Raw genomic sequence first — 72,089 nt, 5'->3', positions numbered from 1 at the left:
AGCTACAGAAATTGTAGGCTTATTTGTTCTAGGAGATATCTAGCCAATACTCACAGTAGGGCACCTTATGTGTTTATTCTTTTGCACAAAGGAAATATTTAGCATAATAATATACTTAAGGGCTTCCTTGGTGTTCAGCCAGTAAAGAATCTACCTGCAATGTGGGAGACCTGGATTCAATCCCTGGATCAGGAAGATCCCATGGAGAAGGGAATGGCAATCCACTCTAGTATTCTGGCTTGGGGAAGTCCATGGACAGAGTAGCCTGGCAGACTACAGTCCATGGGGTCAGAGAGTTGGACACGACTAACACTACTACTAATATACTTAAACTGAGAAAGAGATAAAGAGTAGAATTTTAATTAATTTTCATAGGAGAGGCATCTACAAAGGAATCTTTTACAGAAATTTATCCCTTCCAGTGCTACTACTTCAAAGATAAAAAATGAATAATTTTGACATTAAACTTGGATTCATAATTTCTTTATTTTATATCTGAAGATTTATATCACTCTCATTGGTCTCCCTGTTAAGAGGCTGAGAGTTTCCATGCTGAGATAAATGGCAATTCACTTTGATGGAGAAGATCTGAGCTCCAGAATAGCTAAAGATAAAAGGAGATGGGTAGCATGAGGTAGTTAATGGACAGAAGCAAGTGGAGTAAGGAAGGAAACCAGGGTGCTACCAGGTTTATCGATGGCAAAAGGAGCAAAATGAAGTGTCACAAATGGAGTTGGGCCTAATCCATAATTATTTGGTGCTTGGAGAATTTAGAGGATTGAGGATGTCCAAGCAGAATTTCAAGTCCCTCGGTACCAAACAGGTGCCATAGATTGATGCTTCTCAAACATCTCTACATTACAGCACACATAATATGTACATGGTGAAGTTGTGTCAATGAGTATGTTTGCTAATGGCTGGAAATAATGGGCAAATAACTCAAGTCCATGTGACAACACTGGCTAACTTAAAATCTGCATTTTCTTTTCTATAGGGTACTTGTCTCTGGAAAGCAACTCCCCAGCTAGGGACTATATATCTTAGGATTTTTTGTATTCATGTATGGTCTTGTGAGACTAATTCTCACCAATGGAATGTAAATAAAGATAATATATGGCCTTTATAGTAAAGGAAGTTTAAAACATGTGGCAGAGCCCAAGGTGAGGAGAGCTGTGTCAGCTAAGACCCTCCATGTAGAAAAGCTACTTGCTGACCACTGCTGACCAGAAAATTAGCTTTTGACAGTAAGATAAGCAAGAAATAAACTACAAGTGTGTTTATTATATGATATATATTACAAATATATTGAAACATATATATTTGCTTATATATGTAAACATGCCAATGGAATGTTGGAGCTTGTTACAGCTTCTAGCAATATCACAACTAAAATACACCTCAAGGACTGAAATAGTCAGTATTTCACCTCACCTGTAATCCATTCACAGCAAGTGGTGCATCGCAGTTGGAAAGCTCGGCCTTAGATCACCCAGGTAATTCATTAAACACATGAATGCAGCAAGGGCATGGGGAACAGCCTTCCTTTCCTTTATCATTAGGAACCTCTGGTTCATTAAGGGGCCACATTTTAAGAGAAACAAGAGAACTAGCATGTATTAAATTCCTATTTTCAGAACTCTGGTGCTTATCATTAGTGCTAGTTTGAGATTCTTTCCATACATGTTTCATATAGTTTTATATAAAAATTTAGGCATAATTTTTTGATATCAAGTCTCTCTCTTTCCCTCATGTTGTGCTGTGTCTTTCTCTACCAATATGTGGTCCTGAAGGACTGCTTTTGTCCCAGGGTGTATGAATTATACAGCATTAACTAAAACTATTAGAATATGTAACCTGACAGTAATAATAATAATAAATAAGATATCTATTTAACTTAACAGTTCAAATTCAGGTACACTTAGATTTCTTGACCTAAAGCTTCAAAGACATCATCAGCTTTTCAGTTCTGCTTCCTCTAATTTAGTCTATCACTAATCCTCTTTATTTTAGTACCTGTCAGCTTTAATTTTACATCATTTTAATATACAGTGCATCAAAGGAGACTCTTACCACTTTGATTGCTCACACAAAAGTCCTAATATTGGTTCTTATTGATCTTATTGTTTCAGTTTGGGTCATGTGCCATCTCTGAACTGGTTACTTTGGCAAGGGGACAGAAAGCATTGATTAGCTTAGTTTCAGTTGTCTGAGTTACCCTAAGGGCTGTGGATTCCCTAAGAACAGCGTACAAAAAAAATTGTAAAACCTTCTCTTGTTTTCCCTCTCTTCTAACTTGCCATATTCTCTTACTTTTCCTCATTTGAGAGGTCTTCCCCCCTCTACTTTGCTTCATCTTGTTCTTTCATTTCAGAATCCCTTGTACCTGTTTAAAAAACATAACTTTGTATTTTCAACTCTCATTTGGTCTGAAGGTGGGTATTCCATTTTATCATCCATCAGTCTGTCCAAATAGCCTTTCATTTCAGTAGAAAAATATTCTACCAGACATGAGCTTTATGCTTGTCCTCCCCCAAATGAAACATGTTTGAAAGAAGGTTATTTATATTTAATGTATAAGGAACAAACTTAAAATAATTATCTATAACATTCTGAGACAAGTGTTGTACAGAAATACAAAATTAATATATGTAAGAAGTTTAAGAAATTCATTTTAAAATGTAAGAATTCTTCTTAAGAGGATATGTTGTTTACTAGACTAGAGAAGAGAGTACAGAAGAGGATTTTTAAGAAGTGTAGAGACCTAGGATCAAGCTCTGTCCCATCACCAATGGTGACCTTGAGATGTCAGTTCATCTTTTCAAGGTTTTTCAAACACTATAAAGAAGGGAGTGTTCTAAGTGCTAGAGAAAGATTAAGTAGCACAGACTAATATCTCAGTCATAAAAGCACTGTTAGAATATGCCCTCAGCCAGCTTTTGCCTAATCGTTCAAATGATTCTTTAGAATTGAATGACTTGTTAGGAACAAAAAAAATGAATAAGACTTGTCCTTAACTTTCAAACAGTTCTTAGTTTGGTGACGGAGACAGATGTATAAACAAACACTGATACTACAGCGTGATTCATGCAATAATAGATATATTCATGAGGTGCTATGGAATGCAGAGACAAGAGAACATTTATTTCTTTTGACAGGATATAGAAAAATTATCACTAGTAGCTGGATACCATAACATTATAATGTTTAAAATAGACTTCAGTTTAGGCTTTTCAGGAATTATACAGAATGTACTATAACAGCTTAAAGAAAAGTAGTTAACTTGATTGTTGATAAAGAATTGGAGTTTGAGGAATATTTTTGATATCTGTTTGTCAGACAGAGACTGAGGACAAAAAGACAAGCTAGACATTCTCAAGACTTGTAGATGATTTTAGACTTTTATCACATGTTCAAGACAAAACTGTGTCCAAGAAAGAACTTACAGATGATGATTAGAATGAGTTAAAGAAGTGTGACTTTGTTAAATTAACATATGTGGAGAAAGGACTTGGGTCTGTGTTGGATAGTGAACCACCGTTCAACAAAAGACTGAAAGGGAAAGGATTATTACTCACAGGTAAGAGAAAGATTTATCACACACAGGTCATGGAGGAGGTACCCAATAAGCCTCAAGGGGCCACATGGGGATGTCAAGGCAGAGTGCAGGCAGGGAGAGCTGAGTGTAGGCAAGAGAGTGGGGGAAAGCATCCTTGGGTGGAGTAGGAGTTCTAGGCCAAGGTTGGACATTAATTTTAATCAAAACGAAATGTGTTTCGGGAAGCTTTGGGATCTAGGGTGTCTTATCCAAGGGAGGCTCAAGGGGAAAGCCCTGGGAGGTATGGGAAAATTCTTCTCACAAGGGCAGCTAGGGGGTTGTTTGAGGAGCTTACATTTACCTGCTACCTAGGACACGAACTTATAAGAGGGTCTAGTGTTAGCTGAAGGCCCCTGCGACCACTTGGCCACACAAAGTTGATGCTGAAGCAGCAATATTGTGAAGAAATTCAACTAAATTCTCAACAAGGAAGCATAAAAGTAGGGAATGGAATAGGTCATGATTTTCTGGTTGATGATGGGGTAAATGTGAACAGTGTCTCCTTGTCTGCTATTTGGGAGGGAACAAGGGACTAGATCTGGAACATATTTATGATTCCTATGACATTGGAGGTTAAGTAAAGTAATTAATACACAACAAAAGCCCATGCCTCCTTTGCAGAAACATGTCTGAAGAAAATGAAATAATAATAAGGGAAGCAAAGACAGCTCTTGATGCCCCCACTGTCCACCAGTCTGCATTCTTCAGCTAAACCTGACCCCAGAAGTTCTAATCCATGGACACTGCAGAAATGTGACACCAATATTTCCATTTAGCAAAAGATAGTTCAACAGTGAGAAGGGTTCCTCTGTCAGAAAAAGAATCTGGGAGAGCAAAAATAAGTCAAAGAGAGGCCCCTCAACAGATAAACTATAGACAACGATTTTATTTTTATTTGGCTCTATCTCAATACAAAAGAAGCATAGATATATTTATACAATATGACTGTGTATAAAATACACCATTATAGGAGAGGAAATTTATACAACAGTGAATGAAGGTTAATGAAAGTCTTTCCAGTAGATCATAGCTATTCTGTGCCAGGGTGTGAGCAGAACTTTTAGTACATATACACTTCAACCTAATGGAGGGCCAGATGAATGTTATAAATGTTACAGTGTAATTGCTTACATTGTGTAAAGTCACAATGTCTCTTCTATGCCTTGCATTTAGGTTTTTTTTTTTTTTTTTTTTAAAGTAACCAGGTAATTTTAAATGATTATCTTGGATTTAGTGGCTAGAAATGAGTTGATTTGACCTAGAGATTTCCTGCAGCCTATCAACTTTTTGTCTCAAAAGAAACAATAGTTATTCAGTTTTTTTTTCTCTTTTATGTGGCCATTCCACCTTTCTTACTAGACCTCCAACTTGGTTTCACAAATCACAAACATTAATTTTCCCTTGTCTTTGATTAATTGTCTACTTTGTTATTTAGGCATTCTATCAACATGAATCATTAAGAATTCCTTAACAATTTCCTCCTTGTGTTTAATCTGCTTATTAAATGTGTTTACAATTATTCTACTTTCATCATACTACTGGCTTATTGCTTTTGACTTTACTGATTTATAGTTTCTTCCTAAAGGGCTTCTCCTTCCTCAAGCTCTGTTGGAATTAAATGCTTTCAGATATAATCAACTGGTTCATAGATTGAGTCTTTATCAAATAACTCCACAGTTAGGATGAAGTTACTGAATATGTGTACTGAAAAACACCTTTCTGATATTTTCTTAATGTCTGTTGTTACAATACACATACAAGAGACTCAATGAATTATTATAAAATAGAATTGAAGTATACTAAATGCATGTTTCAAGATCCTAAAGCAATATGTCAATAACGAAATGTAGCTAAATATTTTCCAGGCAGGAGCTTAGAAGGCTGTGGTTGTGGTCTGAGATCTAATATTTTTTTATCTCCATGATTTGTCAAATCTTTAAAAAATATTTTTAGCATATATCAATAGTTGGTCCATGACTTTACAGTGTGGAGTGATGTGCTCCCAACCCAAGGAATGCCAAGAAACATTGAAACAGATATCAGAACCTTGTAGAAGCAATGAAAGCTTTCCACTAAAGTCTACAAAGAGTGTGCAGTTCTGCCCACACCTTGATTTAGAAACTCTTGCCTCCAGAACTGTGATAGAACAAAGTTCTATTCTTTTAAACTATCCACTTTATGGTTATTTATTATGGGCAATCACAGGAAAGTAATTATTTGGTAGTCCTAGAATGTGCAAGGAAATGGATAAATATATTGGGAAGAAGTAAAGGTAACCTGGCACAGTAATGTCAAAACTGAAACAATGACATAATTCACAGAATTCTTCAGATATTTTATGCAAATTGGCTAAGTGATTTATATTTATAGTACTGGCATTTAATACTATAAATATGGAACATTACTTCTTAGAAATCTTCAGAAATGGTATAGATTAGAACCTTGGTAGAATTACACAGTTAACTGCTAAAAAATAAGATAGCAGAATAAAAGACTTCAAACCAGCAGTCAGAAACATACAGTACTAGCATTGATTAGACTGCTTAATACTTGTGTGCCTTTAGAAAGAAAGTGAAAGTCGCTCAGTCTTGTCTGATGCTCCAGGCCAGCATACTGGGGTGGGTAGCCTTTTTCCTTCTCCAGGGGATCTTCCCAACCCAGGGATCGAACCCAGGTCTCCTGCATTGCAGGCTGTTTCTTCACCAGCTAAGCCACAAGGGACAACTTAGTTAACCCAAGTCACCTTTTCAGTATAGACAGTAAAATCTCAATGCTGTGGGAGCGAATATTTCCACATGAGCTACTGTTTGCCATAATGAATCATCATTTTGGAAGATGACACATTTTTCTTGACTTTGGATGCTGGTGCTCAAATTAGATCTCAGTTTTTGTTTTTATTTTTTGGCTTAATGAAAGAAGTTAGAATTTTTACACAATCAAACACAAATGTAACAATTTATAATTCACAATTTATGTACCTATCTGTGTGTACCTTTGTCAGATCCATCACATGTACAACAGTTATAGCCAACCACTGCCCAGGAAGTTGGGTGTGGGTGTCTCTCTTATTCCCTTGAATTCTGCAATTGCCTTGTCTTCCTGTTATTATAGACATATATTCATAGTTTGGGCCTTTCACTTTGAATCCTTAGAGCTCTAAAATCTCAAGCAACAGATCATATAGCTAGACTCTATAATGTTCCCCCCAACCTTTTTTTAGTGAGACTAATAAAAGAGATTATGGTGTTGACCATCTGGTGTTATCCATGTGTAGAGTCTTCTCTTGTGTTGTTGGAAGAGGGTGTTTGTTATGACCAGTGAATTCTCTTGGCAAAACTCTATTAGCCTTTGCCCTGTTTCATTCCATACTCCAAGGCCAAATTTGCCTGTTATTCCAGGTGTTTCTTGACTTCCTACTTTTGCATTCCAGTTCCCTATAATGAAAAGGATATCTTTTTTGGGGTGTTAGTTCTAGAAGGCCTCATAGGTCTTTTAGAACTGTTCAGCTTCAGCTTCTTCGTCACTACTGGTTGGGACATAGCCTTGGATTACCATGATATTGAATGGTTGGTCAACACCAAAATCAGATTGATTATATTCCTTGCAGCCAAAGATGCATAAGCTCTATACAGTTACCAAAAACAAGACCGGGAGCTGACTGTGGCTCAGATCATGAACACCTTATTGCCAAATTCAGACTTAAACTGAAGAAAGTAGGGAAAACCACTAGACCATTCAGTTATGACCTAAATCAAATCCCTAATGATTATACAGTGAAAGTGAGAAATAGATTTAAGGGACTAGATCTGATAAACAGAGTGCCTGATGAACTAGGGGCAGAGGTTTGTGACATTGTACAGGAGACAGGGAGCAAGATCATCCCCAAGAAAAAGAAATGCAAAAAAACCAAAATGGCTGTCTGAGGAGGACTTACAAATAGCTCTGAAAAGAAGAGAAGCAAAAAACAAAGGAAAAAAGGAAAGATATACCCATTTGATGCAGAGTTCCAAAGAATAGCAGAGAGATAAGAAAGGCTTCCTCAGTGATCAGTGCAAAGAAATAGAGGATAACAACAGAATGGAAAAGATTAGAGATCTCTTCAAGAAAAGTTGGGATACAAAGGGAACATTTTATGCAAAGATGGGTTCAATAAAGGACAGAAATGGTATGGACCTAACAGAAGCAGAAGATATTAAGAAGAGGTGGCAAGAATACACAGAAGAACTGTACAAAAAAGATCTTCACAACCCAGATAATCATAATGGTGTGATCACTCACCTAGAGGCAGACATCCTGGAATGTGAAGTCAAGTGGGCCTTAGGAAGCATCACTATGAACAAAGCTAGTGGAGGTGATGGAACTCTAGTTGAGCTATTTCAAATCCTGAAAGATGATGCTGTGAAAGTGCTGCACTCAATATGCCAGTGAATTGGAAAATTCAGCAGTGGTCACAGGCCTGGAAAAGGTCAGTTTTCATTCCAGTCCCAAAGAAAGGCAATGCTAAAGAATGCTGACTACAACACAATTGCACTCATCTCACACGCTAGTAAACTAATGCTCAAAATTCTCCAAGCCAGACTTCAACAATACATGAACCATGAACTTCCAGATGTTCAAGCTAGTTTTAGAAAAGGCAGAGGAACCAGAGTTCAAATTGCCAACATTCGCTAGATCATCAAAAAAGCAGAGTTCCAGAAAAACATCTATTTCTGCTTTATTGACCATGCCAAAGCCTTTGACTGTGTGGATCACAATAAACTGTGGAAAATTCTTCAAGAGATGGGAATACCAGACCACCTGACCTGCCTCTTGAAAAACCTGTATGCAGGTCAGGAAATAACAGTTAGAACTGGACATGAAACAACAGACTGGTTCCAAATAGAAAAAGTAGTACATCAAGGCTGTATATTTTCACCCTGCTTATTTAACTTATATGCAGAGTACATCATGAGAAACGCTGGGCTGGATGAAGCATAAGCTGGAATCAAGATTGCCAGGAGAAATATCAATCACCTCAGATATGCAGATGACACCACCCTTATGGCAGAAAGTGAAGAAGAACTAAAGAGCTTCTTGATGTAAGTGAAAGAGGAGAGTGAAAAAGTTGGCTTAAAGCTCAACATTCAGAAAGCTAAGATCATGTCATCCAATCCCATCACTTCATGGAAAATAGATGGGGAAACAGTGGCTGACTATTTTTAGGGGCTCCAAAATGACTGCAGATGGTGACTATAACCTTGAAATTAAAAGATGCTTACTCCTTGGAAGGAAAGTTACGACCAACCTAGACAGCATGTTAAAAAGCAGAGACATTACTTTGTCAACAAAGGTCCATCTGGTCAAGGCTATGGTTTTTCCAGTGGTCATGAATGGTTGTGAGAGTTGGAATATAAAGAAAGTTGAGTACTGAAGAATTGATGCTTTTGAACTGTGGTATTAGAGAAGACTCTTGAGAGTCCCTTGGACTGCAAGGAGATCCAACCAGTGCATCCTAAAGGAGATCAGTCCTGGGTGTTCATTGGAAGGACTGATGCTGAAGCTGAAACTCCAGTACTTTGGCCACCTGATGCGAAACTGACTCATTTGAAAAGACCCTGATGCTGGGAAAGATTGAGGGCAGAAGGAGAAGGGGTCGACAGAGGATGAGATGGCTGGATGGCATCACCGACTGGATGGACAGGCGTTTGGGTGGACTCTGGTAGTTGGTAATGGAGAGGGAGGCCTGGTGTGCTGCGGTTCATGGGGTCACAGGGAGTCAGACACAACTGAGTGACTGAGCTGAACTGAACTGAACGTATTTTATAAAGAATTCCTTCATGATCAGGAGGACTGAATGCACAAAGAAAGAAACAAAACAATAGGCAGATTTTCTGCTTTTCTCTCCACTTTATTTAGAAATGGGTCTCCATTTTATATTGACATATATGTGTGTATATATCCCTCTATCAGCTTATAGCTCATCTGGTATTTTTGTGCAGGAGACAGCAGGGATATTAAGAGGAAAAATTTAATGTTTAAAAAATGTCTTATGGGAAATACCGTATCTGTCTCCTTCAGTGCAGAGGCAAGATGTACTGAGTATCTGTTGATTTAGTTGTAACCAGTGACACACCAGAAACATTGTATTTTGTGGCAGACACTGAGGCTACACATAAGTGTTCTGGTTGTCCTTCTAGGCACAGGGAAGGATGGTGGGTCCCGCTGCCTTTGTGGCTGTCATGTAATCTGTGGCTTCCTCTGGCTATTGATGTGGGAGCAGGACAAGACAGTGCTTTCTTTTCTCAGCCATGACGCCCATGGAAACTCCTGCTGAAACAGCTTCTGACAGCCCCTAAGCAAAAATGATCGACCGTCCACCCACCCACGTGATTATGCAGAATGAGGGGGGGGGATAACTGTTTTGTTAATACCAATTTTGAGGGTTTGGTTTTTAACCCAGACTATGCTGACTGATTAAGGCAGATCAAATTATATCTCTTATTATCTTTAAAGTTATGAGGGTGAATTAGATTAGATGATTGCCGAGGTTATTTTCAATTCCTAATATTCTATGAATCTGTGAACAGAAAGTAGATTGTTTCCTTTTCTCTATGAAAAAAATCTGGTCACCATTATACAAAAGAGTGGCAATCAGTTAAAGTTTTGTGTATTTAAACCAAACTCAGCCATAGGCAGAGTGTTCTGATTTTCAGTTATCCTGAAACATCCTGAGGTTTCTACATCTTGAGAGGACTCTATATGAAAATTGAACTGCTTGGGTTTGGTTTGATTTGTCAGCAACCAGCCCTGAGCTATATTTCTATATGCTTCTGGCACATAGAAAAAAAACAAAAAAACAAAAAACAAAACCAGAAACAGTAAAACATTACATCTGGTACACAATTAAATGAAACCATCTGAAATTCAATTCTGATTTTTTTTAAAGAAGATCAAGCATAACTTTAAAAAATTCAGAAGAAAAAACAAAAATAATTCAAACACAGAAATGAAGGTTTTTTGTTGTTGTTGTTGTTTTTAGATGAGAAGCAGCAAAATAGTTGAAAGAACAATAGAAATCTCTCACTCAGAAGATTGTCTGTCATTTTAGGTAAACTAACAAATTAATCTCTAGTGAACACACACACATTTTCAGGCCATAGGCAGTAGAGAAAGAGAAATGATTAAACCAAACTTCAGATGCCCTTCTCAGCTAATTGTAAGGCCTCCTTAGACAACCACGTTACCTTCTTGCATTTCTTTTTCTTTGGGATGGATTTGGTCATCACCTCTTGTACAATGCTACCTCCATCCACAGTTCTTCAGGGACTCTTTGTACCAGATCCAATCCTTTGAGTCTACTCATCACCCCTACCATATAATCATAAGGGATTTGATTTAGATCATACCTAAAGGGCCTAGTGGTTTTCACTACTTTCTTCAATATAAGCCTGAATGTTGCAAAAAGAAGCTCATGATCTGAGCCACAGTCAGCTCCAGGTTTTGCTTTTGCTAACTGTATATAGATAGCTTCTTCATTTTTGGCTGCAATGATTATAATTAATCTGATATTGGTGCTGACTGTCTGGTGATTCCCATGTGTTGAATCATCTCTTGTATCATTGGAAGATGTTGCTTGCATTGGAAGGACTGACGCTGAAGCCAAAGTTCTAATACTTTGGCCAATTAATGCGAAGTGTTGACTCATTGGAAAAGATCCTGATGCTGGGAAAGACCGAGGGCAAGAAGAGAAGAGGGCAACAGAGGATAGCATCACTGGCTCGGTGGATACGAGCAGACTCTAGGAGATAGTGAAGGACAGGAAAGCGTGATGTGCTGCAGTTCATGGGTCCACAAAGAGTTGGACACAACTTAGCAACTGAACAAAGACAACAGACGCCATGTAACATCTTCATCACAGAAACCATTCCAATCCAAATTTGTTATTTCCATAATAGTATGCTAACAGAAAGGCACTTTCCTTGAAAATATCCCTTTTTCTCTGATTGAGTTCTTTCTCTTAAGGTTTCTGCTTTGTGTTGTACCATACCAGATAAATATTTTTAAGTTCCTTAGGCCTTTAGATTTGGCTTAACAATTTTAAAAGTTGTGGCTTCCATCTTGATCAGGTATTGGCACATATTTTGTAAACAACTGTTCGTGAGTCTAGTAAGGTTATCATAATGAAATACTACAAGCTAGGAGGTTTAAACAACTGTAAGAAACTTATATTCTCACAATTCTGGAGGCTAGAAGTGCACATCAAGGTACCTATACCTAAGGTTTCTCCTGAGGCTTCTCTTCTTGATTGCAGATGGCAACCTTCTTGCTGTGTCCTCATATGGCCTTTACTATGTGTGTATGCACTCTTGGTATCTCTTTCTCTTTTAGGAGGACATGGTCCTGTAGTTCTGGGACCCCAATCCTATGATCTCATTTAACATTCATTACAATCTTAAAGTCCTTGTCAACAAATGCAGTCACACTGGGGTTAGAACTTCAACTTAGGGGTTGGGAGAGACACAATTCAGTCTATAACACGCCAGACAGCAACTATTTTAGACTTGGTGGCCAAACGGTTTCTAAGCACTGAACTTTCCCATTACTGTATGAAAAATCAGTCATAGCTAATATATAGGCAAACATGCACGACTGTGTTCCAATAAAACATCATTTATGGGCACAAATCTGAATACTATATATTCTCACATGTCATAAAACATTATTCTTTTGATTATACTGCTGCCATTTCAAAGTGTAAAATCCAGTCTTAGTTTTCAGACCATCCAAACAAAGTTGATGATTGCATTTGGCCCACAGGCTGCAGAGTCCCAATCACTGATATTTGCGATACTGAAAATTCATGGTAATGTTGTCTAGTCTTGACCTTTCAAGATATGTTGAGTTGATGAAATGAAAGCAAATAAGAGCACTGCTCTCTGAACTGTAGTCATGGAAAAGGAATCCATTAAGGCATCCTGTCATCAGGCAAGGAAGAAAAGGGACACGCCACAGTTCTTTGAATGTTCCACATAATCAAATCTGGGTTAACAGTCTCAAATGCATAGTGATATGCAATGACGCTCAGCTCTGAAATTCTCGGCTCTTTATAGTTTTAGCTCTTTTGAAGTGGTTACTCTAGATTAAAAAAAAAAAAAAACAGTACAGAATCAATAGTTTTTAAGTTAAGAAACTCCCAAAGGAGGCGAGTCAGATATGTTTCTTTTTAAGTAATTTTATTGCATAGAAGATTTTCTTGGTTTTAATAAATGCTAAAATCAAGTCTCAGAAGTATATTTTAGATTTTCTATTTTTATCTGTGTCCCTTGTTACATTTTCATACTTGGCAGTATTTTTATTTTTATTCTACAGTAAACAGAAGCTGGCAGGAAAGATAAGTGATAGTTGTTTATTGGTTGTATTATGCAGCAAAATGAGTTTCAAAATTATTTGGAAAATTATAAAAGACAGCATATTTTATGATTTCTTTTTTAGCATGATCGTCTTTCTAGTCATTTCTTAACGTTCAACCTCAGTTGCAAGAACTGAGTTTTTAAAAAGTACTGCTTTAGATTTGTGATCAATTCTGATATTAGGTTCTTCCCATGTACTTGCACTAAATTTTAATGCTATAAAATTCCCTTTCCATAATCAGGAAAGGAAGAAAACAGCTCCATTTTTCTATCATAGTAGGAATCTTTTGAAATAAACCCCCTTTGGAAATTTCTCTTCTCCTTTTTCCTGCGAATTGTAGTAGGAACCTCTGGTAGAGTAAAACAGAGGTCTAATAGCATATGGTTACATAAATTAAAATATCACTTTAGAAATGCACATGGGAACAAATGGCTAGCTGGAGCAGGCTGTCACATGGATTATGTCCAACCTGCTTAATTTTCAGAAGGGGAACTGCTAATTATGAGAACAAATAATCATTCCAGTAGGTCTTTAATAAGGGTAATCCTAGATAGGAAAATTTAAGACAAAAATCTAGTCTGCACTTTACAAAGGTCTACATCATGACAGAATCATGTTTCCAAGGGCGATGCAAGTGATAGATTATCTGAACCCCATATAAGGCAGTGAATGATTTTGGGGCACATTCAGAATAGGAAGGCTCCACAACAGAGAGTAATAAAGGGTGTTCACATTATTCCATCATTATGCTGAATTAATTTCAAGATAGAGTTGTCATCAGTAAATTCAGATTAATTAATTTTAAATGCTAATCTTTCATGATTATAAAATTAATACATGCTCATTCTAGAAAATTTGTAAAGAACAGAAGGAAAAACTGATTTCACAACTCAACGGCAACTGTTAACATTTTGCATAATTACTTTTAGTCATATATATATATATATTTTAAATTTATCTCTATCTCTATTAGATCTTTTTGCTTTTCTCTGTCAGAATTGAGCTTAATCTTCAATTCAGAGTCAGAGATTTTGAAAACTGCAAATGTCTTAGGATAATTAAGTGTGCTTTTATCAAAAGAAGTGAATATTAAAAACCTATATTTAATGGGAAATAGGTAAATACCTCAAGGGTAATCTCTGAGAAAAAAAATGAAGATAAATAATAGTAAATTAAAAATTGTTTATGATTAGATACTTAATATACTTGACAGTAAACAATAATATGTTTGTGAAAATGGAAATGGATGTTGTTAGAAATTCTATGTAAGTTCTGTAGCTGCAAATTAGAAGTTCGGGGCAGAGAAATAAGTTCTAAAGATACTATACTCTTTTTTTTTTTTTAAGAGAAAACACAGAGGATAATGAAAAATTTATTTACTTATTTGCTCCTCCAACAAATATCAGTGTTTTTTTTATATATAAAATACACAATTGATGGTATAGATTCACATTGAGAAAGGAGGAAAGTTCAGAAAACAAAATAGGTTTTAATCCTAAACATCTATTCACAGCCATTATAAATTTAACTGAACCAAAACCAAGTTAAAAAGATAATCTCTTGAATTGTTACTTGATGTCTGTCTGTACCAGGAAATGTAGCTTTCAGATATATAAACCAACCTAATTCAATGACTAATTCATTTATTTGTGAACTCAGTCTTGTTCTATGATGGTTCTTCTATCTTGAGATGGTGAAATGTTTATTCTCTTCACCGCCATATTTCAGATATCTTCATTGTGCATGATTTTATTTATTTATTTTTTATTGTTTTTGGCCATACTATCTGGCTTGTGGGATCTTAGTTCCTCAACCAGGGATTGAACCCATGGCTATGCACTGGACTGCCAGGAAATTTTCATGTATGCTTTTATTATTCATAAAAATTAACATGTCTACTTTGTGATTTCTTACAACGAACCCCTGGTGGAAAAAGGCTTGTTTTTGTTCTGCAGCATCACTAGCAAAGCACAGACTTTTTGGCAGGGAAAGGGGTAATTATAATACTAAAAATTAAAATATTTCCTTATCATTTGAAGGCAATGGCAACCCACTCCAGCACTTTTGCCTGGAAAATCCCATGGACGGAGGAGCCTGGTGGGCTGCAGTCCATGGGATCACTAAGAGTCGGACACGACTGAGCGACTTCACTTTCACTTTTCACTTTCATGCATTGGAGAAGGAAATGGCAGCCCACTCCAGTGTTCTTGCCTGGAGAATCTCAGGGACAGGGAAGCCCTGGTGGGCTGCCGTCTATGGGGTCACACAGAGTCGGACACGACTGAAGTGACTTAGCAGCAGCAGCTGCTGCTATCAAAATAGGGTCTTCTCTAGACAAAACTGTGATACATTGATTCAAAATGTATATATTTTAGTCTTTAACTTTAGTCATTCTAGTAGGTATATAGTGATACTAATTGTATTGTTAATTGTGCGTGCATGATAAGTCCCTTCAGTCAGGTCAGATTCTATGTGACCCTATGGACTGTAGCCCACCAGTTTCCTCGATCCATGGGATTCTCCAGGTAAAAATACTGGAGTGGATTGCCATGCCCTCCTCCAGGGGATCTTCCCGACTCAGGTATCAAACCCACGTCTCTTATGTCTCCTGCATTGACAGGCAGGGTCTTTACCACTAGTGCCGCCTGGGAAGCCCCTTGTTAATTGTACTATTAGTGTAATGGCTAACGATGTTATGCATGCTAACTTAAAAAAAAACCAACAAAAAAACAGACATATTTTGTACTATGGGCAGTGTTAGGTATCAGAGATTCAGAAGTAGTTGTGTTTCCTGAAATAGGCACCAACAAATGTGGATAATAATGTGGATAATCGCCATGTAACATCAGAGCTGTTGAACCAGAGAAATGAGCAGAGTGCTACAGAAAATCAGAAGGAACAGGTGTTGTGGATGTTTTCTGTGGTTTAAAGTCTGGGCTGAGACTTAGAGAAGTAGACTTTAGTAGGCACAGAGAAGAATGGGTCGGGGTTAGGTCAGGGCAAGGCAGAAGCAGAGTATCTAGCCAGGATTCTTTGTAAAGAGATGTCAAGTTAACTGTGAGACATAAGCATACAAAGAATGTGCAGAATAGGTGATAGTCCAGTGATGAGAAGGAAGATTGCATATAGAGAAAAGGCATATTGGCAGGCTGCTAAAGATGAATAGATGGACCAAATTATGGAGTCCTAGGATGTCAGCTAGAGAATTTGGACCTCATCCTGTGAAAAACAGAAAGACTTTAAGATGACTGGGAAAAGGAAAGCTGCATTGTTAGATTTATGACTGATTTGCCTATTTTCTGCTCTGGTTCCAGTCTCTTGCCTTAAATGCCAAGTACCTCACTGCTTCTTCTGGCTGTCTATGCCCGCCCCATACCTGTAGATTCTATGCTGCCATCCACTGTCCTGCTGCCATATGTTCCAATTCCCACATCTCTACATTAAATCTTTCTTAGCCATGGTGTTGAAAAACAAGTTCATGTTAGGTGGCAAATAGATTTTGACTTCCACGATTTAGTAGTGGTTTTGTGGAGCATGGTGTTAGAGGAGAATCATGTTTAGTATTAGCTAGAAAGAGTTCCATGATCTATTATGAGTGACTGAGGTTTGACCCCTGTTAAAATAATATAGCTGGCTATGGCTTAATTTTCTACAATCTCCTGAAAATAGCTGTGTTTAGAAGAAATGTTTCCCACATTTCAGTCATTCATATACACTTTCACAGTTTTTGCTGCCTTCAAGTATCAGGTGTACTTTACTTCCCTGATATATATATATATATATATATATATATATATATTGCTTTAGAAATAAATGTATTAATCAGAAAATAGTTGATAAAATAAAATAACCACACATGAGAATGATGCAAATCAACCCCATAATTGTAGAGAAGGGAGGCAGAGAAAGATTGAGAAGCTTTAGCTGAACATGTTCATTTTCATTATTTTTTAAGTGATTTGCAGGAAGAATTAGGAAAGGTCCACATCTTTGAAACCAAGGTTGTGAGTACATGGAAACCTGTTGTATCTGTACATTTCTATAGGTCTGATATATTCTATAATGCAAAAAACTAAAAGAAAACTAGTGGATGATTGAAAAAAAAAAAAGACGCCAAGTTCAAAAGGGTAGCAGCCCCATGACCCCTGGAAGAAAGGACAGAACTTAGAGTAAGAAGCAGAGACCAGAAATTCCAGGGCTGGGGCAGAGCAAAGGGGCTGGAATTGTTGAGTCACACTCTGAAGGGCAGAGAACAAACAAGTGCAGATTATGAAAACAAGAGAGTGCAGGTTATGCAAATAATTGAGGGCTGTTGAAAGTAGTGTTTGGGTCCTCAAAAGTCCCCATTTTTGCACAGGTGTTCCTCTGAAGCTCTCATGTTGAGTGTGATAGTGCCATGATTGGTGATAAAGCAGATTTAAACCATTTGATTAGCTACTTCATCTTTAGCAGTCACCTAGAACGTGGAGTTAGCAGTCAGTGACTACTGATTAACTAGGCTTATTCACTTTGTAAGTTAGTTTACCTTGCTCTTGAAGAAAAATCCTTCTTTAAATATTAAGAACTTAATAACTTTTTTTTAAAAAAAGGCAAATGTAAATATCTGTCATTGGTTGAGGTAAATCTTATATGTCAGTGTGCATTCCCCGTTGTGTCTGACTCTTTGCAACCCCATGGACTATAGTCCACCAGGCTCCTCTGCCCATGGGACTTTGCAGGCAAGAATACTGGGATGGATTGCCATTTCCTCCCTCCAGGGAATCTTCCCAAGCCAAGGATCAAACATGTGGCATCTCCTACCTTGGCAGGCAGATTCTTTACCACTGAACCACCTTGAAAGTGAAAGTCACTCAGTTGTGTCCAACTCTTTGTGACCCCATGGACTATACAGTCCATGGAATTCTCCAGGCTAGAATACTGGAGTGGGTAACCTTTCCCTTCTCCAGGGGATCTTCCCAACCCAGGGAACAAACCCAGGTCTCCTATATTGCAGATTCTTGACCAGCTGAGCCACAAGGGAAGCCCAAGAATACTGGAATGGATAGCCTATCCCTTCTCCAGCGGATCTTCTCGACTGAGGAATTGAACTGTGGTCTCCTGCATTGCAGGCGGATTCACCAACTGAGCTATCAGGAAACCACCTTATTTACTGTTAAATAACATTTAATAAAAATACTAAAAATAGAAGAAGGCTGAAGCTGTAATGATTTTTTATAATTCTTATAATTAATATTGAGCAATTATAATTTACATCCTTCTAATAACTCTCTTTTTATATAAAATTTTGTCATTCTATTATCTGGGGTAGTGAAATATATCTGCTGCTGCTTACTTTGAAGTAGTTAATGCAGTGTTACCCATAGGGAAAGCAGATCAAGTACAAATGAACACCTGTAATTTGAAGAACTAAGCTTATGATGTGGGTTTCCCAGGTGGCGCTAGTGGTAAAGAACCTGCTTGAAACTGCAGTAGACTTAAGACACTCAGGTTCAATCCCTAGGTCAGGAGGATCCCCTGGAGGGCCTGGCAATCCACACCAGTGTTCGTGCCTGGAGAATTCCATGGACAGAGGACCCTGGTGGGCTACAGCCCATGGAGTCACAAAGAGTCGGACCCAACTGAAGCGACTTAGCACATCACAGTATACAAGCTTATGATGTAGCAAATGTTATGGCAAAACTGAAGTTCAGAATAAAAGATATTTATAAGCAAATGGATAACTCCAAGACATCCATGGTATTGGTTTTGGGGGCATAGATGTGAATCCTCTTTATGTCACATCATTCCAACTGTTGTAGTTGACCCTCGTGCATTATTTTAATTGTCTCAATTTCAGATGTTGCTCCAATAATACCTGTTCAAAGGTTTTTGGGAGCTCAGTGTAGTAGATTGTAAAAACTGGCCACAGTTTTTAACAGCTTCTCCTTTTAAGTGATAGTTTCTTTCCTTGCTCCTTGAATTAGGGTTGGCTCTGTGACTTGTTTTGGACCAGCAGAACACAGGAAAAGTGACACTGTACAGCTTTTAAGCCTAGGCCTCAAGGGGACTATGAGGTTTTTGCTTTCATGCTACTGGAACCCCTTAACTGTCCTAGGAATGATTCCAACTAGCCTAAACTGGGAAGCAAGAGGCCAGGCTGCAGAGGTTCTGATGGTTGCAGCTATTCTGGATGTTACAAAATAAACCAATGTCCTGGAATAAAGCACTATTTCCAGATGAAGCCTTGAACATAGAGTGAGCCCAGCTAAGATTACTCTAGCTTGGCCCAGATCAGATCTACCTCAGCTTAATCCAAATTACTGATCCTAAAAACCAAGAAAAAGAAATGGTGATGATTTTTTTTATAATTTATTTATTTTTAATTGAAGGGTACTTGCTTTACAATATTGGTTTGGTTTCTGCCATACATCAACATAAGTTAGACATAGTATACATATGTCTTCCCTCATAACTCAGTTGGTAAAGAATCTACCTGCAATGCAGGAGACCTGGGTTGATCCCTGGGTCGATCCCTGGGTCAGGAAGATCCCCTGGAGAAGGGAATGGCAACCCACTCCAGTATTCTTGCCTGGAGAATCCCATGGACAGAGGAACCTGGCAGGCTACAGTCCATGGGGTCACAAGAGTGGGACATGACTTAGCGACTAAACCACCACCATACATATGTCCCTCCCTCTTGAACCTGCCTCCCACCTTCCACCCTCTAATACCCCTCTAGGTTGTTACAGAGCCCCAGTCTGAATTCCCTGATTCATATAGCAAATTCCCGTTGGCTATGTGTTTTACACATGGTAATGTATATTGCTACTCTCTCCGTTTGTCTCATCCTCTCTTTCCTTCCCCCCTCCGCCCATGTCCATATGTCTGTTCTCTATGTCTGCATCTCCACTGCTGCCCTGTAAACAGGCTCATCAGTACCATCTTTCTAGATTCCATATATATACAGATTAATTTACGATATTGGTTTTTCTCTTTCTGATTTATTTCACTCTGTATTATAGGCTCTAGGTTCATCCACCTCATTAGAACTAACTGAGAGGTGTTCATTGTCATACCTCAGTAGTATTCCATTGTATATATGTATGAACAAGAAATGGTGGTTATTTTAACCATTAAAGTTCTGAGATGATTTGTTACTGAACAAAAAGCTAACTGAGGCACTTAATAGCTAGATCTGCATAATCTTTCTATCATATCAATATATATTTTTATGCTGGAGGTGAGAAAACTATAGCCCAGTCAGCCACTGATTTTTGTATGACTGTGAACTGAGAATGTCTTCTACATTTTAATGGTTGAAAAAATCCAAAGAATAAATATTTCATGTAATGTGAAAAATGTATACAATTCAAAATTTAGTGTCTGAGCAATATTTTACTGGGTTACACTCATGGCATTTATTATGTATTGCTTAAGTCTGCTTTCATATCAGTAACCTCAGATATGCAGATAACACCACCCTTATGACAGAAAGTGAAGAAAAACTAAAGAGCCTCTTCATGAAAGTGAAAGAGGAGAGTGAAAAAGTTGGCTTAAAGCTCAACATTCAGAAAACTAAGATCATGGCATCCGGTCCCATCACTTCTTGGCAAATAGATGGAGAAACAGTGGAAACAGTGGCTGACTTTACTTTCTTGGGCTCCAAAATCACTGCAGATGGTGATTGTAGCCATGAAATTAAAAGATGCTTACTCCTTGAAAGGAAAGTGATGACCAACTTAGACAGCATATTGAAAAGCAGAGACATTACTTTGTCAACAAAGGTCCATCTAGTCAAGACTATGGTTTTTCCAGTGGTCATATATGTTTGTGAGAGTTGGACTATAAAGAAAGCTGAGCGCCAAAGAATTGATGCTTTTGAACTGTGGTGTTGGAAAAGACTCTTGAGGGTCCCTTGGACTGCAAGGAGATCCAACCAGTCCATCCTAAAGGAGATGAGTCCTGGGTGTGCATTGGAAGGACTGATGTTGAAGTTGAAACTCCAAACTTTGGCCACCTGATGCAAAGAGCTGACTCATTTGAAAAGACCCTGATGCTGGGAAAGAGTGAGGGCAGGAGGAGAAGGGGACGACAGAGGATGAGATGGTTGGATGGCATCACTGACTCAAAGGACATGAGTTTGGGTGGACTCCAGGAGGTGGTGATGGACAGGGAGGCCTGGCGTGCTGTGGTTCATGGGGTCACAGAGAGTTGGACATGACTGAGCCACTGAACTGATCTGAACTGAAGTCTGCTTTCATGTTACAGCATCAGTGTTAAGAAAATTCAACAGAGATTATATGGACTGGTTCAAAACTGAGGAAGGAGAATATCAAAATTGTATACTCTCACCCTGCTTATTTAACTTATATGCAGAGTACATCATGAGAAACACTGGGCTGGATGAATCACAAGCTGGAATCAAGATTGCCAAGAAAAATATTGATAACCTCAGATATGCAGATAACACCAACTTCATGGCAGAAAGTGAAGAGGAACCAAAAAGCCTCTTGATGAAAATGAAAAAGAGGAATGAAAAAACTGGCTTAAAGCTCAACATTCAAAAAACGAAGATCATGGCATCCGGTCCCACTACTTCATGGCAAATAGATGGGGAAACAATGGAAATAGTGACAGAGTTTTTTTGGGGGGGCTCCAAAATCACTGCAGATGGTGACTGCTGCTATGAAATTAAAAGATGCTTGCTCCTTGGAGGCAAAGCTATGAGTAAGCTAGAGAGCATATTAAAAAGCAGAGACATTACTTTGCCGACAAAGGTGTGTATAGGCAAAGCTATGGTTTTTCCAGTAGTCACGTATGGATGTGAGACTTGGACCATAAAGAAAGCAGAGAGTTGATGCTTTTGAACTGTGGTGTTGGAGAAGACTCTTGAGAGTCCCTTGGACAGCAAGGATATCAAACCAGTCAATCCTATAGGAAATCAGTCCTGAATATTCATTGAAAGGACTGATGTATAAACTCCAATACTTTCGCGATCTGTTGTGAAGAGCTGATATATTAGGAAAGACCCTGATGCTGGGAAAGACTGAAGGCAGAAGGAGAAGGGGACGGCAGAGGACAAGATGATTAGATGGTATCACTGACTCAATGGACATGAGTTTGAGCAAGCTCTGGGAGATGGTGAAGGACAGGGAAGTCTGGTATGTTGCAGTCCATGGGTTCACAAACAGTTGGACACAACTGAGTGACTGAACAACAACAATAAGTATATCCTGCAAATTCTAAAGTGTTTGCTATATGACCCTTTACAGAAAGAATTTATCTATTCCTGGTTTAAGCAGATATTCCTATTTCAAGACAAAATTAAAATGTTAAATCTCAGATAGTAAGCTGATAGTAAATTCCATATCAAATTGAGTCTGGGCCCATAGTTAAAGGGCTTCCCTGGTAGCTCGGATGGTAAAGTGTCTGCGTACAATGCGCGAGACCCGAGTTCTATCCCTGGGTCGGGAAGATCCCCTGGAGAAGGAAACGGCAACCCACTCCAGTATTCATGCCTGGAAAATCCCATGGACCGAGGAGCCTGGTGGGCTATCGTCCATGGGGTCGCAAAGAGTCGGTCACGACTGAGCGACTTCTCTTCACTTCACTGGAGAAGGAAATGGCAACCCACTCCAGTGTTCTTGCCTGGAGAATCCCATGGACAGAGCAGCCTGGTGGGCTGCAGACCATGGGGTCGCAAAGAGTCGGTCACGACTGAGTGACTTCATTTTCCATAGTTAAAACTCTTTTTTGTCTGTCCCTGGAATCTTAACACTATGGCTGGTTTCGCATGATCAGCCGCCTGGCAGTCTTCATGGGTACTAAGGTTTCAATTTCCTTTAAGTGCAGCGTCTTGCCCTGTTGGACATCTTGAAGCATTTTTTTTTTTTCCAGGTGACTCAGAAAGATGACTGATGATTTCTCCTGGTACTCAATCATTTTTGGCATTTCACAGTCAGTCTTGGTTGTCTATAAGAAGGCATACTTTTCTCTCTTGGCTGCCAAGTTGTCCTCATGTTAAACATCAATTTCATTTGCCCTTACTTGGGGTTTTATAACATTTATTGCTCTCTTATTATTAATTACCTTTTAGAATGTCTTTGGGCTCCTGAAATTATTATTTTTAAAATTTTAGTTCTGTATATTTGTCATCAAGCTATGATAGGCATCATAAAAAACAGTAGATTACTTCAAAATAGTTAATACATACTTCAAACCATAAACATAAAATTAGAAAAAAATTGAAAATAAATGTGCATTTCAAACTTTAGCTTGCTGGTTTCTTTTAAATGATGTACTTTACTACCTTATTCTGTTTAAGAAAAAAAAAAAAAAGCTTGTGGAGTCAGCTAGAGACTCAATACAAGTTCCTGTTATAACACATAACTGATATATTAAGGCAACCATACCAAATAAGCAATCAGTTTTAGTAACAATCACCCAGCTGCTTTATATGTGAATGTTATGTTAAAAAGATGTGTATATACATACAGAGCTTTAGTTGTATTGGCATAGATTTTTTATTTTATTTTTTATTTTACTAACAAGAGCATCTTCACTCAAGAATATTTCTTTCATTAGCTTTATGTTCAGTTTTCTTTAGGGAAAATTTCCAAGTTATCATACTATATACTTCAAAAAATATGTAAATGATTTTTCTTTTAATGTATCCTACCAAGATGCCTTTCTAAATATATGAATTACTCCACTTTTAAGAAAAATGTGCATCAAACAAAAATGAAAGATAAATTATTTATATTGGACTTTTTTCTTATCCCCGGAAGACTCACTTATGTCATGGAAATGAAGAATAAGAAAACAAAAAGAATTTTTTATGAAACCCAAAACAACTAAAAATAAACTTACACTTAACATGCTTGTGTTAAACAATGCATACATTAATTGTCTTTATAAATTTGACTTTTAAATTGGGGGTTGTACCAGTAAGAAGGAAAATGGAAAACACAAATAATAATACCCCTATATTGAACCACCATATGCTTTCTCTATCAAATCCTCAAAAACCACTTGCTCAGTATTCTGGAAGTCCTTCCATAAATGCAAAATTGAAGGAAGGCACAGATTTGAAAATGCTGCTTAGAAACAGATGAGAATGTTGGCTTACTCTTTTATGTAATGTTTTCTGGCATAATATAATGGACATGTGAAGACATTGAATTGCATCTGGAATTAAAGAGAAAGCTGGAATACAGACTTAACAGGTGTTCCAATTTATTATAATAGCTGTTAACACACACCTGCATTTTACACAGACTGAAGATTTTGGCTAGTCTTCAAAAGTCTTCTTACAGAGAAAACTGTCGTGATTTACCAATTCCAGATTTATTTGGCATTGATTACATTGCAAGAGTGTAGAAGACATACCAAGGCTAGAAAGAGGAAAACCAACTTTTTGGAGCTCTGAAAAAAAAAAATCTTTGCAAAGAATATCATAAACCGATTATGAAAGAAAGTGGTTTTGTTCAGTAAATCACCCTTTCTTTCTCTTCTCATAATCCTCTGAAAGTCAATTAAAATTGGAAAATGACTACCTATGAGCATTGGCTGGAAAGGGATGATAAAATGGATAAAATAAAAAATTAGTTCAGCTGCTCTTGTGGGTAATAATGAAGATCTGAAAAAGGAACAAGGTAAAGAAGCTTTAAAAAGAAATATGTTCAATTTTAAGCTGTTTTAAGTTGTTTGAATGTTCTACCACCTTCAGCTTTTCAGTACAATCTGTTTCAAATCCAAACACATTTTTGTTTGTACATTAATTTGTGTGTGTCCGTAAATCACAAAAATGAACACTGAGTTTTCTGAGTTAGGCAATACAGTAGGCTCAGGAGATGACCCATATACCAAACCAATTAAGTCTAAATGCAGAAAAGGAATATGCAAGAAAAAATATAATTTCCTCTCACAGTATCTCCATCCTTCAAGATATCTTGGGAGGTATTCAGAGACTTTCATTGAACTTAGATTGGAGTTCAAAGAAACTGTACTTGGATCTTAACGGATAGCATTCTCCAGCTATTATTTAAAGTACTTGTAGGATGAAAAAGACACTTCACTAAAAGCAACCAGGCACAATAAGAAAATTCTCTTTCTTCCATCTTCTCTGTCTCTATCTCTCCCTCTCATCAACAATCTCTTTCACTCTCTCTGTATCTCTTTGTCCTTCTCTCCCTCCTGCTCACCCTCCCATTCTCTTTATTCTCATAATCCTCTAAAAAACCATGTTTCTAGTATCTCATATTAAAAACAAACCCACAAACAAAAAACATGAACCATCTCTTCTTCCTCTGAACAGGAACATATAAATAAGTTGGTAGCTACAGGAAGATATATGGGAAAGCTGGTCTCCTGCATTGCAGGCAAACGCTTTACTGTCTGAGCCACCAGCTTTCCCATATATCTTCCTATAGCTACCACCTTATTTATATGTTCCTCTGTCGTCCCCTTCTCCTCCTGCCCCCAATCCCTCCCAGCATCAGGGTCTTTTCCAATAAGTCAACTCTTCGCATGAGGTGGCCAATGTATTGGAGTTTCAGCTCCAGCGTCAGTCCTTCCAATGAACACCCAGGACTGATCTCCTTTAGGATGGACTGGGTTGGTAAACCACTCTAACCCCTGTCTTATTCCACTGAAACAGATATAATTAATGTCACTAATAATTTTCAAGTAGTCAAACCCGACAGACACCCTTCTCTTTATCACACACAGTCTCAGTGCCATTTTTCACAGTTAGCAGCTTCATTTTGTGTTGATCTGTACTATCTGGTTAGGTGATCCCCACAGTATCAAGGATTTAACACTCAAAGCTTCAAAATCCTCTCTCTGTGTTTCATCCCTCAGCACTTAGATGATTCATAGCCTTTGAAACTTGTCCAGAGGAAAACACTTTTCTCTCCTGCTCCACACCCAGCCTCTTCTTCCACCAGTCTTCCCCACTTCAATATAGGTAAAAACAACAAACAAACCTAGAAGGGATTTCTTTACCTTCCAACTCTTCTTTTGAAAAATGTCAGACTTACAAAAATGTTCAAGGACTAATAGTAAACACAAACTTGTTAACATATACTTGCAACATTTGTTTCTATTTATATGCCTTAGTTTGACTGAACATTTAAAAATAAATTGCAATCATCACATTTCACCTGTAAATACTATGGACGAGAATAAGTACAGTTGCCCAAAAATACAAGGAATTTACCATTGATATAACAATGTTATCTAATAGAAGGTTCATATCAAAATTTACTTAAATGATTCCAAACCGTCCTTTCTAGCTCTTTATTTTAAAAATGGAGGTATAATTTCTATACCATAACAATGCCCCTTTATAAGTAGACAATCAAATGCTTTTTAGTAAATTTTAGAGCTATGCCCCCAACACCACCTTCTAATTTTAGAATATTTCCATCACCCTTAAGAGCTCCCTCTTATGCCTTGTATTCAGTGCTTATTCCCCACCCCAACTCCAGGAAACCACTAATCTGCTTTCAGTCTTTATACACTTACTTTTTCTTGAAAGTTTATTTACTTGGTTTCATATTGTCTTATTTTAATTAGTAAGATTCATTTAAACTTTCTTCATGTCTTTTTAAGGCATGATGTTCTCCATGTCTTTTTAAGGCATGATGGTTCATTTCCTTACAGATTATTTATATATTCAACTACTGAAGGACATATTGGTTATTTACAAGTTTTGAGCAAAGCTGCCATAAATATTCATGTGCAGGTTTCCCTGTGGATGTAAAATTTCAGCTCCTTTGGGTAAACACAAGGATAATGATTGCTAGATAGTATGGTAGGAAGTTTAGTTTTCTAAGAAGCAGCCAAATTGTCTTTCAAAGTGGCTGTTCCACTTAGCATTTCCACCAGCAAAGAAAGAGTTCCTTTTTGCTTTGCACCCTTGCCAGCACTTACTTTTATTATTACTTTTATTTTTTATCCTGAGTTCTTAGGGTCAGTCTTTATACTTATATATCTTAGATATCTTCACAGGTAGCTAATGTTTAGTCAGAGGTTGTGCTCAAACACTTGGAACTGGTTCAGTCAGTTCAAACACTTCAGTTCAGTCACTCAGTCGTGTCCGACTCTTTGCGACCCCATGAACTGCAGCACGCCAGGCTTCCCTGTCCATCACCAACTCCTGGAGTTTACTCAAACTCATGTCCATCAAGTCAGTGATGCCATCCAACCATCTAATCCTCTGTTATCCCCTTCTCCTCCTGCCTTCAATCTTTCCCAGCATCAGGGTCTTTTCCAATGAGTCAGTTCTTCACATCAGATGACCAAAGTATTGGAGCTTCAGCATCAGTCCTTCCAAAGAATATTCAAGACTGATTTCCTTTAGGATTGACTGGTTTGATTTCCTTGCTGTCCAAAGGACTCTTAAGAGTCTACTCCAAAACCATAGATCAAAATAATCAGTTCTTCAATGCTTAGCTTTCATTATGTTTCATATCTCACATCTATATATGACCACTGGAAAAACCATAGTTTGAACACATGGACCTTCGTCAGCAAAGTAATGTCTCTGCTTTTTAATATGCTGTCTAGGTTGGTCATAACTTTCCTTTCAAGGAGTTAAGTGTCTTTTAATTTCATGGCTGCAGTCACATCTGCAGTGATTTTGGAGCCCAAGAAAATAAAGTCTGTAACTGTTTCCATCGCTTCCCCATCTATTTGCCATGAAGTGATGGAACCGGATGCCATGATCTTTGTTTTTTGAATGTTGAGTTTTAAGTCAGCTTTTTTATGCTCCTCTTTTACTTTCATCAAGAGGATCTTTAGTTCTTCTTCGCTTACAGCCACAAGGGTGGTGTCATTTGCATATCTGAGGTTATTGATATTTCTCCCAGCAATCTTGATTTCAGCTTGGGCTTCATCCAGCCTGGCATTTCTAATGATGTACTCTGCATATAAGTTAAATAATCAGGGTGACAATATACAGCCTTGACGTACTCCTTTTACTATTTGGAACCAGTCTGTTGTTCCATGTCCAGTTCTAACTGTTGCTTCCTGACCTGCATACAGGTTTCTCAGGAGGCATGTCAGGTGGTCTGGTATTCCCATCTCTTTCAGAATTTTCCAGTTGTTGTGATCCACACAGTCAAAGGCTTTGGCATAGTCAATAAAGCAGAAGTAGATGTTTTTCTGGAACTCTCTCGCTTTTTCTATGATCCAATGGATGTTGTCAATTTGATCTCTGGTTACTCTACTTTTTCTAAATCCATCTTGAACATCAGGAAGTTCTCAGTTCACATCCTGTTGAAGCCTAGCTTGGAGAATTTTGAGCATTATTTTGCTAGCTAGATGAGTGCAATTGTGAGGTAGTTTGAACATTCTTTGCATTGCCTGTCTTTGGGATTGGAATGAAAGCTGACCTTTTCCAGTCCTGTGGCCACTGCTGAGTTGTCCAAAAATGCTGGCATATTGAGTGCAGCACATTCACAGCATCATGTTTTAAGATTAGAAATAGCTCTACTGGCATTCCATCACCTCCACTAGCTTTGTTCGTAGTGATGCTTCCTAAGGCCCATTTGACTTCACATTCCAGATTGTCTGGATCTAGGTGAGTGAGTACACCATCATGATTATCTGGGTTGTGAAGATCTTTTTTGTATAGTTCTGTGTATTCTTGCCACCTCTTCTTAAGATCTTCTACTTCTGTTAGGTCCATACCATTTCTGTCCTTTATCATGCCCTTCCTTGCGTGAAATGTACCCTTAATATTTCCTTTCTGGATCATGGTGATAACATAATATGTCTCCCTGCTTCCACTTTTCCTCTCCCAGAATCTATTCTCTAAACAACAAAGAAAGGCTTTTTAAAAATGGTGCAATAGATTCTGTATTTAGACAGAATAAATAAGGATGGAATAAATAAGGACACTGACAATTTTTTTTTTTACCATCTTAATCATTTTTAAGTGCAATGCTCAGTACTCTTAACTGAATTCACATTGTGGTGAAACAGATATCCAAAATGACTTTAAATCATGAGGCATATCATATTTCTTTAATATAGTTTTACTTTTATTTACAACTTTTTTGAGGTTGTACTGCCTTTAACTTTTCTGCTCTTAGAACAAAACCCAAACATATGATCATAGCATCTAAGGTCACTGTTGTAGTCTGTTCAGGCTGCCGCAATAAAAGACCACAGCCTGGGTAACTTATAAACAACAAAAAATGATTTCCCCCTGTTCTGGAGATGGAAGCCTAAGACTAGGGTGCCAGCATGGTCCGGTGAAGGTCGTCTTCTGGGTCACAGACTTTTCTTTGTATCCTCATGTGGCAGAATAGACAAGGGAGCTCTCTCTTGAGTCTCTTTTATAGGTGTCCTAAGCCCAGAGCCCTCAAGACATGATCACCTCCCCAGAGCCTCACCTTTTAATACCATTGTCCTTGGGGGTTAGTTTTCACCATGTGAATTTAGAAGGGACACACTCAGACCTTAATAGCCTGGTGTTATCGGGCTGAAGCCTCCCTATTCCGTTTCCTCTCAACACAGCTCCTTACTGTATGCATTCAAACCAGTCTCCTTTCAGCCTTGTAATTTTGCCAAGTTTTCCCTGCCTCAGAGCCTTTGTAATTGCTGTTCCGTCTACTTAAAATATTTTTCAACTTTTCACCACATGCCTGGAACCTTTTCATTCTTCATGAATCAGATTCAGTGTCATCTCCTCAGAAAAGAATTTCTTTCACAATCTTGTCTAATTTAGTATGGTCTATCCCCCAGCCAATTACTTTCTGATATATCATGCAGATCATCATATTTATTACAATTTGTAATCATAGTGTCTATTTGATTAATTTGGGCTTCCCTTGTGGCTGAACTGGTAAAGAATCCTCCTGCAATGCAGGAGACCTGGGTTTGATTCCTGGATTGGGAAGATCCCCTGGAGGAGGGATTAATTTGATTATTTATTTTTCTCCCTCTAAGCAATGCTCTCCATGAAGGAAAAAATCTGTCATTCTTATGCACCACTAAATCTCTAATTCTGTGAATAGTGTCTGGCATACAGTAAGAGTCCTTATTCCACTCTTCCATTAAGAAATTAAGTGAAAGAGAAAAAAATATTTCTCTCCTCAAATTGCATTGTTCAGAAATATTATATAAGGAGAACAAAAATTACTTATGCTAAAATGAACAACTTGAATAAGTACAATAATTTCTCAGTGTTTTTTCTTGTGTTTTCCAACAGCATGTATTTTTGTTAATAGTTTCAGATACTCATTTTGTACAAATAAGGTATTAAAACAGAATGGTTTAATAAAAATAATTTCAAAATAAAACAGAAGCCTGTCTCTTATTTAAACAAGTTTTATAAATATGTTCAAATTATCTGTTTAAAAATGGAGATAATATAGGCATTTTAACCTGGGAACACTATTTAAAACTCAAGAGACTTAGAAAATGAATGCTATTTCTAAAAATAAAATACATTTTTTTCACATATTGTGTACTCACATATTATGTATTTCACACATCAAAAAGGACTATTTAAAGTTGTTTATCATCTGGAAAACTAAAGCATAATAGCTACATCTCTCCATGTCTGCATTCATGGTGATTCTGCCCTTTTCTTCTAAAGAAAATTTAAGATATTAATCAGTTTATCTCTTGTCTCTTGAAAAACTTTCCACTGAGGCATTTTTAAAATCTTGGTTTCCAAGGAGAAAAAATATGAAACTGCAACCTAGTGACTACTAATTCATTTAATCTATAAATCAGAAGGAACAGAAAAATAATACATATCATTTCTAGAGCTTACAACTTCCATAAATAAAAATTTCATTTTCTGGTACTGACAACCTGAGTTTCTACTATGCTAGTGAGTCCTCATCATGTCACTTGCTCTTTATGACTAAAGTAAATATTAAAGCCCACATACTTGATAGATCTGCAGTGGTCCTCTCTTCCACTCAGCTTCTGAAATGAAATAAGAGTTCAATAAAATGCTGCACTACAAGACTTTTGTTCAGATGCATACAGTATATCTTTCGATATGTACAGCATATTCATTTCTTCCAAATGTTTTATCGACCTTGGTGCTTGAGAGTGATGAAAAACAAAGAGAAGAAGCTGAAGGGCTGATATATTTACAGAAGGATTCAGAAAGTATAAAGTTTATTGGATACCATTATCAAGAATAGCATTTAACCTGATTGAATTTTTTGTTCTGTATTGTCAGAGCTAGGGTAGAACTGATTAGGGTATGAAACCATTCAGGTGCTTTTCACTGAGAGACATAATTAAAGTCCAAGAGACTTAGGCTTGGGGATTTAATTCCAAGCAGTCTCTTTACTGAAGCTTGAACTTGGATCTCATCCAGGCTTTTCCCTGTCTCATTTTAAATCATCATTATATACTTCAGTAGTATCCATGCAAATGAACACATTCCTACATGTTCAGGGCATTCAAGAAAGTCTATGAAGTTGAAATAAAATGGCATAGAATTTTCTTTTTCTTATGTTTATTTTTGCTAAAACTTCTTATGCATTGTGCAAGAAAGGAAAGTGCTGAATTTATTTCTAAACAACGTCTATCCGTGTTGTAGTGAATATGTATTTGTAACGTAGTGAAGTAGAAAACAGGGACAAATTTCGAGTAGAAGACAAGCTCAACAAACTTAGGCAAGAAAAAGAACTTACCAGTGCATTTAATTTGGTAATTGAGAATGTGGCTGACTTCAGATGAGCTTAGATCCAGGGACCCAAACAAGGTTATCTTTCTCTCCCTTCATCTCTTTATTTAGTTTCTCTTGGCCATTGGTTTCTTTCTTTCATACTGCAGACAGGAATACATGATATGGTGGGGATACTGGCTACCTGGAGACATCTAGTCATAATCTGCTTATTCAAGGATCAAAAAAGAAAAGATTTGTCCTCTTCAAGTCTTTTATTCCAAAGCTCTTTATCACATACTTAAGTGTCCGATTTCTCTTAAAATTTACTTTCTACCAAGTAGACAGAAGATAAGTAGAAAAAACAAAGATAACCAAATCTCCTGTCTTCTTTTTCTGGAAGTATAACTTCAGCTACCACCAGATGATGTTTGAGAATCTTTCCATCAGAAGGTATTATTTGTCTTTTATTACAACTCTGTTACACACCCTAAACCATTGATGCCATTGAAGGAAAAGGGGAACCAGGTGCCAAAATTCTGGACAGCTTCTAAAATCTGAAAAAGGCAAAGAATCTCTCCTAGAGTTTCCAGTAGTCTATTTTTGCAGCTTGCCTTAGCTTAGTCAAGCAAACTGAAGACTTCTCTCACCTACAGAACTGTAGGGTAATAAATGTTGCTCTGTTTTAAGCCAGTAAGTTTGCAATAATTTGGTATAGCAACAATAGCAAACGAATATACTCTCTCTTTGCCACCATTGCTGGAAGTCTGTTATCTCCATTGTTTCATGCCTTCTCCTTCCTTCTCATGCCTTCCATCCACTCTTTATTTCTCTCTCTCATGGAATTGTTTCCTCACCACAGTGAATTAGGTGCTATAATTCTACCCTGCCCTTTCCTACGCTGAATTTGCATGATCATAAGGGAAAGTAATTCTTACCAACCCTAGGCATATCATCTAGAGATTGATGCTGAACACCAGTTCTTTTAAAAAGGTTTATTTTCTTTTCCTGCTTTCACTTTTATACTTCTCTGGTGTGAGAGCCTTCTGTTTTCTTATGGCTTAATAAAAAGCCTGTTCTTGATTTTGCTAATATTATTCATTCAGGAAATCATTATTAAGCACCCACTATGTGTAGGGTATAATATTATGTACTGCTACACATAGATGTATAAGAAACAATTTCTAGATTATAGAACTGTTGAAGAGCAAGTTTCTGCAATTTGTCAACCTAATTGACAGGTTCTAATAAACAGAGGCACTCCCTGGTGGGTTAGCGGTGGTGAAGAATCCTCCTCCCAATGCAGGAGATGCTAGTGAATTGGGGAGCCTGGTGGGCTGCAGTCTGTGGGGTCGCTAAAGAGTTGGACATGACTTGGCAACTAAACATCAAGCAAAAATAAACAAACTAGGCCTTGCTATATCCGTTTGTAGGCATATGTTAGACATAGTTGTTATTTAGTATGTACTAAATAAAAGTAATATGACAGTGATTTTCCTGTTGCTCTAATTTGGTAAGAAGTGTCTACACAAATTCAATTCTGATTTTGTTGCATCTTTTAAAGAACCAAATAGATTGCCTTCTAGGCTTCCCTAAATAGAAAAATCAATACAAATAAAGGATTTCATTCTTTTGCTGGCATCATGGTTGCCCTGAAATTGTTTGCATATTATAAAAGTCTCATGTGCACTGCTTTCAAAGCCTAGGAAAGCAAGTGTAACATTATTACTTGGTTATAAATTCCAGAAGTCTGTGTGTGTGTGTGTGTGTGTGTGTGTTTGCATACTGCATGAAAGACAAACCCATCTCTGAGTGATCAAGCAAACCTAACATTTTGAAAGAGCATGTACTGTCCATTTATTCACATCCCCCCCTCGTTCCCTAAAAGCAAGCATTATTTGAAGCTTGTTTTAAATCAGCCTTACTACAAAACATTTGGCTCCTGCCTGTGTTTCAAAGCATTTCTTTGAACAGCTTGAAATCATTAGGGAGGGAGGGGTGGCAAAAAGTGTAGCTTCAAAGACCTTGCTCAACTGAAACAATACACCACACTCAGAGCTAACAAAGCAACGGAAAAGATGCTACGAGCAAGGTCAAAGCTTACAATAAGGTCATTTACTTTTTCAAGGTTGTAGAGACTCATTTTCTGGCCTACAACAATGCTTCAACCAGGCATAACTAAAAGGTAAAAAAAAAAAATCATCTGAAATATCTGCCCTGAAGATGTCACTTATGGTTCAGCTAAACAAGAAAATGTCTAAGGAAAATGGAGTGATTTGACTGTCTGATGAATGTTGAGTCTTGCCTGCAATCAACTCCATTCAGGCTCTGAACTTTAAAGTCTTGAATGGGGCTGATTGCAGTCCTGGTACAAAACATCTTTTTTATATTACTTAATTAACAACATAAATATATATTTTCTCAAATAGACATTTCCTAAGTGCAATAAGAAAATGGCTCTATTTGACCAGTGTCTTTTTTGAGAGATTTGATAACATGTCTCCTCTAATGCCTGGACTTTGGCAAGGGATGAAACAAGGGATGATTATGTGTATGGGCCCTAGGTTCTGACTGCTTATGTTTACATACAAAATTTACCACAAACAGTGCAATTTTGGCCAATTAATCTGGGAGTTTTTCTTTTTCCTCTTTTGTAAAGTAAAGCTAGCATTAACCACTATCTATCTAACCACCCTTAGTTGTGAGGATTAAATGAGGTAGTTAATACTTGTAAAATGACTAGAACACCAGGACTTGTCATATAATAGATGGTTCAGATGGTAAAGAATCTGTCTCCAATGCAAGAAACCCAGGTTCAGTCCTGGGTTGGAAAGATCCCCTGGAGAAGAGAATGGCTACCCACTCAAGTACTCTTGCCTGGAGAATTCCATGGACAGGAAGGCCTGGCAGGGATTGCAAAGAGTTAAACAGGAGTGAACAAATAACACTTTCATATAATAGATGTTTAATAACCATTAATATTTATAAATGTTAATAAACATTTTTATTTATAAAATAATTTTTATTTATAAAAATAAACATTCAAAAAATGAATATCATGGCATCCAATCCCATCACTTCATGGCAAATAGATGGGGAAACCATGGAAACAGTAACAGGCTTTATTTTCTTGGGTTCCAAAATCACTGCAGATGTGACTGCAGCCATGAAATTAAAAGACGCTTGCTCTTTGGAAGAAAAGCTATGACCAACTTAGACAGCATATTAAGAAGCAGAGACTACTTTGCCAATAAAGTCCATCTAGTCAATGCTATGATTTTTCCAGTAGTCATGTATGGATGTGAGAGTTGGACCATAAAGAAAGCTGAGCAATAAAGAAATGATGCTTTTGAATTGTGGTGTTGAAGAAGACTCTCTAGAGTCACTTGGACAGCAAGGAGATCAAACCAGTCCATCTTAAAGGAAATCAGTCCTGCATATTCATTGGAAGGACTGATGCTGAAGTTGAAACTCTAATACTTTGGCCACCTGATGCGAAGAACTGACTCACTGGAAAAGACTCTGATGCTCGGAAAGATTGAAGGCAGGAGAAAAAGGGGACGACAGAGGATGAGGTGGTTGGATGGCATCACCAACTCTATGCACTTGAGTTTGAGCAAGCTTTGGGAATTGGTGATGGACAGGAATGCCTGGCATGCTACGTCAGTCAATGGGGTCACAAAGAGTCGGACACGACTGAGCAACTGAACCGAAATGAAACTTTAACCATTTGTACCAGTCAGTGTTCTCCATAGAAACAGAACCAAAAGGATGTGTATGTATGTTGAGAGATTTATTTTAAAGAATAGACTAATACAATTGGCAGTGCCTGGTGCATCCAAAGTCTGCAGTGTAGGCCAATGGACTGGAGACCCAGGGAAGAGTTGCAGTTCAAGTCTAAAAGCAATCTGCTGGCTGAATTCCTTCTCACTCAGGGGAAGCTAGTCCTTGTTCTCCTAATTCCTTCAACTCTTCGTATGAGGTCTTTTCTCCTACACATACATTAGAGGGTGTTATGAATTGAATGTTTGTGTCCCACTCCAATTCACATGTTGAGACCCTAATTCCTTCTGTGATGGTATTAGGAGATAGGTGCTGACTTTAAAAAACTGCACAATGTGAGCTGTTATTTTGGTTGTAAAGTTGTGTCCAATTCTTTTGTAACCCCATGGACTATAGCCCACCAGGGTCCTCTGTCCATGGTATTTCCCAGGCAAGAGTGGGTTCTCATTTTCTTCTCCAAGGGATCTTCCCACCCCAAGAAGCGAACCCATGTCTCCTGCATTGGTAGGTAGATTCTTTACCACTGAGCAACCTGGGAAGCCCATCATAATACATTGGTACAGTCAGTTACAGTAGAGTATTTATGCTTAATTTTAAAAAGGACCACATAAATGTTGATAATGAAACAGTATTTATAATTTTCTCTACAATCACTGGGTTGCTTTGGTTTTACTGGCAGGAGTGACCAGGCGAAAACCATACTCTCAGAGTTGCGAGTTAGGTTTGATTTGGGGCTAAATGAGGACTATAGCCCAGGAGACAGCACCTCAGATAGCTCTGAGAAACTGCTCCAAGGAGTGGGGGTGTGGGAATGGTCATATATATGTGATTTTGGGTGAATGAGGAATACATGCAATGAAGCATGCATACACACACACACACACACACACACACACACACACACACACATATATTGGCAGAAGATTTCTGCTAGTCATGAGGAGCATTCGTCACCATGGATTTTAGTGCTTTTCCAGGTATGAGGAGATAAAATAATTGGTTTCATAAAATTGACTCCTGAGAATATCTAACTATCTGAAGTCCTGTTCTGCCACTTTTCCCCTTTGAGCACAGAATGCCTCTTTTCTGCTCTCTACCATGAACTCCTTTCAGGAGGTATGGAAAATTAGCAGCATATGACTTAATCCTTATAGAGGTAGATGGCAAGTGCCAATGGCAAGGGCCAATTACTAGTTGATAGGCTTTTCAGAGGTGATTAGAGCCCTCACATATGGGTTTTGTTGCTGTTCATTCCCAGATTGTGTCTCACTGTTTGCGACCCCAAGGACTGCAGCATCTCAGGCTTCCCTGTCCTTCACTATCTCCTGGAGATTGCTCAAACTCATGCCCATTGAGCTGGTGATGTCATCCAACCATCTCATCCTCTGTCACCCCCTTCTCCTCCTACCCTCAATCTTTCCCAGCATCAGGGTCTTTTCCAGTGAGTTGACTCTTAGCATCAGGTGGCTAAAGTATTGGAGCTTCAGCTTCAGCATCAGTCCTTTCAATGAATATTTAGGGTTGATTTCCTTTAGGATTGACTGATTTGATCTCTTTGGTGTCCAAGGGGCTCTCAGGAGTCTTCTCCATCACCACAATTCAAAAGCATCCATTCTTCAGCACTTAGCCTCCTTTATGGTCCAACTCTCACATCCACACATTTAGTGATGGATTTTTGAATCATTTGAATTTTTTTGGAATCCTTTGAAATTTTGGAATCCTTTGATTTCTTGAATCTCCTCCTTTGAAGAAGAGAAGTGAGAGTTTGTTTCTCTGCTCTCTGCTGTGTGAGAAGTTGGCGGTCTATAACATAGAAGAGGGTGTTCACCAGATACCCATCATACTCGGTTGGTTTTATAACTTTATATACTACTTGGGGGTAAAATATAAAGACAGTTGTTAAGTATAATATACCAGATAATAATAAAGACTCACCCCTGTTAAATCAAATTTCTATGGCATTTTTCCATCCTCCTTACTATATAAAAATGTCTTGCTATTTTTCTCATAAACTGTAAGACTAGTGAGTAGAATTATTTCTGACAAGGTGTTTTTGAAATGTGTATGCTTTTCTGAAAGAACTAGAGACAGCCCTAAATTGCTCCTGTTAGATACCTTGATATTTAGCATATCAAAATTAGGAAAGCACATACAGAATTGTCTTCTCAAGAAGTATCTTGAATCTGGAAGGTTTGGAATCAAAATACGTATTTAGGAATTTTTGTAACATCAGTTCATACATACCTATTTTCTGTGACACCCTGTTTAAAACAATTTCTCAGAGACCCACTCAGTTTCTTCCTATGTAAAGTGGAGTGATGGACAGAATTTATCTGGCTGATGTAAGAATTAGAAATGACAGATGAAGTGTCTAGCCTTGATAGTGGCACATAGGAGACTCTCAATAAAAATAAAACATTCTCTTATCTTCCTTATTTAAAAATTGGACAATAAATAAAAAGAAATGGGACAACTTAATGAAAGAGGAAGGACTGAAGGTATTTTTTTCCTTTAATTTTGTTTCTGCAAAGATAGAAATTGTCTCCATGGTTAAAGGGGCATAAACCAAAGGAGAGAATGACCATAGGAGAAGGAAGGGGTTGTATATTTAGATCAGTGTTATTTGATAGAAATGAAGTGAAAACTACAAATGCAAGCCACATGTGCTAGTGGCCACATAAAAAATAAAAAAGAAACAGTGAAATTACTTTTGATTGTCTAGTTTGTGCTGTGCTGTGCTTAGTCGCTTTAGTCATATCAGACTCTTTGCAACCCCATGGACTGTAGCCTTCCAGGCCCGTCTGTCCATAAGGATTCTCCAGGCAAGAATACTGGAGTGGGTTCCATGCCCTCCTCCAGGGGATCTTCCTGGTCCAGGGATTGAACCCATGTCTCCTGCATTGCAGGCAAATTCTTTACCGCTGAGCCACCAGGGAAGCCCAATTGTCCAGTTTACTTGACTCAATATATTCAAACTATTATCATTTCAACATGTAATCAGTATGAAAATTACCAATGAGATATTTTAAGTTATTTCATAAAAAGTACTTAGTAGAGAACCTGGCATGTAAGAAGAGCTCAATAAATCTAGGTATTGTTATTATAATCTTTCTAAATAAATTATAACCTCTATGAAAGTCAGTATCATGCCCCTTCAATGTCTCTTGTAGATACACTTTATTTTCAATTGTCACTAACAGTGTATGAGCTACTTCTGTCCTGGATTATCCTAACAGCTTCCTCACTGATGGTCTCCTTGCTTCTAGGTTGATCTTTTCCATACTGTGCTCAGATTTATTTCCCTAAAGCAAAATGCAATCATGTTAGTCATCTGCTTGAAACTTTTCAATAGTTCCCCGATGTTGTAACGAAAATTATGAACTCCATTTGACTTTGATTTATGTTGTTTTCCTCTTTGCTTTCCCAATCATTTTCATGACTTCAGTTGGGAGAACTGCTCTGTACACCACTGCATCAGGGAAGGAACTTGACTGGTTTTTCTAGATTCATGTTTAAAGTGCTGACTGTTTTTTTAAAAAATTATTTATCTGGCTGTGCTGGGTCTTAGCTGTAGCACGTGGAATCTAGTTCCCTGACCAGGGATAGAATCTGGGCCCCCTACATTGGACGTACAGTCTTAGCCGCTGGACCACCTGGGAGGCCCCTAAAGTACTGAGTCTTTAGGAGATTTCACATCATATTCATGGAGGTGAAATGTAGAAAGGGGTTTGAAGGTATAACCAGAGTGTCTTTGAAAAGCAAGAGTAAGAAGGGAGATTTCCCTGACTAGAACAGGATGCAAAAGAAGGAAATACTCCATAGGTCTGGAGATGATTGTGACCTATAAAATCACAGTGACCGGTGGAAGTGGCAAGACCTGGGGAAAGAGTGACTGTATAATATGACTGGGTGTATTCGACCACAGTTTTAAAGTATTTTCTGGACATAGAATTTTTGGATAAAGAATCATTTTTCTACATTTCAGGAAAGCAGACTAGATCCTTCTCATAACTAATCTGTTCCTGCATGTTTCCTCTCTGTTCCAGCTTCTAACACCTAGTCTTCAAAGTCATAGTTATTTGCATGTAAACCTTGTTAAACATAGAGAGGCATTACAATGAAATAGTTAATGTAAAATTTGAAGCCAAACTGCAGGAGTTCAGATTCTGGCTCTTTTACAAATGGTATGTTTGGGGCAAGATATTATGCCACTTTGAACAAACATTTATGCCACTCCAAGCCTCATTTTGCTCTATAAAGTGCAGATAATAGCAGTATCTACCTCATAGCCTTGTTATAAGGATCAAATTATTATAAATTATTCCTAGAATATTGGAAATGCTGTGCTGGTTATTTACTATTTTATCAGGATTTTGTTATAATTATTATCTTTTCATTATTCAGTTCAGTTGCTCAGTCATGTCCAACTCTTTGTGACCCCATGGACTGCAGCACATCAGGCTTCCCTGTCTATCACCAAATCCCAGAGCTTGCTCAAACTTAGGTCCATTGAGCCGGTGATGCCATCCAACCATCTCATCCTCCATTGTCCCCTTCAATCTTGCCAAGCATCAGGGTGTTTTCCAATGAGTCAGCTCTTCGCATCTGGTGGCCAAGCTATTGGAATTTCAGCTTCAGAATCAGTCCTTCCAATGAATATTCAGGGCTGACTTCCTTTAGAATTGACTGGTTTTATTTCTTTGTAGTCCAAGGGACTGTCAAGAGTCTCCTCCAATACCACAGCTCAAAAGCATTAATTCTTTGGTGCTCAGCTTTCTTTATAGTCCAGCTCTCACATCCATACATGACTACTGTAACAATCATAACTTTGACCAGATGGACATTTGTAGGCAAAGCAATGTGTCTGCTTTTTATTTATTTATTTTTTTCATTTATTTTTATTAGTTGGAGGCTAATTAATTTACAATATTGTAGTGGTTTTCGCCATACATTAACATGAATCAGCCATGGATTTACATGTGTTCCCCATCCTGATCCCCCCTCCTGCTTCCCTCCCCATTCTATCCCTCTGGGTCTTCCCAGAGCACTTCCCAGTGCTCCCAGCCCAGAGCACTTGTCTTATGCATCCAACCTGGGCTGGTGATCTGTTTCACCCTTGATAGTATACTTGTTTCAATGCTATTCTCTCAGAACATCCCATCCTTGCCTTCTCCCACAGAGTCCAAAAGTCTGTTTTGTACATCTGTGTGTCTTTTTCTGTTTTGCATATAGGGTTATCATTACCATCTTTTTAAATTCCATATATATGTGTTAGTATACTTGTCTCTGCTTTTTAATATGCTGTCTAGGTTGGTCATAGCTTTTCTTCCAAGGAGCAAGCATCTTTTAATTTCATGGCTGCAGTCACCATCTGCAGTGATTTTGGAGCCCAAGAAAATTAAGTCTGTCACAGTTTCCATTGTTTCTCTACCTATTTGCCATGAAGTGATGGAGCTGGATGCCATGATCTTATTTTTTTGAAAGTTGCATCTTAAGCCAACTTTTTCACTCTCTTCTTTCACATTCAAGAGGCACTTTTGTTCTTTTTTGCTTTCTGCCATAAGGGTGGTGTTATATGCATATCTGAGGTTATTGATATTTCTCCCAGCAATCTTGATTCCAGCTTGTGCTTCATCCAGCCTAGTATTTTGCCTGACATAATTATTTATAAGTTAAATAAGCAGGGTGACAATAAACAACCTTGACATACTCCTTTCCCGGTTTGGAACCAGTCTGTTGTCCCATGTTCAGTTCTAATTGTTGCTTCTTGACTTGTATACAGATTTCTCAGGAGGTAGGTAAGGTGGTCTGGTATTTCCATCTCTTTAAGAATTTTCCAGTTGAAGAATTTTCCAGTTTGTTGTAATCCACAGAATGAAAGACTTTGGCGTGGTCAGTAAAGCAGAAGTAGATGTTTTTCTGGAACTCTCTTGCTTTTTTCATGATCCAACAAATGTTGGCAATTTGATCTCTGGTTCCTCTGCCTTTTCTAAATCCAGCTTGAACATCTGGAAGTTCACGGTTCACATACTGTTGAAGCCTGACTTGGAGAATTTTGAGCTTTACTTTGCTAGTGTTTGAGACGAGTGAAATTGTGCGGTAGTTTGAACATTCTTTGACATTACCTTTTATTGGGATTGGAGTGAAAACTGATCTTTTCCAGTCCTGTGGCCACTGCTGAGTTTACCAAATTTCCTGGCATTTTGAGTGCAGCACTTTCACAGCATCATCTTTTAGGATTTGAAACAGCTCTACTGGAATTCCATCACCTCCACTAGCTTTGCTCATACTGATGCTTCCTAAGGCCCACTTGACATCACATTCCAGGATGCCTGGCTCTAGGTGATTGTTCACATCATCATGGTTTTCTGGGCCATGAAGATCTTTTTTGTACAGTTCTTCTGTGTATTCTTGCCAACTCTTCTTAATATCTTCTGCTTCTGTTAGGTCATTGTAGTCCAAGGGACTCTCAAGAGTCTTATCCAAACCCCAGTTCAAAAGCATCAATTCTTCAGTGCTCAGCTTTCTTTATAGTCCAACTCTCACATCCATACATGACTACTGGAAAAACCATTAAATATTCTTTGATCATGTTGGAATTGAAGGGTAATTTTATACTATGCAAGAAAAATACCTATTAATACAGTAGACCAAAGAAGAAAACTTGTCTATAAGCTGAAAGATTATCATGTCATAAGAAACTATTAGGTTTCTGTCAAGAAGTTGTTGAGACAACTATATTAAAATTATCATAAAAGGTCTGTAATCATTTTCTTTTGATGTTGCCTTGTGCTGGTTGGTATTTGCTCCAAGAAAGAATTTATTTAGAATGTAGAACACGAAATTGCTGTCATAAATGTGCCTATTGAATCTGTGCAAATGACTGAAAGATACTTGGGAGATACTTGATACATGTCTATTGTTTTTTTATAACTATAATAAGACAGAATTTGTGTGTGTTTATAAATATGAGAGTAGGGATAGGGACTAGACATTAGTGGGAATATATTTGGAATATCTTGGAAAGATAAAGGCAAAAATCAAGCAAAAGTTAATTTTAAAAACTTCTGTAAAATAGCATCCCATCAAAATTTTATAGTTCTCTTAGAGACGTTGAAATGTTTTGTCACTAGCCTTAGATTGCAAAATAAGTCTAAATCAGAATTAGGTACACCTTCAGGAGTATCAGTCTAAAACCTAGCTTCTTTGAAAAGAGTCATTATTGTGTTCAATCTTAAAGATCCCTGCTGTTAATGTCTCTCCATTTAAAATTACCATAATAACCACGAGAAAGGACTATGTATTTTCAAAACAATGTGACAGATTTCAAAGTGAACTTCAACTTGGACATGGTTGGCATCAGCAGACTAGTCAGGATTGCCTGGGGGCAATACCCACCCACCCCCACCATGTCCCAGTACAAGAGAGGAAATTTGTATTCACATTGTGTGTATTTGTTTATGGCTAGAGAATTTAGGTTCTTCAGTCATTCACTAACATCCCCATGAAAGCTGTATGATAGGAGTTAATAGTGAATTTGAGGAAACCAAGGGGAAGATATACAATGACTAGTCTCCTAAGAGTAGTTACTTTCCCAGTTCTCCAGACCCTTAAGATCAGTACTTTCACACCAGTGTGTGTTTACAAGTTTCCATTTTTATTGGTTTCAGGCTGACTTTTGCTACATTTTGCTCTCTTTTTTTCTGAAGCATTTTTTTGTGACTAAATGTTAAATAGCTGCAGGTCCTGTTTCCACTTTTGCTGAATGGGTTCAGCTCTCCAACAGGGCTGTCTGGCTTTGATTGGCAGTCACAAGGGACACACGATGTTTCAGGTCAGTGCTGCTGGAGACTGTCAAGGCTGGCATGGTGACAATTTATTATTTCTGATGACTAATTATAGGGGTGTTTTGATGGGTGGCTTTTTCAAAGCTATCACCTTACTGAAATATATTAAAGCTTCAACCTTTGTCAATACTTAAAAATATTACCTTTCTCTGCAGGTTAAGGAAGATAAGGAAGTGGAAAATGTTTATATGGTCAATTTTATGATTTCCTGGAGAGAAATTAAGAAGTTTAGGAGGGAGATAACAGATCTCAAGATTTGAAGTATTAAGATCAGACCTAAGGAAAGGTTTATTAGGCATTAGAAGGTACCTGTTTGGAGAAAGTTGGTAGAAAGCATATATTCTAAGAATGCAATGTAATAATTTTATCTTGATTGTATTAAATACCTTAAAATAGCAATACTATATGCCCAGAATTTAATATTGTCTCAAAAATCAAAATTATTTCCCTAAACATGGAATTTCTTAAAAAAGAAACGGTATTAGGCTTGTTTAAAAAAATGGTTCACTGCTAACCAACACTAAGATCATGGCATCTGGTCCCATCACTCTATGGGAAATCGATGGAGAAACAATGGAAACAGTGACAGACTTAATTTTCTTGGGCTCCAAAATCACTGCAGATGGTGAATTCAGCCATGAAATTAAAAGACCCTTGCTCCTTGGAAGAAAAGCTATGACCAACCTAGACAGCATATTAAAAAGCAGAGACATTACTTTGCCAAAAAAGGTCCATCTAGTCAAAATTATGGTTTTTTCAGTAGTCATGTATGGATATGAGAGTTGGACTATAAAGAAAGCTGAGCACCAAAAAATTGATGCTTTTGAATTGTTGTGTTGAAGACTCTCTAGAGTCCCTGGGACTGCAAGATCAAATCAGTCCATCCTAAAGGAGATCAGTCCTGAATATTCAATGGAAGGACTGATGCTGAAGCTCCAATACTTTGGCCACCTGATGCGAAGAACTTACTCATTGGAAAATACCGTGGAAGGGGACAACAGAGGATGAGACAGTTGGATGGCATCACTGGCTCAATGGACCTGAGTTTGAGTAAGCTGCAGGAGTTGGTGATGGACAGTGAAGCCTGGCGTGCTGTAGTCCATGGGGTGGCAAAAGTTCGACATGACTGAGTGACTGAAATGAACCAACACAAATTAATTGCAAAATTTATATGAAGAAAATGGCTTGAATGAAACCTAACATAACATTTACCTAATTTGATTCATGGATTTTTAAAAATGGAAAATTTTGCTAAATTTTGCTGTAGAAACCAACAATTCCAAAATCATAGTGGCTTCTTACAACAAATATTTACTTGTCACTCAAGCTTTATGAAAACCGTGGGCAAGCTATGACACTGCTGGGCTCAGCCAGGATCCACTAGTCTAGACAGACTTGGCTGGGCTTGGATCCATATGGCTTTTGTTCTAGAACTCAAGGTGAAGGAACAGCCATTATCTGGGTCATGCTCTTTATTTTGCAGCATAGGGCAGGTCACAAAGAGTCGGACATGACTGAGCAACTGAACTGATCTGAACTGAGGGCAGAATTTCAAGGGGGTAAAGCAAAATTGAAAAGGTACATTTAAAGTTTCTGATTGAAAATGGTGTAAGTCCCATCCATTCACATTCCACTGACCAAAGTCACATGACCAAGTCCAAAGACAGTGAGGTAGGCAAGCATATTCCAACCATAATGAAATATGCTAAAATTAGGGATGAAGCAAATGATTGTGACCAAATAACACCATAAGCCACAATGACCCAAAACATTAAAGTGGCAAAAATTCAATTTTAGAAATAAAACAATAGAAAGAAAATTTGAGGGCAATAATATAAGTGGGATAGCTATGAGAGAGGGTTTTTGTTCTGTAAATTCTGAGATACTTGTGCTCCCTAGACTGTGTGGAACTCACTAAGAAACTCTCAATCTATGGCTTAGCAGCACCTAATATACATTTACGTCTATTTTTTCCCTGCACCTACTGGAACTTGAGGGACTTCCCTGGTGGCTCAGACGGTAAAGCGTCTGTCTACAATGAGGGAGACCTGGGTTCGATCCCTCGGTCGGGAAGATTCCCTGGAGAAGAAAATGGCAACCCACTCCAGTACTCTTGCCTAGAAAATCCCATGGACAGAGGAGCTTGATGCAGGCTATGGTCCATGGGGTCGCAAAGAGTCGGGCATGACTGAGTGACTTCACTTCACTGGAACTTGTAGTAAAGAATAATTTGGAGAATAATTATCATCATCATCATCTGCTGCTGCTAATTTGTGTCAGTTGTGTACGACTCTGTACGACCCCATAGACGGCAGCCCACCAGGCTCCTCTGTCCCTGGGATTCTCAAGGCAAGAATACTGGAGTGGGTTGCCATTTCCTTCTGCAATGCATGAAAGTGAAAAGGGAAAGTGAAGTCTCTGAGTTGTGTCCGACCCTTCGCGACCCCTTGGACTGTAGCCTACCAGGCCTCTCCCTCCGTGGGATTTTCCAGGCAAGAGTACTAGAGTGGTTTGCCATGACCTTCTTCATAATTATCATCTACTCATCTCTTATTCAGAGCCAGGCTTGGTGCTCATATCCATGAACCTCCTGAAGCCATTTATGGATTCTCTTTCTACATAGAACTCAGGTTAACAAAAGGATATCTGGTAGTGCATACATGCATCCTGTCACTTCTGTCATGTCCAGCTCTTTGTGGCCCCATGGACTATAGCCTGTCAGGCTCCTCTGTCCTTGGGATTCTCCAGGCAAGAATACTGCAGTGGGTTGCCATTTCCTTCTCCAGGGGATCTTTCCAACCCACGGATGGAACCTGGGTCTCTTATGTCTCCTGCATTGGCAGGAAGGTTCTTAACAACTAGCGTCACTTGGGAGAAGCTCAGCTGATTACTAAGCTCTGGAATTAACTTTCACTGGATAGCAGTTTAGTCTTTTCATGACTAAAAATTTCTTTCTAGGTGATATTTCTCAGTACTTAACTATATTAACTCTGCTGTTATTAGTAGATTGTATTACTGCCATATGATAGCGTATTTTCTCTCTTAATTACCTTTTAAATTGGGTATATCCACTTGTGGCTTACAAATGACTGAATCTACCTAGTTTACTGTTTCCTCCACAGTACTGTTTCCTCCACATGCTTTCTGGACCATGTTGTGTATATACATATATATTTCACATGCTGGTGATGTTTTAGACACTAAGTTGTGTCCCACTTTTACCACCGAATGGACTGTAGCCCCCCCTGATTCCTGTGTCCATGAGATTTCCCAGGCAAGAATACTGTAGAAGCCAGGAATCAAATATGCAAAATCTACAGGTAAAAAACACTAGATTTGGGTGTGTCTTCTCAATAGCAAGAGAAAGTAAGAATTAATCTTGAGAAATTCTGATTAGAGAATTGCCATAACTTGGATTTACTGAAATCGAGGTGTCCATGGGAAGACCCTGGCTCATTCAACAGTGAGTCAGCTATGCTTTTTTTCTACTACAAGACCATCAAGACTTGTTAGAGGATCAACAACAAGTGAAAATGTTCTCTTTATACCACTAGTCAGGCTAGTGAAGGGCTTTAAGTCCATACTGCCCTCTCTCAGTTCAGTTCAGTTCAGTCGCTCAGTTGTGTCTGACTCTTTGTGACCCCATGGACTACAGCATCTCAGGCTTCCCTGTCCATCACCAACTCCCGGAGCTTACTCAAACTCATGTCCGAGTTGGTGATATCATCCAACCATCTCATTCTCTGTCATCCCCTTCTCCTCCTGCCTTCAATCTTTCCCAGCATCAGGGACTTTTCAAATGAGTCAGTTCTTCCCATCAAGTGGCCAAAGTTTTGGAGTTTCAGTTTCAGCATTAGTCCTTCCAGTGAATATTCAGGACTCATTTCCTTTAGGATGGACTAGTTGGATCTCCTTGTTGTCCAAAGGACTCTCAAGAGTCTTCTCCAACACCACAGTTCAAAATCTAAGGGTGAGTAGTTATAATTTCTGAAACTGTACATAGGCAGGCAGTGATAGAAGAGGATGCACAGACAGTCCTGGCCAAATAGTGAAGACTTTTGTATGTTAGACTAGGAAATTTGGAATTCATTTGATAATCTGTGTGGAAAAATTGAAGCATCTAAAGATGCTGAATCAGGGGCTTCCCTGGAGGTCCAGTGATTGACTCTGTGCTTCCACTGCAGGGGGCTTGGGTTTGAGCCCAGGTCGGGGAGATTCCAGAAGCTATGAAGTGTGGTCAAAGAAAAAATTAAAAAGAAAGAAAAGACAGTCAAATTTGCAAGCTTAAAAAAAAAATAAAAAGGCAGAATCACGGTCAGAGCTGTACTTTATAATCTTAATTAATTCAATATCTGTTTGCCAAATTACATATACTGCCACTTCTGTGCATTCTCAGTTGCTCAGTTGTGTCCTACTCTTTGCGACCCCATGGACTGTAATCCACCAGGCTACTCTGTCCATGGGATTTTCCAGGTAGGAATAGTTGAGTGGATCACAATTTCCTCCTCCATGGGATCTTCCAGACTCAGGCATCTAAACCAAGCCTTCTGTGTTTCCTGCACTGTAGGCAAATTCTTTACCACTGCATTACCTAGGGAGCTGCACACGCTGTCAGGATGTGTACAGTTGTGAGTCAGGCATTTGTTATGTCTGTGGTCCAGAGGTTAAAAGCTTGTGTGAGGGCAGTCCATGAAAAAGCACACAACTAAATCACTAGACATTCGTTACAAGCCATTTGAAGTCTTATGGGGAAAAAAGCACTGTAAAGGAATTATGAATGATAGATTGGAGGGAAATGAAATCAGGAATGTAAAAAATCATTCTAAGTAAAAAAATAAATATTGAATTTTGAAAATACTCACTGTTGAGGATACTTTTAACCTAAATATATAGAAATTCTAAGCCACCAGGTTTTAAAGTAGGTTTATTATCTCACACAAATCCAGAAGAAAAGAGATTCAAGTGTTGCTAATTCAGCAGCCCTTTTCAGATACAATTGAGCACTCAGATTATTTCCATATTTTTTATTGGATCACCTCAAATATATAGGCATTTGTCCTGAGGTTTGTCACCCTCATGGATCATCAGTTCCATTGTTCCTTACAACAGCTCTAAGGATCATAGCATGGTACAATGTCCAGAGGACAGAAGAAGGTCCCTTTCTTTCTCCTGTTTTTATGAGGGTGAATTTTGCCAGAAGCCTTCTGGCAGACTCGTTCTCATATCTAACTAGCCAAAATTCTGTCAAATATCCATCCCTACAAGAATCACTGGTGAGAGTTAAGGAAATGCTCTGATTGGTGCTGGTGCTGTCTAATATGTTAGACATTAATTACATGTGTCTATTTAAATTTAAATCTGCTATAATTAAATACAATTAAGGATTCAGTGCTCATTAGTTCTAGGCACAATTCAAATGCTTTATGGTCAGTGGTGACCGTATTGAACAGTGTAGATTGTCAGACATTTCCATCATTGCAGAAAGTTCTATTGTATAGAGCTCATCTAGATATATCAAGACTCACATCTTAGGGTCCAATATGCTATACATACATATGTGAAATATGAATTTATGCATATGTAAGATATGTACGCATCTGTACATATATAATGTTTATATGCATATGTGTTATATATATTATGGTATGTATGGGCTTCCTTGGTGGCTCAAAGAATCTGCCTGCCAATGCAGGAGACCCAGGCTCAATCCCTGAATTAGGAAGATCCCATGGAGGAGGAAATGGCAACCTACACCAGTATTCTTGCCTGTGAAATCCCATGGACAGAGGACCCTGGTGGGCTACAGCCCATGGGATTGCAAAGAGTCGGACATGATTGAGTGACTAAGCGCAGCACAACACATGCATATTTATAAGCCCATGTGTATACATAAAAGTTAATGATTTACTGATTATCTTTCTTTCCCATGAGCATATAAACTCCACAATAGCAGGAACCTTGTTATATTTACATTGCAGTGTAAGAGAAGATGAAAGGTTATTGGCTAAATTTGGGTGAGAAAATCTTTAAAATTTGTCTTCAACTTGCTTTCTCCTTATTAGTTTGTCTTGTAACATGGATAAGAAAAAAGTGTTATTTCCTGATTACTTCTGCAAATGCATCATGTGATCAGCATGTATTACTCACCTATGATTCTCTGAGAAATAGATTTAAGGGACTAGATCTGATAGACATAGTGCCTGATGAACTATGGACAGAGGTTCATGACATAGCACAGGAGACAGGAATCAAGGCCATCCCCAAGAAAAAGAAATGCAAAAAAGCAAAATGGCTGTCTGAGGAGGTCTTACAAATAGCTGTGAAAAGAAGGGAAGTGAAAAGCAAAGGAGAAAAGGAAAGATATACCCATTTGAATGCAGAGTTCCAAAGAATAGCAAGGAGAGATAAGAAAGCCTTCCTCAGGGATCAATCCAAAGAAATAGAGGAAAACAATAGAATGGGAAAGACTAGAGATCTCTTCAAGAAAATTAGAATACCAAGGGAATATTTCATACAAAGATGGGCTTGATAAAGGACAGATATGGCAGGGACCTAAAGAAGTAGACAATATTAAGAAGAGGTGGCAAGAATACACAGAAGAACTGTACAAAAAAGATCTTCACTACCCAGATAATCATGATTGTGTGATCAGTCACCTAGAGCCAGACATCCTGGAATGTGAAATCAAGTGGGCCTTAGGAAGCATCACTACAAACAAAGCTAGTGGAGGTGATGGAATTCCAGTTGAGCTCTTTCAAATCCTAAAAGATGATGCTGTGAAAGTGCTGCACTCAATATGCCAGCAAATTTGGAAAACTCAGCAGGGGCCACAGGACTGGAGAAGGTTAGTTTTCATTCCAATCCCAAAGGAAGGCAATGCCAAAGAATGCTCAAACTACTGCACAATTGCACTCATCTCACACGCTAGTAAAGTGATGCTCAAAATTCTCCAAGCCAGTCTTCAGCAATACATGAACCATGAACTTCCAGATGTTCAAGCCAGTTTTAGAAAAGGCAGAGGAACTAGAGATCAAATTGCCAATATCTGCTGGATCATCGAAAAAGCAAGAGAGTTCCAGAAAAACATCTATTTCTGCTTTATTGACTATGCCAAAGCCTTTGACTGTGTGGATCACAATAAACTGTGAAAAATTCTGAAAGAGATGGGAATTCCAGACCACCTGACCTGCCTCTTGAAAAACCTGTATGCAGGTCAGGAAGTAACAGTTAGAACCAGACATGGAACAACGGACTGGTTCCAAATAGGAAAATGAGTATGTCAAGGCTGTATATTGTCACCCTGCTTATTTAAGTTATATGCAGAGTACATCATGAGAAACGCTGGGCTGGAGGAAGCACAAGCTGGAATCAAGATTGCCAGGAGAAATATCAATAACCTCAGATATGCAGATGACACCACACTTATGGCAGAAAGTGAAGAACTAAAGAGCCTCTTGATGAAAGTCAAATAGGAGAGTCAAAAGTTGGCTTAAAGCTCAACATTCAGAAAAGTAAGATCATGGTGTCTGGTCCCATCACTTCATGGAAAATAGATGGGGAAACAGTGGCTGACTTTATATTTTTGGACTCCAAAATCACTGCAGAGGGTGACTGCAGCCATGAAATTAAAAGACGCTTACTCCTTGAAAGAAAAGTTATGACCAACCTAGACAGCATATTAAAAAGCAGAGACGTTACTTTGCCAACAAAGTTCCATCTAGTCAAGGCTATGGTTTTTCCAGTAGTCATGTATGGATATGAAAGTTGGACTATAAAGAAAGCTGAGCACCAAAGAATTGATGGTTTTGAAGTTTGGTGTTGGAGAAGACTCCTGAGAGTCCCTTGGACTGCAAGGAGATCCAACCAGTCCATCTTAAAGGAAATTAGTCCTGAATATTCATTGGAAGAACTGATGTTGAAGCTGAAACTCCATTACTTTGGCCACCTGATGCGAAGAAGTGACTCATTGGAAAAGACCCTGATGCTGAGAAAGATTGAAGGCAGGGGAAGGGGATGACAGAGGATGAGATGGTTTGATGGCCTCACCAACTCAATGGACATGAGTTTGTATAAACTCTGGCAGTTGGTGATGGACAGGGAGGCTTAGCATGCTGGGTTAGCAAAGAGTCAGACATGAATGAGTGACTGAACTGAACTGAACACTCACTTTCTTTTGAGAATTTGATTGACAACTTAGTATAAAATCTTTTGCTTTACTTTGATTCAACGTGCGCTTCATATTCTGTTTGACTTTGTTTTCTAACTGTTTTTAATAGAAAAAATGATACAATTTTGAAAGCAAATATTATTTCAAATTAAGCAAACGTTTCAACTTATTCATTTATTGACTAAACTGTTTTAGGTAGGCATATTTGTTTGTGTATATACTGAAGGCATTATTGAACATGAGTGTTTTTCATAAGTGCATATAAAAAGATTTTTATAGATTTGAGAGAGTTTTGTGTGGCTAATTGGACAGGCACTACAGATAATTATAGGGGTCTTCACAAACATTTTGAGAATGGCAAGTCAGAGAAGAAATTAGTTGCAAAAAGTATTAAACCTATTTTTCTTAATACATTCAGGTCAATACTATTTTGGGATAGTTCAATACCTGAATATGAAGAATATCTATATCTATATGAAAGTTATATAGTGTTCTACTTTGGTATATAATTTTAAAAGGATATTTGGAAAGCAGAATAGTGGTATATTCTAGAATAATACAATAGAATCTTCAAGGATCAGAACAAATCAATTTCAAAATTAATGAAAGGTACAGAAGCAGTTATATGAATCAATCTCTCAATGATATTTAGAGTTTGAAAGGTAAGATGCCTAATTTTCATCAGGTGTTGGGGCAAGAAAACTAAGACAAATTAAATCTTCACTTGTTCACTTGTACTGTGGTAAGATTTGAGTATAAGTGTTCAGTAGTCACCCGATTTTTATCCAGGGAGTGGCAGTGTGAGTGAATGGTGGAAAATTGCCCATAAATAAGATTCATTAAAAAAAAAAACCAAAACTTTTTCCTAGAAATAAAGGAAGAATGGCAGTGTTTCTTCTTGTCTCCATCAAGTTGAGCACAGAAAATTAAAATAAATATTTTCAATAAAGGCAAAATCATGGCAGCTTTTTTGGAAGAGAAAAAAAATTTTTTTTTGAAAAGTTATTAACCTTGAAGTGATTCTAGTCTTCTCAATTTCTTTAAAGTAAAAATTCTGCATCTAATATGGCTTTATATATGGCAGTTTAGGCCAATAGATACATATTTGTGAGTAATGTGGACTTCTTATGTCTATTTTTTTTTTTTAAGTGCAGTGTCAGGTTTGAAATTTTCAAAATTTCCTCAGCTTCTCCCCCTGCCTACAGTCTTTGTTAGCTTCCACTCACTCCTCTACTGTGTGAGCCCATACAAAGTCACAGCTATTGCTTTTTACAACATATGTCTCTGAAAGTCTCTCACTGCACATGTCAAGACAACACTCTTGAGCATATGTGAGTTATTTATCATCAAACAGATTTCATAGTAACAGGTGCATCCAGGGGACCCAAATGTATAAAAAAGACTAATTTCCTTCTTCCTCCTAAAAGACAGTGACTAAAAGTGATAAGATAATGGCCAGAATCTTAGACAACTAACAGCTTCCAGCAGAGGTAGCTCTTGAAGCTTTTACTAAACCCTGCAAGAGCATTCTGCAGTCATTGCAGGCAAAGGGGAAAGATGACTGAAAGGTATTAATAAACTCATGCTCCTCTCTTAGAACAATGGAATGTTTAGACATGAAAGCGCCCTTAGAGATGCTCTCCTCCAACCTCCTCATTTATAGGCCAAAAATAGGATGGATGGTTTGCCTAAACACAAGTTGTTCCTACAGAAACCAAATTAACGCCTAGCCCAGGATTCTCTGATCCCGACACCATTCTACCTTTCTGTTACAAACAGCAGTTTTTGATCTCTTAGCTGGATAATTTCTTGAATATGGCTTTCTCCACTCTCTATTCATATTTATTACTCTCCTTTTCCTACTCCAAATTTGTGATATGCTCTTTATGCTTGTATGAAAAAATGTTAAGTACACTATAAGGAATGATTTGAAAAGAATATTATCAGGCAGAATTTCTAGGCTGTGCAAATCACACCTGCAGTGTAGTAGTATTTTCTCCTGGAAGCATCTATATGATCACTTGACGCAAAATTAAAAATCAGCAGCTCCAGGAGAAGGGCTCTGCAGTTCCCATCAGGCCCTCGTCACTGGTGGCTGAGCTCAAGAACACTTACAGGGAGTGCAAAAATCAGCTCTGAACCTGGCCACTCCGCTGTGTTGTGTCACTGACTCAGACCGTGCATGACAAATCCTCAAATGCGTTTGGTGACATTTAGAGAGCACTGTGGACCCTGCCAATATGCCAAGCAATCAGAGTGTGCATGACAAATTATGAAACACATACTGTGAAAATTATGGACCCTGTCACAGTGCCAATCTGCTGCTGAAAACCTACTGCTGCTAGAAGTAATGTTGGCACAAATTTGTTGCTAAATTCAGTCATATTTCTAATTCAGTAATGGATTGATCTTAATGGTGAGTTGCTGTACCTGTTTAGGTTTCAAACAAGTGCTGTGGGGGCTAATGACCTCACCTGCTATTAGAAGTAATCGGAGGAGATGAATACTTTTTCACCACTTGTCTCTGTTGATGGCTCTCATACACCTCTCTGTATCACACAGGGTTTACCTACAGGCCCCGAAATCTTGATGTCTTCAATGAATTTTTGGTTGTGAGCGAGTATAGGGTAAGAGCTATTTCCGTATGCACTAAAACATGGTGGGTATTTACATCTCAACTGTTTCTTAACACAGACAACACAACCCCTTTCCCTAAGATGCTTGCCTGGAGAGCTAATAGCAGCAGGAGACTGTGAACTGTAGAGGCAGTTCTAATTAACTCTATTGTAGAAGTGAGGAGTTAGAACCTGGATCAAGTTAGTGTTAACACTCAGCAAATCACTGCACAAAATCTTTAAATAAAAACTACATTACTTTACTGACAAAGGTCCACATAGTCAAAGCTATGGTTTTTCCAGTAGTCATGTATGGATATGAGAGTTGGGCCATAAAGAATGCCAAGTGCCAAAGAGTTGATGCTTTTGAACTGTGGTGTTGGAAGACTCTTGAGAGTCCCTTGGAAAGCAAGGAGATCAAATCAGTCAATCTTAAAGGAAATCACTCCTGAATATTCATTGGAAGGACTGATGTTGAAGCTGAAGCTCCATTACTTTGGCCACCTGATGCAAAGAGATGACTTACTGGAAAAATGCCCTGTGGCGGGAAATATTGAAGGCCGAAGAAGGGGATGACAGAGGATGAGATGGTTGGGTGGCATCATCGACTCAGTGGATATGAGTTTAAGCAAGCTCTGGGAGTTTGTGATGGACAGGGTAGCCTGGTGTGCTACTGTCTATGGGGTTGCAAAGAGTCGGACAGGACTAAGTGACTGAACTGAACTGAACAGAAAAGAAAGAGCTACTTCACAAACCTGTGAATACAAACAACAACAACAAATTTTCAGCAATCCAATGAGAGAATAAGGATATAGGAGCTAAATATTTATAAAAATATATTCAAGGATACAGTCCCATAGCCTGATAGAAATCAGAGTCAAATAATTTCTGTTTTTATTTTTTAATTTTTGCCACACTGTGTGGCTTTCAGGATCTTAGTTCTCAGACCAGGGATCAAACCCAGGCCACCTGCAGTGGATATGCAGAGTCCTAATCACTGGACTGTCAGGGAATTCCTATAATTTCTGCCTCTAGAATGTGTACTTTTTAGATTTACATGGAAATAATGTATAATAATGTGAATTATAACTAGTATGGTATTAACTGTATATTTGCAAAGCTGAGAGCTGTAATTTTTTTCAGGTACATAAAATGCTTTAATTTTATAATTGTGACTTTAATTTTATTTCCTTATTTTTGATTAGATTAGTCCACATTTTATTTATAAGAAACATGGACTTTTGTGCAGTGATATCATGATGCCTCATTTTTAAAACATCTTTTTTGCAGAATTATCTTTAGTAAAAGAAAGTCCAATCATGTTGAGCATTAGATGGATGAATATAGTAATCATGACTTGTATTTTTAGCACACTAAAAAAATAAAGTGAATGGTGATCTCCAAAGCAGACCTATTTATATCAGATTTCTTATAGTACACATGTGTCCCTTCCCTGGTTTTTAATTTTCTCAGATCTAGATTCTAAGTTGTTTTAGCTGTTGTTGGCTTATGGGAATCTACTTATAATTTAGAATTGTATGAACTCTGTGTGGATTATTAAAAAATAATTGTGGTCAAAGCTCTGCATTTTTCTCTATTGAATAAACTTTAGTATGGTGCTTGTTACATAGAAATCACAGATCCCTCAAAAGCATATCAACATTTGTAGCTGGTTTTAGAACCAAAAAATAAAGTGAAAGGCCTGGTATAAAAGAGATTTGACAAAATTAATAACTCCCGGATCTGGGGCTACCACCATATGGATATGGCCCATTGTGAATAATAGGAAAGAAAACAACAAAAAAGAGAGAAGGAAGAAGTCTTTCCAGGACTTTCCTTGCCTGATGCATGCTGAGGCTCTGCTTTTTAGCTTCTGTCAATACCAGACGTCTTAAAAAGGAAGCCAAGACATGCCCTCAGATGAAGTGTTCCTTTCCTCCGATGAAAAAAGAAATCGACAAGGCAACTACCAGCTAGGTTCTCCCAGACTTCAAGAAGTCTGTCTGAACTGTCAGCTAGCAGCTCTACTTTCATATAAATGAGGATTCCCTAACATTGAAGAAAGCTGAAGCAAAGTCTTAAAAATAAAAGCACAAGTCTCATAGCTAGGAAATAGCAATGAAAATTAGCGACATGGTTGTGTTTAGCAATCGGAACATTAATTTTCCTAAATATGAGAGGTTTTCTGTTTTGCCAAAAAGAGAGTCCAGGAGTCTGATTGGTGCCAAATGAAAAAATGGCAGCACTCCCTCCATCTATGTCTCTGATTATAAAACAGCAGGAGAGATCATTAGAGTAGCATACACGCTCTGCTTTGGGGCATATGTCAGGTTCAATACTGAGAGCAGATTTAAGCTTTGCCAAGGTGCCAAGTACTTCTTCCTGTGACTTCTCCCACAGTGAGGCGCTGAGCATGTGCTGCTGGCGGTTTTGGAGAAAACTGTGGTGCTGAGTGACACAGATGGTGTGGGGAGTCTGACATTGCATATTATTTACCAATCAGAAAATGACTCAGTTCTTTTATGCACGCAATTACCAAGGACCACCTGGACCAGTGCGTGTCGCCTGCAACAGTAGGCAAAGGGCACGTGCCCATTTGAAAGACATACTCTTTCACTCTTTGTCATATATTTCTGTAGTTTCAGCACCGCCTTTATTTGTATTCAGTTTGTGAGAATTCAATAACATTTCTCTTCTCATTACGATTCTGCCTAATGCCATTAGTGTAGAAGGAATTCAGTGTGAAGCTACACTTCCTAAATCCCATCTTATCGATATATCTGAAATATCAAAATGCTATATTGTAAAGTGATTTCCTTGTCTAACCTCTAAAGCCTGGTACCCTAAGCAATTTCAAGTGCACTTTTCAGATATTTCTTGGGTGTACTTCAGATACTTAGGAAATACCTTGATTATATAAAGACCTAATGATGAAATTAAATAATATCCTCTTGACATTAAAAGTCAGGAAAGTAACATTTCTTCACCACCTGTGGTAGACACTTTATAGATACTAACTTATATAATCATCTCAATAACTCTCTGAGGTAGACAGTGGTATTCCTCTGTACCAATCAAGAATTTGAGACAGAGAACTTATATAAATGTCCAGATTCACAGAGCTAATAAATGGTAGAGAAAGATTACAACCCATTGTGTGATTCTAAATTATGCTCCATTTTCACAATGGTAAATAGCTTGCATTCTCCCAAAAGGGTGGTCTTATTCTATCTTCATTAGGCTGCTGGATTGATTTTTCCCTTAAAATGAAAATATGTATTTATTATATCTGTCCATGGTAAAAAAATAACTATAGAGAAATACATAATAAATGGAAATTCTATTGTTATACTAGTCACACTTTCTTTCCCAACCTCACTCCTACTGCCAAGAAATAGCTATGGTTAGGACAGGGAGGTATATAAATTTCAGCTTTATCTACAAATGTATATACACACATATTCATCACTAAGAACATGAAATACATGCTATTTCAAAAGCCATTCACTAAATTGCATATTGTAGGTTTATAGATCTAGGTCTAACTCACCACCTTCTTCTTTATGTAACAATCTGCAGTATTCCATATTATAGCTAGAAGGATAATGCATTTTATTTAACCAAGTCCTATTGATGAATGTTTGGATTGTTTAAACTTTATTGCTATTTTTTACAATGCTCAATGAGCATCCCTTATTCTGTTAGATGTTAAAAATTCCTAGAAGAGAAATTAATTTGTTAACATGTTAGCTAAAATGTTTTATATAAAAGTTAAAATTATTTTTAGAATTATATTTCTTTTATGATTTCACTAATGTGTAGACATGATTAGCTTTTAAATATTTGACAATTAGATAGGCAAAGTAGGCTTATTTTACTGTTTTCTAAACATACATTTTTAGTAATAAAAAGGCAGAGTAGCTTTTTTATACTTTTATTGACCATTTGTGTCTATTTTGTTGTTTTGTTTTCCCATGTTCTTTAGTCATTTGAAATTTTGCTACTTTTTTCTATTTTTCAAGAACATTTTACAGTAATTTTGTTATTAACACACATATTATTTTATATAAAATATATAATATATAGCCACTTATGAATATATTCCTAATTTGTCATGCATTTTCTGTACTAGTTTAAAATTTTTGAATAAGTTACATATATTATTGGCAATTTTCTTTTTTTTTTTAGCTAATACAGATGTACCTTTATTTTTTTTTCTTTTTCTTTTTCATTTATTTTTATTTTCAAATGTATAGATTTAATTGTTAGTTGCTAAGTTGTGTCTAACTCTTTGAGATCTTATGAACCGTAGCCTGCTAGGCTCCTCTGTCCATGGAAATCTCTAGACCAGAGTACTAGAGAGGTGTAGCCATTCCCTTCTCCAGGGAATCTTCCCAACCTGGGGATGGAACCCAGGTCTCCCGCATTGCAGGCAGATTCTTTACCATCTGAGTAGAAGGTAAACTCTAAAAATATCAAAAGAAATCTTGTTAGCCATTTCTACTCCCATTCTCATATCCTAGTTATAGCTATTATTAATGGTTTCTTATGTATTATTATTGTTTTAAAAATTTATTTATTTCGGCAGTGTTGGATCTTAGTTATGGCACACGAGATCTTCCCTGCATCATGCAGGATCTTTTGTTATGACTCACGGATTCTCTACTTGCAGCCCATGAGCTCTCTAGTTGTGGTGTGTAGGCTCCAGAGCTCATAGCCTCAGCAACTGCAGCTCACAGGCTTAGTTGCCCTGAGGCATGTAGGATCTTAGTTCCAGGCCAGGGATGGAGCTCACATCTCCCACATTACAAAAGGACTATCCGATAAGTCCTTTATTTTTTAAACACCTTTATTGTAGTATATTTATACACAGTAAACTGCATTTTTAAGGTGTACAATATGACAAAGCATAACCACAATTGCTTTTTCAATCTCTTTAAGAAAATTGGAGCTATCAAGGGAACATTTCATAAAAGGATGGATACAGTCAAAGATAGTAATGGTAAGGACCTAAAAGAAGCAAAGGACATTAAGAAGAGGTGGCAAGAATACACAGAAGAACTATGCAAGAAAGGTCTTAATGACCTGGATAACCATGATGATATGGTCACTCACCTAGAACTGGGTATCTTGGAGTGTGAAGTCAAGTGGGACTTAGGAAGTACTACTATGAATAAAACTAGTGGATGTAATAGAATTCCAACTGAGCTATTTAAAATCAATCCTAAAAGATGGTGCTGTTAAAGTGCTGCATTCAATATGTCAGCAAATTTGGAAAGCCCAGCAGTGGTCACAGGACTGGAAAAGGTCAGAATGTTTAAATCCCAAAGAAAGGTAATGCCAAAGAATGTCAAACTGCCATACAAAAAGCCTGCGAGCTGCATTTGCTGAGCTCATGAGCTGTCATTTCACATGCTAGCAAAATAATGCTCAAAATCCTTCTAGGTTTCAACAGTATGTGAACCAAGAACTTCCAGATGTACAACTGGATTTAGAAAAGGCAGAGGAACCAGAGAATAAATTGCCAACATTCATTTTATCATGGAGAAAGCAAGGGAATTCCAGAAAAACATTTACTTCTGCTTCATTGACTATGCTAAAGCCTTTGACTGTGTGGATCACAACAAAGTGTGGACAGTTCTTAAAGAGATGGGAGTATGAGCCCATCTTAACTTGTCTTCTGAGAAACATGTATGCAGGTCAAGAAACAACAATTAGAACCAGACGTGGAACAATCGATTGGTTTAAAATTGGGATAGAAGTATGACAAGATTGCATACTGTCACCCTGCTTATATAACTTATATGCATAGTACATCATGGGAAATGCCAGGATAGATGAATTACAAGATTTCCAGGAGAAATATCAACAGATATACAGATGATACCACTCTAATGGCAGAAAGTGAAGAGGAACTAAGGAGCCTCTTGATGAGGGTGAAAGAAGAGAGTGAAAAAACTGACTTAAAACTCAACATTAAGAGACATTACTTTGCCGACAAATGTCTGTCTAGTCAAAGCTATGGTTTTTCCAGTAGTCATGTATGGATGTGAGAGTTGACCATAAAGAAGGCTGAGTGCCAAAAAATTGATGCTTTTGAATTTTAGTGCTGGAGAATACTCTTGAGAGTCCCTTGGACAGCAAGGAGATCAAAATAGTCAATCCCAAAGGAAATCAGTGCTGAGTATTTATTGGAAGGACTGATGCTGAAGCTGAAACTTCAATACTTTGGCCACCTCATGCAAAGAGTTGATTTATTGGAAAAGACCCTGATGTTCAGAAAGATTGAAGGAAAAAGAAGGGGGTGTCAGAGGATAATATGGTTAGATCACATCACTGACTCAATGGACATGGATTTAAGCAACCTCCAGGAAATAGTGGAGGATGGCGGAGCCTGGCATGCTGCAGTCCACAGGGTCACAAAGAGTCAGACATGATAGCGACTGAACAACAAAAAGAACCACATTTGAGGTAGTTAACCTGTCTGTTGTCCCCGAAAGTATTCTAGTTTTTTGACTATTCATATTTAGTGTGATTTTTTTAAACATTGTTAGCTCTAAGTTTATCATTTTGCTATTTATTTTTTATTTGCTCCATTTCCTTTAGATATTTTTTCCTCCTTTTCTGACATCTTTTGGATTGAATTTTTTATTACAATTTATCTCTTTGTTCACTTATTACCTGTAATTCTATGCCAGCTGTATTTCTATTATTTTGTTTGGTTTATATTTTGTGTATATATTTAACTTTTCAGAGTTTCCCTTCATGTGATCTGTGTGTGTGTGTGTGTGTGTGTGTGTAAGGGCTTCCCTGGTGGCTCAGTTGGTAAAAAGACACCCTGCAATGTGGGAGACTTGGGTTCAGTCTCTGGGTTGGGAAGATCCCCTGGAGAACGAAATGGCAACCCACTCCGGTATTCTTGCCTGGAGAACCCCATGGATGGAGGAACCTGGTGGGCTACAGTCCACCAGGTGTCACCAAGATCAGACACAACTGAGTGATTAACTGATGTATATATATCTGTAGTTTTATAAATTTATATATATATAAAGTGTTACCTATGGTAAAAGAACCTTTTAACAGTGTACTTATATTTCGTCCCTCCCAACCTCTGTCTCAGTGTAAGATATTTTGTTCTGTATATGTTGTAATATCTACATCACTTACATATTGTTTATAGTGAATTATTGTTTAAAGATATTTAAATAATAAGAAAAATCATACATATTTATCCACATAATTATTATTTTATAGTTTCTTTTTTTTTTTGTAGATTTCTATTTCTACCTGGAGTCACTTTCCTTCTGTCAGAGGGATTTCCTTTAACATTTCTTACAGTATTCATCTGCTGGCAATGAATTGTTTCTGCTTTTGTGCATCTACAATTATTTTTTTGTTTTGTTCCTTAAAATTTTTTTTTCTGAGCTTAAAATTCTAGGTGGATTTTTAAAAATATTTTAAGTGGTTGCCCTACTATCTTCTTGTTTACATTATCATCAATGAGAAATTTACTGTATATATATTTTTTCTTCTGTGAATGTCTTTTTTTGTCTTACTGCCTATTGGATTATCTGTTATTCATTTTTATCATTTTATGGCATGCCTTATTGTGTTTTATTTTTCTTTCATTTTTCTTGGGTTTGGAGTTTATTGAGCTGTTTCGGTCTGTGGGTGTATAGTTTTCATCAAAATTGGACAAATTTTCCTCATTACTTCTTCAAGTATTTTGCCTATCTTCCCCTCTCCTTTCTATCACTGGTTACAATTAAGTGTTTATTAGGATGCTTGAAGTTCTCTCACTGGAGGCTGATGCCCTTATTAAAAACTCTTTTCTCTCTCTGTGTTTCATTTTCCTATTATTATGTATTCAAGCTCATCAATCTAATGAACTGGTTTATACTGTTGCTCTCTGAAGAAGGAAAGGGCCACCTACTCTATCTACTATTCTTGCTGGAAAATCCCATGGACAGATGAGCCTGGCAGGCTACTTGTTCACGGGGTCACAAAGAGTCGAACACGACTAAATGAGCACACATAGTGTTGTTATTTCTACTCAATGGATTTTTAAGTCAGATTTTGTACTTTTCATCTCCTGGAGTTTTGTATGTGCTGTTTAGAGTTTTCATGTCTCTACTAACTTTTAGCGTATGTGAAAAATAATGATAGTAACTTCTAATTTTCCTATTTCCTAATTCTTACATGTGTGTCAGTTCTAGCTAAGTTTCAGCTAATTGATTATTCTCATTACAAGTTGTGTTTTCCTGCTTCCTTTTATGCCTTGTAATATTTGGTTAGATGCAGGCTTGTAAATTTTATTTTGTTGAGTGCTAGATATTCTTGTATTCCTATAAATATTCTTGAGTTCTGGAATGTGGTTAAGTTTCTAGAAAAGTTTCATTCCTTTCTAGTCTTGCTTTTGTGATTTTTTCTAGGCAGTTGCAGAAGAGGAATCCATCTAGGGCTAATCTCTCTCCACTTCTAAGCGAAGATCTTCTTGAATACTCTGCTTAATCCTCCATGAATTATGAATTATTCTAGCTGGATAGTGGGAAAAGGCACTACTGCTCACCCTATGTGATATCTGGTCACTCTTCCCTCCAATGTGTTTGCATTGTTCTTTCCCCAAAATTGAGTAGTTTCTTCCCATGCATGCAATCATCAATACTCTCTTGAATACTCAAGAGAGACTATCTTCAGGTCTCTTGGATTCTCTCTGTGTGTGCATGCATGCATGCTAAATCACTTTAGTTGTGTCAGACTCTGACCCTATGGATGGTGGCCTACCAGACTCCTATGCCCATGGGAGTGGGCTGCCATGCACCGCTCCAGGTGATCTTCCTGTCGCAGGGGTCGAACCCACATCTCTTATGTCTCCTGCATTAGTAGGTGGATTCTTTACCACTAACACCTCCAGGGAAGCCCTGTCTCTGTGGCTAGTCCTCTTCTACCATTACTATGACCTGTAAACTCTAGCCTCCTTGGTCTCCTTAAATACATAGCTTCGTTTCCTCAACTCGAGGCAGCTACCCAGCTTTACCTGCTTTCCCCTCTCCCTTCATTGTAGTCTGCAATTTCTCGAGGTAGGAAAAGTGAAAGTTGCTCAGTCGTGTCCAACTCCTTGTGACCGCGTGGACTGTGTACAGTCCATGGGATTTTCCGGGCCAGAATACTGGAGTGGGTAGCCATTCCCTTCTCCAGGGGATCTTCCCAACCCAGGGATCGAACGCAGGTCTCCCGCATTGCAGGTGGATTCTTTACCAGCTGAGCCACAAGGGAAGCCTAAGAATATTGCAGTGGGTAGCCTATCCTTTCTCCAGCAGATCTTCCTGACCCAAGAATCTAACCGGGTTCTCCTGCATTGCTGGTGGATTCTTTACCAACTGAGCTATGAGGGAAGCTAGGGCAATGAAAGGCAGGATTGTTTCCTGTTTCTCAGGGATAACTGTCCTCCACTCCTAATTTCCTTTGCCTTGAAAACTGTTGATTCAAATATTTTGACACTTTCCCCGCTTCCGGTTGTTTCAAAAGGAAGGCCATATCCAGTTCCTGTTTTCGTAATTTATCCAGAATTGGAGTTCATACAATTTTCCTTTAAGATTTCAAGTCAAACTGTTTTGACCTCCTCTTAAAACCCTCTTGTGGCTCATTTTTCTCTTAATGTAAACTCTAAACTTCTCATTAATGCCACAGAGCCTTGTATAATTGGCTCCTGCCTGCTTTCTGGCCTTATACCCAGTCATCCAGGAAATTCATATACGTAGCAGAGGTAAAATTCTCTTTCTCCTTTCTCTCTCTTTAAAATGAGAACTATAATAGTTTTATATGTACTGTTCTTTAGTTTGCTTTTCCCACTTAGGAATACAGCCTGTAGATATTTATATATGAGCACTTAAAAATTTACCCTTTTTTGTTAATGGCTGTATTTTATTTCATGGATGAAAATATAATTGGATAAATTATAACACATTTTGATAAACCTTTTTATTCCATCCAGAAACATTATAACCTTTTCCTGACCTTAAAAATTGTAGTTTTGCAAATAAGGGTTTGGACAAAGGTTTTATTATTTTGGCCTCCTGAACATATTGTCAACTAATGAGACAAAGGTGGAAAATGTTTCTTGTTTCCAAATTCAAAGTCTTGCGTAGACATAAAAATTTTATTTTCTGAGTTTAAGTTGTTATAGCAACAATAATTACTCCTTCTAAGAAAGAGTCTATTCAAAAGAATGTCCCTTTTGGAAATTCCTCTATAAGAACTATGGATAAAAGTGATTGTCCTAACATCTGTAGGGAAAGAGGAATCAGATTGGTTTATGAATAGGTCAAGCAACACTTTCATATAGAAGTGATCCACATGCTTTAATATATATGTATGTATTTTCTGTTATATATAAAAATATATGATATATATATATATATCATATATATCACAGAATACACAGAAGAGCTATACAAAAATGGTCTTAATGATCCAGATAACCACGATGGTGTGATTACTCACCTAGAACCAGACATCCTGGAATGCAGTCAAGTAGACCTTAGGAAGCATCACTATGAACAAAGCTAGTGGAGGTGATGGAATTCCAGTTGAGCTATTTCAAATCCTAAAAGATGATGCTGGGAAAGTGCTGCACTCAATATGCCAGTGATTTGGAAAACTCAGCAGTGACACAGAACTGGAAAAGGTTAGTTTTCTTTCCAATCCCAAAGAAATGCAATGCCAAAGAATGTTCAAACTACTGCACAATTGCACTCATCTCACATGCTAGCAAAGTAATGCTCAAAATTCTCCAAGTAGGCTTCAACAGTATGTGAACTAAGAACTTCCAGATGTAAAGCTGGATTTAGAAAAGGCAGAGGAACCAGAGATCAAATTGCCAACATCTGTTGGATCATAGAAAAGCAAGAGAATTACAGAAAAATATCTACTTCTGCTTTTTTGACTATGCCAAAGCCTTTGATTGTGTGGATCACAACAAACTGGAAAATTCTTCAACGGTTTGGAACAACAGACCACCTCACCTGCCTCCTGAGATATCTGTATGCAGGTCAACAAGCAGCAACTAGAATAGGGCATGGAACTAGATAGATGAAGCACAAGCTGGAATAAAGATTGCCAGGAGAAATATCAATAACCTCAGATATGCAGATGACACCACCCTTATGGCAGAAAGTGAAGAAGAACTAAGTTCCTCTTGATGAAAGTGAAAGAGGAGAGTGAAAAAGTTGGCTTAAAGCTCAACATTCAGAAAACTAAGATCATGGCATCTGGTCCCAACACTTCATGGCAAATAGATGGCGAAACAGTAGAAATAGTGGCTGACTTTATTTTTTTGGACTCCAAAATCACTGCAGATGGTGATTGCAGCCATGAAATTAAAAGATGCTTACTCCTTGGAAGGAAAGTTATGACCAACCCAGACAGCATATTAAAAATCAGAGACATTACTTTGTCAACAAAGGTCCATCTAGTCAAGGTTATGGTTTTTCCAGTAGTCATGTATGGATGTGAGAGTTGGACTGTAAAGAAAGCTGAGCACAGAAGAATTGGTGCTTTTGAACTGTGGTGTTGGAGAAGACTCTTGAGAGTCCCTTGGACTGCAAGGAGATCCAACCAGTGCCCCCTAAAGGAAATCAGTCCTGGGTGTTCATTGGAAGGACTGATGTTGAAGCTGAAACTCCAATATTTTGGCCACCTGATGCAAAGAGTTGACTCATCTGAAAAGACCCTGATGTTGGGAAAGACTGAAGGCAGGAAGAGAAGGGGATGACAGAGGATGAGATGGTTGGCTGGCATCACTGACTCGATGGACATGAGTTTTGGTAAACTCCAGGAACTGGTGATGGACAGGGAGGCCTGGCTTGCTACAGTTCATGGGTTTGCAAAGAGCTGGACACGACTGAGCAACTGAACTGAACTGAGCTGACTAGATGGACCTTTGTTGGCAAAGTAATGTCTCTGCTTTTTACTATGATGTTTGGGTTTGTCATAGCTTTTCTCCCAAGGAGCAAGCATCTTTTAGTTTCATGGCTGGATTCACCATCTGCAGTGAGACCAAGATAATAAAGCCCATCACTTCATGGCAAATAGACGGGGAAACAGTGACAGACTTTATTTTCTTGGACTCCAAAATCACTGTGGATGGTGACTGCAGCCATGAAATTAAAAGATGCTTGCTCCTTGGAAGACAGGCTGTGACTCCTTTGTTTCCCCATGCCAACCCTCATAAATAGGCCTGTGACACAATCTGGGCAATTAGAAGCAAGAAGAATTTGGGGAAAAAGAAAATTTATACTTTTTTTGCAAAGAAGTTACTAGAAGAGATTTTTTTCTTCCATAGGATAGAATTGTATGGTTTGAGAATATGAAATATGATTTTCATAGCCATTTTGAGTCCAATCAGAGAGAGTGTTCTAGAACTTTTGAGAAGAAGCCTCTTATGAGCCTAAGGATAAGGCAACAGTATGAAAAGTAATGTGGAAAGGCAGAGAGAATTTGGTCCATGGTAACATTATTAAGATAAAAGATCATGATAAAAGGCCTGCACTACTTCTAAAATTTTACTCATGTAACTTAATTAAATTCCCAGTTTAAGTACAATTTATCTCTCCTTATGACACAAAAGTATTCAATGTTATAATTGAGATTTCTATTTTGATTTTATGATTTCTCCTGGTCTGCCAGGTACAGTTTATAATGTCCTTGGAAAATATAATACACATATGTAAAGAAGTATTTCAGGAGGTAATTATTTTGATTTAGTTTTTATTTGAGCCAATCTTTTGGTTTCCATTTTCTGGTAGAATGCTTTAAAAATTCATCTGTATAAATCCATAATTGTAAATAAAGTTTGGTACTGAATGATTTATTAGAGGATGTAAAATTTGAAAGTGTAATTTCACCAGCTTGTTTTGTGTGCTGACTTTACAGACTACAGTGAGACATGCATTAAATTCAATTCCAGTGTGAGCAAAAATAGCAGTTTAAAATAATTTTCCAGTCCATATTTACAATAAGTTGACAATTTAACTCTCATGCTCACCAGTGAAGTTTATTGAATTGTTTAGCATAATTTTCAACTTTATAAGTCACATGTTAATTCAGAAGGTTTATTGAGAGACAGCTGAAATAACTATTTGCCTTTGCTCAAGATTAAAGGAGACATCTATTCATGATTTTAAAAGATTGAGGACAGAGAACTTTGAAGAGTCAAGGGAAGAAATCTTATGATACTGAGTGAAAAATATTCATTTGTCCACATTTTGAAACTATTGAGAAAGAGAAACCATCAAGCAGTTTATTGATATATTAATAGTAAATCTTCCCAATTCTAAACACATGTTTATAATACATAATTGTGTTTCAGAATGATTTCTCAGGGCAAGGCAACAACAACAAAAAGAATAGGGAAAAAACCTTGGATGAAACTATTAATTATTGATTACAGTTCTTTCTAGAGAAGGAGCATATTTTATTGACCTATACCACACCTGTGACTATATAAATTTCAAACTGGGCAGTTTTCTCTTAAAATTATTGGTAGCCATTTGGTGAAACATGCTTATTTTAACTTTCTTTTAAAATATTACAGCAGAGTATTCTCTAAAATAAATTTAGAGACGTTTTTTTCTTGAATGTGATTTATGTATGAAAGGTCTTCAGATACTTTGGAAAGATTTCTTGAGTAGTAGAGGGGGTGAGTCTCCATTCAACCAGGTACCATTCAGATGAGTATTGCACATTACAGCCCTTTATGGAAGTGGTAATGTCCTTGCCTTTAGAATAAGGGACACAAAACTTAGAGGAGATTACAGAAAGGTTCTAAAGTCAGTAATCTAAAAGCTAATGTTTGAATTCAGAATTAATATTATACTTTACATTTATAAAATTCTTATATCCCCTCTTAAACAGAATAAATAATGCGTTTTAAAGTAATATTGCTTTAAAATTATTTTTTTAATCAACATGCAGTAAAACTGGCATTTTTAGTGTGCAGTTATGTGAAATTTAATACATGTACAAATTTGCATAACCACCACCTTAGTTTGTATACAGAAAGTTCCATCATCCACCCAAACTCCCCGTACTATCCCTTTGTAGTTATATTTTCCCCATCCCTAACCCCAGGCTACCTATGCTCCATTCACCATCATTATGGTTTCGTCTTTTGAGCATGTTTTATAAATGAAATCATACAGGCACCCACTTCATTTATCTCTGTTCTGTCTCTTTTATTTCTTCTGCTTGCTCTGGGCTTAGTTTCCTCTTCTTTTTCTAGTATCTTACAGTTAAAGCTTTGGTTATTCATTTGAAATATTTCTTCTTCTGCAGTAGAACACTTGACTTTTAAAACAGTGTTTCCCTGTTTAGTAGTTTAACAGGGAAACAGTTATAGCTACATGCTACAAATTTTTATGTTTTGCATTTCATTTTTTTTTTGCAGTTCACAATATTTTTTGAGGTTTCCTCTTTTATCTTGAGGCATTTAAATGTATATATGCTTTTTAGTTTCTGTAAATCTTCTGTATCTTTTGTTATTGGTTTTAAGTTTAATTTTATTATAGTTTAAAAACATACTTTTCATGATATGAATTCTTTTAAATATGTTAAGATTTTTTAATGTCCTAGGATATGATCTATTATGATGAAAGTTTCATGTGCACTGGAAAATAACATTTATTTTCTGTGCATCAAACTGGAACTGGAGGTCTTATCCTAGGACTCTCTCTGTGCCAAAGCCTACTTCTGGGCTTTTGCCTTGAGTACAAGCCTCCAGATACTAAAAGGGGAAAAAGGTAAATTCACTACTGGATTTGTGGCCCTTTAACTCTTTTCTACTGCAATTTCTGGCTATTATTTCCTTCCCAGACTCCTCAAATGGTGGCTTCAGGCATTCTCTCCAGATATCATAGCTGCAGTCATTAGAAGAGATTGGGTAGGATGTACTTACTTCATGTTAACTAGTGAAAGATTTATTGAGTTAAGCTGTTATTATCAGTTTTCCCTCATCCAAAATCAGACATGCCAGATATTAGGTAAAATCCCTTGTCGATAGAAAGTGATTTTTTGTTTATTCATTCACAAATATTCATTCACTTTTCATGTGTTGACCCAGTTCTAGGCATTGAGGATATACCAATGAACAGAAGACCAAAAAGATTCAAGGCTGTGTTCTAGTAGAAGATAGACCAAATACAACTGAAAATATGTAGAATGTTTGGTAGTGGTAGTTGTGATAAAAATATGTGGAGGCAGGTGATTTCAGGTGTTGTGGAAAGAGGTAATGAAATTTTAAAAAGGATCATGAGGAAAGTTACTATCAAAAAGGGGACATCTATATAAAGAAAAATTAGTATTTGATTGTACAAATTTTGATCACCATTTCTGAAAACTGGATTTGAAACAAAGTTGAGGATATATATACATATATATATATAAAATTCAATTATCTATTCAATTAAAAGTTGTAGTCTTTCACATATGTATACCTATAGCTGATTCATGTTGTATATGTATGGCAGAAACCAAGGCAATATGTAAGGCAATCATCTTTCAATTGAAAATAAATAAATTAAATAAAAAACTTGCAGTCTTTCAATCACAGATAATTTTATTAAATATCATTAAATTACTAAAGTTATATGCCAAATTTTAAACTGATTTTAGACAAAGTAATCCTAGTTTTATGTAAAACTAAACTGAGTTGGCCGTAAATGATTTCATTTAACATCGGTTGGTGTCTGCTGGACTAGTGAATTTCTGTGACTCTACACGGAGTTGTTTTGTTTTGTTTTTTTCCCTGATGCTACTCAGTAGTTTTCATTTAAATTTTGATATTGCTTTGTTCATATGAAATTGCCATAGTGGGAAAGTCATCAAATTCAATTTATGGTAAAGTTATAAATAGTATCTCTGTTTTTCAAATGCTGAAGCATACCTCCGATGTCAATATTAAATGCCAGCTCCAAACAGTCTTTAATTGCTTGAACATCTTACCTCACGCTTTGTCAGAAGTCATGAGAGCAATATGGACATGCTAAGACAAAGTCGGCAGCCACACTCTTGGCTATAATTCCATGTCCAGATGTTGTCCTGCGCAGTTGCTGTGTAATTCTAATTGACTCCCTGGGGAATCTCAGTTTGTGCCGCTCAGGGCCCAGATCAGCTTCAGAGTTGTGAGTGAGTAAGTGATGACAGAGGTTGACTCGGTGTGTTTGAGTTTGTGGAAGTGTTGAGAGTAGAAGGTTATACAAAGGCCAACAGTCATTACTTTCAGGGCCTGGTGGAACTCACACCTTGCTTGTCAGTTTTTACCTTAACATAATTACATATATATTTTGAAATATGAAAACACCTGAAACTTATTAACTGAAAGGCAATAAGTCTTTCAAAAACAAATAAAGGCTAGGATGTATAAACATGCATATTTGTACATACACTCATGTATATATGCATATATTTGAAACTATGCAAGGTTTTTAAAGTAAATGTAGGTATATTATCTGAGAATAGTGACGTCTTTCCTGGAATTTCACATATTTGACATTTTCATTGCTGTGCCAAGTAAGTGGTATTGAAATTGGATACTCTTAGTTTTTCTTTTTCTTAAATACAGCTTAAAATATATATTCTCTGTTAAGAAATTAGTGTACCTTCAAATTCTTAATCTTACTCTAAATTCCCAGCTAAAGGAAACATATCCTAAATGTCAGTATGAGAATGATAAAATGTATCTAGGGTGAAGCACAGGGAAGCCTGGTATGTTGCAGTCCTTGGGATCAGAAAGAGTCAGACACAACTTAGCGACTGATCAATGACATCATCAATGGCTCTATTTTTCCTACACAAGTCACCATCACCATTATTTGAATGTGATCCAGCTCTAAAACTTCCACAAGGTTTGAGGCATAAATTTTGACTTCTGAAAAAATTTTTATTTAAAAATAGCTCAAGAGGTTTATAATAGAAAAAGAAAACATGACTTATCAAATAGTATCTTGAATTTTATATATCAGTAATTAAAGAGAATGGTTCTTAAAGCATAATTTAAATTTTCATAACTTTTTATCTGGATAATCTGATATTACTCTGGAGAGAAAGCCTAATGTGAAATGAAGATGTATGAAGAAATGAAAACAAATCCATAGAAAGATATGAAGGTTTAAAACCATAGAGACTCTACCTAGTAAAAAAGACTCATAAGTAGAGGATAAGACAGTAGTTTGCTTTCAAAAGATTGATCTAAATTAAGATGAATGTTAAGAAGCTGCTGATAAAAATTGCATATTCTTTTGCTCTGAACTCTCTTAAGGAATCTTTTTCATATAATTTCATGTATATGTATAGAACATTTGATATTGTAAGAATTAAAATAAGAGAAAATTATAGGCATAGTTTTAAGCTGTTTGTATAATTAGTTTCTTTTGGAAATAGTTATGCTGTTAATTATATATGTACATCTAATGAAAGAAAATTCTCACAAGAATCTTAATACTATTTAATTTTAATAACAATGCTAACTTATTTATTGAACATTTTCTCTGGAATAGGTGAATGTTTCATATTTAATTAAAATATTCATGATAGGCTATCAGTTACATGAAATGAAATTTAGTTATTTGACAAATACCTTTATCAATAAGACAAACAAATAAGATTTCCTCTCACATTTGTGTATGCTAATTATTTTTTGTTGTCAAATATAGTTCATTCTTTGGGCATATATTTTGTGAGTTGGAATATTCTTAATTAACACTGAGGATGTATCTATTTTGCTACTTAGATATTTCTTCATGAACTTTGTTATAACTGCTTTTTTAAGTCCTTTATGAACCACAGTTAGTTGTAAAGATAGAATATCAGAATGAAAAGGAAAGTCTCAATTTTTCAGTTTTGGAGTTTTCATCTAGATAATTAAGAGTAAATAAGTGTTGGTGTGTGTATGCTTAGTTGCTCAGTCATGTCCAACTCTTTGCGGCCCTATGGACTGTAGTCTGCCAGGCTCCTCTGTCCATGCAATTTTCCAGGCAAGAATACTGAAGTGAGTTGCTATTTCCTACTCCAGGGC

This window comes from Cervus elaphus, chromosome 31 (genome assembly GCF_910594005.1).
Source record: "Cervus elaphus chromosome 31, mCerEla1.1, whole genome shotgun sequence".
Lineage (NCBI taxonomy): Eukaryota > Metazoa > Chordata > Mammalia > Artiodactyla > Cervidae > Cervus > Cervus elaphus.
The sequence above is the reverse complement of the archived record's forward strand: the minus strand, read 5'-3'. Positions refer to the sequence as shown.